The sequence below is a fragment of the Pecten maximus genome, chromosome 6 (assembly GCF_902652985.1).
Source record: "Pecten maximus chromosome 6, xPecMax1.1, whole genome shotgun sequence".
In the NCBI taxonomy this organism is placed as follows: Eukaryota; Metazoa; Mollusca; class Bivalvia; order Pectinida; family Pectinidae; genus Pecten; species Pecten maximus.
Genome location: NC_047020.1, coordinates 13,948,430 through 14,000,007, shown reverse-complemented (window position 1 = coordinate 14,000,007; position 51,578 = coordinate 13,948,430). Strand labels below are relative to the sequence as shown.

Genomic DNA, 51,578 nt, shown 5'->3' with positions numbered 1-51,578 from the left:
TATTACCATATACGTCATGGTTACCACAGTCTGCAAGCTAAACAACTCAACCTGGTAACAACAATAACAACTCCAGCAATATAGCGAATTGTAACATGATTCTAGCGACTATTTCCAGTCGGGATAAATATCTGGGACATTCGCTCCATAACACACTAATGAAAACTAGATTCATATTTCGTAAATTATTTGAATTAAGCAGTAATAGTATAAGATAATTAAATCCGCTTTAAGAGTTTTGTCACGTACACTAATATTCTAATAGCTATCTTCACCATCCCCGACCTTATAGAACATGTATTAGTTAAGGTAGTGTAGGATACTAACATGGAATTATAGGTTGGTATCGGTGTAGGAACAGCAGTCTTATTGATGTGTATACAACTAAGTCCTAAAATAGAATGAGATTGTGTATGAACAATGTCGGTCATCACGATAATATCAACCTGCCTAGTCGTATGAGGAAAGCTGAGTCCTAGAAATACACTTTACTGCCGTGCTATATACAAATATATTTTGATAGAAATTCGTCACAGATTTCGACCGTCTTTATCAACGAAATGAGGTTTTAGTGTTCAACGAGACGCGTGTTATATTGTTGATTTTTAAGTGAATGTTTGTGGCTAGCTTTATTGACAATGTTTAAAAAAGTAGCTTAACAACTATTTCCCGGTTTGATATCAGCGAGTTTAAACAACTGTCAACAGAAATACCCAAAGAAGACGGCTTCTAATGTACTGCAGTGCGGTAGTTTTACCTTGCTACAGACATACTATGTCCTCTATCTACTATTACGAGGAACCATGTATTAGAACCATGAATAATTAGATGGCGTCATTGCATTGTAAATGTACGGAAGCGTATTAGGGCCACCATAAAAAAAAATTAAATCGTACATACGATTTACGAATTCCTACATACGGATTATTAATTCGTACGTACGATTTACTAATCCGTACGTACGGATTACTAATTCGTACGTACGATTTACTAATTCGAACGTACGATTTACTAATCCGTACGTACTTTACTAATCCGTACGTACGAATCAGTAAATCGTACGTACGAATTAGTAAATCGTACGTACGAATTAGTAATCCGTACGTACGGATTAGTAAATCGTACGTACGAATTAGTAAATCGTACGTACGAATTAGTAATCCGTACGTACGAATTAGTAAATCGTACGTACGATTTAATTTTTGTTATAGTGGCCCTAATACGCTTCCGTATAAATGTATTCCTTAAAAACGTGATAAAACAAAATAAAGCCGTGAATTGTTTAATTAAAAGATGTCCTTAATTGTTAATATACACCACAAAATGTAGCAAGTTCATGCAAGCGACAAAAAGCAATATTATAAATAAATAGGTCAGTACAACAACAATATTACAAATTGATATATTTTCTTGTTATAAGCAAATAGACACGTCAGAGTAAATATGTTGTTTGTTATATAAGCCAGCGTAAGCCAGCGTATTTGTTGTTTGTTATGGAAGCCAGCGTATTTGTTGTTTGCTATGTAAACCAGCGTATCTGTTGTTTGCTATGATGTTATAGAAAAATCATGCAGAAAAATAGTGATTTTTTCGCATTTTACCATTTAGTGGGCTTAATTTTGTTTTAGCACAAAAACCCTCTTTAAAGATTTTGGGGGTAAGTTTTGGAAAGCTTGTAAGTCCACACCCTTTTTATTTGGTTTATACATCCATAAGAGGTCCAGGAGCGATATTGTGTGACGTACAATTTCAAAATGACATGCGTATAAATACATAAAAAATGAATGCAAAGTGTGATTGCTGCCACCGGTGAGCTTTCGCAATAATTGATTGCACTTGGTTTTTTTTTATGTAAGTCAGCGTACTTATTGCATGTTATGTAAGCCAGTGTATCTGTCATTTATTATGTAAGCCAGTGTATCTGTCATTTATTATGTAAGCCAGCGTATCTGTTGTTTGCTATGTAATCCAGCGTATCTGTTATTTGTTATGTAAGCCAGCGTATCTGTTTTGTTATGCAAGCCAGCGTATCTGTTGTTAGTTCTGTAAGCCAGCCTATCTGTTATTTATTATGTAAGCCAGCGTATCTGTTGTTTGTTATGCAAGCCAGCGTATGTGTTGTTTGCTATGTAAGCCAGCGTATCTGTTGTTTGCTATGTAAGCCAGTGTATTTGTTGTATGTTATTTAAGTCAAGGTCTTTGTTGTTTGTTATGCAAGTCCAGCGTATCCGTTGTTTATGTAAGCCAGCGTATCTGATTTCTATGTAAGCCAGCGTATCTGTCGTTTGCTAAGTAAGTCAACATATATGTTGTTTGTTATGCAAGCCAGCGTATGTGTTGTTTGCTATGTAAGCCAGTGTATGTGTTGTTTGCTATGTAAGCCAATGTATTTGTTGTATGTTATGTAAGCCAACGCATTTGTTGTTTGTTATGTAAGCCAGCGTATCTGTTGTTTGTTTTGTAAGCCAGTGTATTTGTTGTATGTTATGTAAGCCAACGTATTTGTTGTTTGTTATGTAAGCCAGCGTATCTGTTGTTTGTTATGTAAGCCAGTGTATCTGTCATTTATTATGTAAGCCAGCGTATCTGTTGTTTGTTATGTAAGCCAGTGTATCTGTCATTTATTATGTAAGCCAGCGTATCTGTTGTTTGTTATGTAAGCCAGCGTATCTGTTTTGTTATGCAAGCCAGCGTATCTGTTGTTTGTTATGCAAGCCAGCGTATGTGTTGTTTGCTATGTAACCCGGCGTATCTGTTGTTTGCTATGTAAGCCAGTGTATTTGTTGTATGTTATTTAAGTCAAGGTATTTGTTGTTTGTTATGCAAGTCAGCGTATCCGTTGTTTATGTAAGCCAGCGTATCTGATTTTTATGTAAGCCAGCGTATCTGTCGTTTGCTAAGTAAGTCAACATATATGTTGTTTGTTATGCAAGCCAGTGTATGTGTCGTTTGCTATGTAAGCCAGTGTATTTGTTGTATGTTATGTAAGCCAACGCATTTGTTGTTTGTTATGTAAGCCAGCGTATCTGTTGTTTGTTATGTAAGCCAGTGTATTTGTTGTATGTTATGTAAGCCAACGTATTTGTTGTTATGTAAGCCAGCGTATCTGTTGTTTGTTATGTAAGCCAGTGTATCAGTTGTTTGCTACGTAAGTCAGCCTATCTTTTGTTTACTTTTTAAGTCAACATATCTGTTGTTTGGTATGTAAGCCAGCGTATGTGTTGTTTGATATGTAAGTCAACATATCTGTTATTTATTGTGTAAGCCAGCGTACCTGTTATTTATTTTGTAAGCCAGCGTACCTGTTGTATGTTATGCAAGCCATAAACATAATTCAGAACAAGTGTATCAGAGATCAGATATAAGATCTCAGAGTTTCGCAGGTATAAAAGCTGTCTTTTTAATATTTTGGTCAATAAAACTATTTTAAACTTAATTTATGGTCAAGATCATTCATTTGAATAAACCCAAGCATACTACAAGCCAAATATTAGGTATCGGGACCTTTTGGTTATTGAAAATAAGTCATATGAATAGTTTAGTGTATTTGACCCATGTGATATTGAATGAAGGTCAAAATCATTCATTTGAACAAACTTAGCCATTTACATCAGCATGGTGCAGACCCAATATCACAGAGTCACTCTACATAACGAAAACTGATAATGTGTCAATGCTTTATAACTAAACCAAACGTCACTCTACGTAACCAAAACTGATAATGTGTCAGTTCTTTATGACTAAACCAAACGTAACTCAACGAAACCCAAACTGATAATGTGTCAGTTCTTTATGACTAAACCAAACGTAACTCAACGCAACCCAAACTGATAATATGTCAATTCTTTATATCTGAACCAAAAGTCTCTCTACGTAACCCAAACTGATATGTCAATTCTTTATAAATAAACCAAACACCGCTCAATGTAACGCATACTGACGATGTGTCATTTAATCCTATTTCAGGTAAAGAACCCTACGCTAAGGGCAGACAACACCATACCTTTGATATTCTTATATATAGACACTATACAAATGGGTTTGTGTGAACCTCAGACGATTTTCAAAAATTGTATAATTATAAGACTGTAACAATACGCAATAGCATTTTTTTGTAGTTTAAACTAATATCACAACCCAATTTGCAAGTAAACACATACTAATAACACAGTGGGTGGGTGAGAAGTTTTAGGAGTGATAAGGCAGTAGGTTGGGGGACTCGATCTGTACTACAGAACAAGTAACTTATACAAACTGTCATTGATTAAAAAAGAGCGCAATATATTACTTTTGTGTGCGCTTTGATAAAGGCAAACTGTCATATTATGCTTATAAACATACAAGATACTTGCACATTTCACTTTGTAACTCTTATGCATTCCTCTATACAATTGTAATAATGTCATGATTTATGCTTTACAATAATTCAGAATAAAGTCTACCTCACTGTAACACAAATCACAATTAAACGACTGTAACAATACGCAATAGTATTAATTGTTTGTAGTTTAAACTAATATCACAACAAAATCCAGAATTGGTGAACAGTGTTGAATATAGACATGCAGCATCTTACTGGTGTGGCTGTGAAGTTTCAGTGGCCACAACTGGACTCCTCCACTTATCCCCTACTTTGTCTTTCCCCAAACACTCTTCATTCATAATGTCTCATACTGCAATTCCATTTCGAGTGATGCAAGTGATTTACTGTGTTTACACGTTTTGTAATTCATTGCACATGTTTTCCATTGATATGTATAGAATATTTCTTTTTTTCTAGTTTCATTCTTGCTTTCCTTTACAGCAAAATATAAAACTGTGCTTTGTCATGGCTTAAACCAGTAATTCTACTACAGCTCAGCTCCTCTTCTCAAACTTGATCCATAAACCTTCATCAGTTACCATATTTCCTAATTTACTGATCTTTGGCGGGCACTAAAATGAAAATTCAAAATCATAAGATCAAATAGGATTGCTAACATGATCAATTAACGGTTATAATTTATAACCCACAGGTGTGACACACATGGTGAAACAACATAAGAGACAGCTTATCCCTAGTATTAACAGAACTTTTATCACCAGATTGATGTTTTCTGTTTTCTCCATTGAATTCGTCGTTATTTGGTTTATAAATGTAATAGAGCAAAGACAAACTAATTTCGATGCACACTTGCTTCCTACACTATTTTAAATCATTTCACATCGGTAAAGAATTTTCGAAGCACACATGAAAATATTGATGTTCTGATATATTATGATAATAATATATTTATAATATATTATATCGTATGAAATGCATATGATAAAAAAAAAAGCCGAAAAAAAATACAATTATACAATTGAAATATAATTGACAGAAAAACCAAACACGAAGGTTTGTGATATGGTCAGATGACTTATTGTTTTCGGAAATTTTGTTTTGTTTGTTTCATTTTCGAATCCTACAACAACCCACTATGGAAATCTTAGGTCGATATCTTAACATGAGGAGATCACTTACATCTGTTCTTGCAGAACGGACTGGCCTGAAGGATTGCAGGACCTGCGCAATACACATCTTTTGTTCCATCAGTGCTAGTCGAATACCAATACAGCTTCGGGGCCCAGCTCCAAATGGGAGATATGTGTAAGGATCCCTATTAGCCTTGGCTTCGGCTGTAAACCTGAAACACCGACAAACATTCTTCTAAAGGAAGAACCCTTTAAGACCAACTTATATGGAACTGATTCAGCTTAGGTTTCCGAGGGTAGTAGGGAAATCAAATGTGCACACCAACAAATACTAGTGTTAAAGAGTTGAGGGCACCCTACTCCTTGTTGAAATATGGATAACATAACTTTCTTTTAAGTTCATCTACGCTGACCAATATATTAACGGTTGATGGGAGACATCTCCACATGATTGTAAACTAACCCACACGTGAGTATAATGCAATCAGAGCAAAATTTGGATGAGGTAGATTAAATAGAACTTCTATTTTAAGCACGCTATAGTGAACATAGGGCACCACATATTCCAAATTAAGCCAAAAAAATACATTAAGGACTAATTGAGCCAATCAGTTGCTGTTTCACATGAACCAACTTCCTACAGAAAATGTGTTTCTGAGGTTTGTAACTATTTTCTTGAATTATTAACATATGAGATAGGTACATCATATATACGAGAATAAAGATTAATGTCTTAAGATATGATAACAAAAATAAACACTGAAAATAGAATGAGGTAGGACTGCATGTGAAAAAAGGTGGTGTACCGTCCACTGTACAATATCAGGGTTACTATTTTCGAGTTCTTATATGCCATTTAACCTGTAAAATAACATTCTTTCTCAGGAATCGAAAATTGCAAGCTATAATATGACCTAAATTTCACGTAATTGAACGTCAAATGGCCGATGGAGGGAATTGATTCACGATAGTCATACTGTAACATATGATAAAACATGGTAGTTGTGCAAGTCCTTTAAGATACAAAGAAGTTAAAACTCACCAATTTAAATCTGATATGTAAAAACAAAATCATAAAAAATCTGTTTTCCAATTTTAGTAGAAACCACATAAATGAGAACAAGAAATACAGAATTTATAATATGCATGCTATAATTTTGCCAAATTTTAAATGTCAAAATGATAGAGTTCGGAACTTATATTACTTTTATATGTGGGCCAGTTTCCAGCCTAATATTGACATGGACAGACATCTGCTTAAATGAACCAGCCTTAACACAAACAGTAACTATGGTGAAGATTTTTAAGGGCATATTTAATGTCGATAACATTGGTAGTGATCAGTGCTCTCACCTACATATTTATAATTGTAATAGTACCTGGAGGTCAAAGATCATACCTTTCGGGGTCAAACTTATCTGGGTCAGGCCAGTACTTTGGGTCCATCTGTATGGCTCCTATTGGCATGGTCACAATCATGCCTTTTGGGATTTTGACGTTGCCAATAACCACATCACGGCTGGCAATACGGTCAATTCTAACAGAAAACATAAAACAATCATTACAAACAATACATGTAAATTAGGTAGAGTTATAACCCAATGACCACATCACGGCTGGCAATACGGTCAATTCTAACAGAAAATATAAATAAATCATTACAAACAATACATGTAAATTAGGTAGAGTTATAACTCAAAGTAATGTTTATCGTTTCCCCTGTGTCAGTTTAACAAATAGCGGTGGACAATGCTACGAAAATTTGCATTAAGATAAAAGTTGTGTTGTGTGATCCTTTACTGAATTCTCGATTTTGACATTATTTTACATAATTAATATGTCTTCACCGAGATATGGAAATTTTCATTACTTTATATCCTTGGCAGATATAACTGTTATCTATTGATATGCAGTGAATGAAACTGTTTAAGACTTTCTGTTTAACTGTAGAAATAATAACACAAATTAAACGCCATATGCACAAACTTCAAGTCACGGTCAAAAGTCCTCTTAATATACACTCATGTAACTTACATTTAAATTTAAACTTCATTTGAATCATTTAGCTATTAAATTTGCCATTAGTTATTCAATTTCAATTTATTTTTAGAGAGAATTTGAATCATTGATAATTACACGTGTTAAGAGATCATTAGATAGATGGTACCCTTTCCTACATTTTGCGCACCAAGTGCGTACTTCCGCACTATTTCCATAATTTTTCCTCATTTGAAAAATATGCATTGATTTTTTTATTACACTTCTATTTAAAGATTATTTACTCGTTGGTTGTTATTTACACTTCTATTGAGAAATTATTTATTGGTGATTATTACATTTCTGTCTAGATATTAAAACTCAATGATTGACAACGTGTTAGGAGTTATTAGACTTCTGTTTAGAGATAATTAATACACAAAATATTCTTAACGGTCTGAGGGAGGCCTTATGTAAATGGCTTCAACTGCAAACATTGCACAGGCAAACTGTTCTCTGGAATGTGCATGACCATACGATGGAACATATTATATGGCATAAATGACATGGTCTGCTATGCAATACGCCCTTTTATACATACATAATGTGTAATACCACTGTTGTGGCAGCCTAAATTAACATCAAATGAGTATATCATTAGCGAAAAGGAGTTTCACTTATGATCATAATTATGGAATGATTACACTCCTCTAACAAATACCAACAATACAGTACGACAGACAGGGTGTATTCGACACTTCAGTATGACACAGAGTTGATATACAGAGAGTGTTCATCACACTTCAGTATGACACAGAGTTGATATACAGAGAGTGTTCATCAAACTTCATTATGACACAGAGTTGATATACAGAGAGTGTTCATCACACTTCAGTATGACACAGAGTTGATATACAGAGAGGGTGTTCATCACACTTCAGTATGACACAGAGTTGATATACAGAGAGGGTGTTCATCACACTTCAGTATGACACAGAGTTGATATACAGAAAGTGTTCATCACACTTCAGTATGACACAGAGTTGATATACAGAGAGTGTTCATCACACTTCAGTTTGACACAGAGTTGATATACAGAGAGTGTTCATCACACTTCAGTTTGACACAGAGTTGATATACAGAGAGAGTGTTCATCACACTTCAGTATGACACAGAGTTGATATACAGAGTGTTCATCACACTTCAGTATGACACAGAGTTGATATACAGAGAGAGTGTTCATCACACTTCAGTATGACACAGAGTTGATATACAGAGAGAGTGTTCATAACACTTCTTCAGTATGACACAGAGTTGATATACAGAGAGAGTGTTCATCACACTTCAGTATGACACAGAGTTGATATACAGGGAGAGTGTTCATCACATTTCAGTATGACACGGAGTTGATATACAGAGAGGGTGTTAATCACACTTCAGTATGACACAGAGTTGATATACAGGGAGAGTGTTCATCACACTTCAGTATGACACAGAGTTGATATACAGGGAGAGTGTTCATCACACTTCAGTATGACACAGAGTTGATATACAGGGAGAGTGTTCATCATATTTCAGTATGACACAGAGTTAATATACAGAGTGTTCATCACACTTCAGTATGACACAGAGTTGATATACAGAGAGAGTGTTCATCACATTTCAGTATGACACAGAGTTGATATACAGAGAGTGTTCTTCACACTTCAGCATGACACAGAGTTGATATACAGAGAGGGTGTTCATCACACTTCAGTATGACACAGAGTTGATATACAGAGGGAGTGTTCATCACACTTCTGTATGACACAGAGTTGATATACAGAGAGAGTGTTCATCACACTTCAGTATGACACAGAGTTGATATACAGAGGGAGTGTTCATCACACTTCTGTATGACACAGAGTTGATATACAGAAAGAGTGTTCATCACACTTCAGCATGACACAGAGTTGATATACAGAGAGAGTGTTCATCACACTTCAGTATGACACAGAGTTGATATACAGAGGGAGTGTTCATCACACTTCAGCATGACAGAGTTGATATACAGAGAGAGTGTTCATCACACTTCAGTATGACACAGAGTTGATATACAGAGAAGGTGTTTCATCACACTACAAATTTGATCTCAAATTGGATAATAGCATATATATTTACCTAGATGCAGCAGGAAAAATTCTCGATGTCTCCTCGATAACCATTTCCAGGTATGTTAGTTTTTTGATGTTGTCATAATCGGCAGGTTCCTAAGACATATAAAGAAGATTATTTCAAAATAATAAAATATGGTGTTAATATGAATATAACACATGAATAAACTTAATCTATAATTTCAACAAAGGTTAAAAAAGCAATAAGGAAAGCATAGTTACCGATCGTCAGCAATACTATTTATTTTGGTACACTGCAATTTTAGTGCATAGCCGAATCCAATCACAACTACCATACTTGTCGTAGAAAATGATATGTTTACAAAAACTACAATTAGTCAACAATGTTTAGCTGAATTCTTTCAACATGAAAATCGCCAAAATAATATAACCGTTTAAAGATGTACGTTTACAGTAAGTTATCACCTTTCCCAGATTATCATCAATTTCCTGTATGACTTTGTCACAGATGTCAGGATGGATAGCCAGATGGTAAAAGACAAATGTCAAGCTGTTAGATGTTGTGTCATATCCCGCAAGGAAAAACAGAAGTGCCTGGGACCTGATCTCGGAGTCAGAAAGCACTGAAACACCACAATTAAACTATGTTATGTCACTGAAAAAAATTGATTTATTTCTTTTATCGTAGTAAAAACAAATGTTATGTTCATCTAGCATCACTGCCGAGTCCCCGATGGGGGAGGACTGGAGGGAATTAAAAGCTGTATGGTGTAATTGTATCTATTATGAAATACAAAGTTAAATGTGGCTCTCACTTCTGTGTCTTTTGTTATATACTATTTACTTTTCTATACAATAATGACAAAAGCTTTGAAAAGAAAATTTGAAAATAAGAACGTAGTCGTAATAGTCAGTCTAACATTTATTATCTAATCTAGAGTATGCGATCTCTATAAACCTGTTCGAAACAAAGACACTTGGTCACATTTTCACATTATTGATGTCACACAAATAACAGTGAATGCATTATATTACATTTTCAGTTTATACATCTGATCATGTGTTATTATTATTCTAAGTAACATCAAATTGCACTCTGCGACATTGATAAAACATCATATTACACACTCGTGTGATTATTCTGTGAAGTCGCGTGATTTCTGCCAAACAGTCTTTTTAGACACATTCCATCAGTTGAGCGAGAGTGCAATATAATGTTTTTGTCAAAGATGAGGCATGTATGACGTTTTGATGACTGTCATGGAGTAGCATGCACTTAGGCGTGGGTCATATCATTAGTATTCTGTGCTCTGGTTTTGATACCGAAATGTAATAAAACATACATGACACTTTGTTGCTCTTGATATGATGATATATGGGACGAAGATGTCCAATATCGACCAAAGCCGGCTAAGAATGACCATTTTCTCTTTTGTTGTTAAATTTTGATAAAATAAATTAATGCTACTCTATAAAATCAGTAATTTAATATACTACATTACTTACTGTTCCTAGATGACCATGAATTTGCAGAAACGCCTTCGCTTTTAGTATTCTCTTCCTTGGCTGCTTGAGCATGCGCCATAAGTTCTAAGAAATCTGCATACCTCTGCAAAATAAATAAGACAGCAAGATCATGGTCAATGGGCAATCATAATATGAGTGACAACCTATAAGAAAGAAAATTAAAACAGAATTTCTCGCAAGTTGTGGAAAACTCGATAAAATATGGGCTGGCTCCTATTTATGACCTTTTATGAATAAATACTTTCAATATACCATACCCCTTCCATAAGTCTTCAAAACTGGCTGACGATACCAGTTCACTTCTAATTTGTACGTATTGATATGTTTAATCCAAGGTTGTCTCCCTTATTATATGATGGTGGAAAAGCCGTGGCTTGACAACAACCTGGCCTTATCAGTAGCTCTTTAACCACATTCTATCAATTTAATGACCAAGGCGATTTTAAGGTTGTAGTTTTTTTCATTGTATTTCATTTCAAATCAGATTCCAAATGAAGTATACATGTAAAAGGTAATTTCATTATTACTAAATAACTACCACCTTCGGAGAAAAATAAAATCATATCTATCAATTAAATGAATAATCATTTTAACTAATAAGTTGTCATACTGACGTACCCCTGGATTCTGTCGCCTGTCTTTTAAAGCTTTTTCAGTTACGGAAATGAAGAAATCAGTTGCATCTTTAGTCAGATTGATTCCGGCAGTCTGAATAGCGCGAGGAATCCAGTTCATAAAGGGGAAGAATACTGAAAATAAAACATCAATGTTAAAGAAGACGCACAACTGAGGAAAACATTCCGTGTCATGCAGAGGTGGCGAACTCGTGCACATTCACCACAAATAAATACCCCATTGTCTTAAAGACTTAAAGAGTCATGTAACCTTGTTTCATTGTTTGTGTCATGGGTTGGGAACATTCTGTCTAGATCGATACTTTTATAAATATTTTTGTAACTATGAACGTGTGCCACAAGAAAAATATATTTACATATTTGTTTTTATGTCACATATTCTATATTTAGCTATATGTGGATACAGTTTTGTGTATTTATACATACATATACATTTGTATATAAAATGAAGTTAAATAAATCTAGTCCTTGTGAAGAAGTTCCAAAGATAAAAAAAAATATGTTGGTATCACGAGTGCTTTAATTCACAGCTGCTAGATTGGAATGCTTCGCTCTCCAGAAGAGCTCTCGGTATATCAACAGATGTGCTTTAAAGTCATTTAATTTATATCTTATAGATAATTCTATCGCCATAGGAATTTTTTAACATTTCTTTTTACAAAAGCTGCATACAAATTTTATAAATGGAGACATAAATTTAAAAACGGAAGGTGTTTTTCTTTACAATTAGATTTACTTGAACATTCTAAATCTTCGATACAACTGGTACTTACAATAGATTATCCCGAGAACTGCTGCGACTTTGGAATCGGAGAATACTTTTACATGCTTAATGAAAGGGTCATTTGGGTCTCTCTGAGAGTTTACCTCCAACCCAAACGCTGTTCGTGCAATGATATCCATAGTATAGGCCCCAAACGTTCTGCAAACGTAGTATCAGTTTTGTTAAATTTATGTATTTGTTAAAACCAATATCTTTAAACCTCTTAAAGAAATCAATATAAACCTCCTCGCCCCCATACTTGCCATTCGACTTCATATGTATAATACAATTAATGTCTACTTCGTAAATTGGAAAATGTATGCTTTAAACACAAAGTCTACCTGTAAATACATCTAAAGATATAAACACTCCAAAATGTAAATATTGGTAATATCTGCACTAAAAGGTCGGTTATCCGGAGATAGGTACAAAGCGTAGATGTAGTGTATTAATCATATTTCATGTTAAAATTGTCACGAGACATAGATTGCGTTTACAATCATGTGATTACAATTCAGATTAACATACAGTGAATGGGAGACCACAATTCAAAATCTAAATATATTAAGGCATACTCACACTTTCAAGCTCGTGTCCTCGCCTTTAACTGCCTTTTCCTCTAAGTTTGCAAGCAGCAAGTCCCCTGCTTGCCTTATTAGTGGTCCCATCTGAAAGATATCACAAAATACCTACATACACATCAGTATAAAGACTATGAGTGATTACATTCCTATCCTATATGTATACATAATTTCTATTGTACTGGGTGTGTCAGTACTTGAATATTAATAAAATAGTGTTTAAAATAAATTATGATTATAATTCAAAATCAATGTTAATATGGCAACAAGTCACCACAACATGTGAGAGAAGAGTTATAACTTCACCTAAGTACATATTGTATGTGAGAAAACTGTGCTCAACAAGGGGAAGCAACTTCTGTAACTCTAGGTCAAAGCCAGATAATGCCAGATATTACATTAGAACTTTTCAATACAAGTTAAAAGTTACATAGCGTAGCGACAAAAATGAGTTATATCTCAGCATACAACTATTTCGTTCTTCTAGAAGAAAAAAACCTTATCATCAATTTCAATATTGAATTTCACAATGACATTAATCTCATTTACAGATTGTCCATGTCACTATTCAAATGAATTAAAATGTGACATGCAGGTCGCTGAATATCTCCGACAAAAAGTCAACCAGCAGAGTCTACACCGTAACTTGGGCTTAACGATTTTCAACTGGCAAATGCGAACATCTCGAAGGCCTTACCGCTCTTAATTTCTTTCCACTGAAGGTTGGAGTTATGACATTTCTGACAAATCGCCAATGGTCATCTTTGAGTGTTAGAAGAGAATCCCTAAGAGGATCATCCATCTGATCAAAATCCTAAAAGTAACAAATTACAGGTAAATGTATTTGGAATTACACGTTATGAAAAAATAACCGATTATTGTTGGTTGTTGATCGTTTTGCTTTACGAAAGAACATTTGTAAAATAAACATTTCAATCACGGAACATATTTCAGTTCAAAATATGTGTGACTTCCTTAGCGAGGATGACCTGTAAACATCATAAGCAAATTATATTATTGACTTGTGATAATTGATAATATTATACAAACCCTTCTGTTGACAAAACTGTTGAAATCCTTCACTAAAATTTCTTTTAGTAGTTCTGGATCCCCAATAAATAGGTTAGGGTACTTTGCTTCAAACGTCCTAGTGGGAAAAGGACAGACATTACGATCGCATTTGGAAATTTAAAAATAATTTTCTATAGATATCCTTAGAGATAGATAACATTACAATACAATTATTTTGTAGAATACCACAAATACTTTCAGTAAAATAGAATTTATTCTTTACATGGTACCAGTTAACATCAATTTTTACATCAATTGTACATACTCGTTTAGATGTCTTGATAACTACATCTACATATTGCAGTTTTAACTAATTTGCATTTACTTGACTTACCCAAATATTTTACCATATTTTATGTATAGGTCCCTTTCCGCTTTGACTATACCCTGGAAGAGGAAGATGAATACACTTGTATGTCAGACAGGAAAAATGCTCAACCTCAAATTAATACTATTAACAGTACATTTCATCGTAGTACCTAAAACTAGATCTTCAGATCAAATTTCTATTACTATTCTAGATTAAATGACTATAACTTCTAAAATCACTACTGTAGATAAAGGCTACAAATATAACCATATTGTTAGATAATAGGACTAAAACCTTACTACGTAGATAGGATAACAATTACAACACATAGTAGAAATAGACTACAAATACTTATAAAACTAGATACTGCTCTAAACTAGGTACCATTAACATAATACTATATACTGATACAACCTATACACACTACTGTAGATACATAGACTACAAACTATAAACTACTGTAGATACATAGGACTAAACTTCATCTATACATAGCTACAAACTTAACACATACTTTAGATACTAGGACTAAACCTATAACACACACTATGTAGATACATGGACTACAAACCTCAATAACACACTACGTAATTCATAGGACTACAACCTATAACAACACGTAGATACATAGGAAACTACAACTATACTACTAACCACACTACTGTAGATACATAGGACTACAAACCTATAACACACTAGATACATAGGACTACAAACCTATAACACACTACTGTAGATACATAGGACTACAAACCTATAACACACTACTGTAGATACATAGGACTACAAACCTATAACACACTAGATACATAGGACTACAAACCTATAACACACTAGATACATAGGACTACAAACCTATAACACACTACTGTAGATACATAGGACTACAAACCTATAACACACTACTGTAGATACATAGGACTACAAACCTATAACACACTACTGTAGATACATAGGACTACAAACCTATAACACACTAGATACATAGGACTACAAACCTATAACACACTACTGTAGATACATAGGACTACAAACCTATAACACTACTGTAGATACATAGGACTACAAACCTATAACACACTACTGTAGATACATAGGACTACAAACCTATAACACACTAGATACATAGGACTACAAACCTATAACACACTACTGTAGATACATAGGACTACAAACCTATAACACACTACTGTAGATACATAGGACTACAAACCTATAACACACTACTGTAGATACATAGGACTACAAACCTATAACACACTACTGTAGATACATAGGACTACAAACCTATAACACACTACTGTAGATACATAGGACTACAAACCTATAACACACTACTGTAGATACATAGGACTACAAACCTATAACACACTACTGTAGATACATAGGACTACAAACCTATAACACACTACTGTAGATACATAGGACTACAAACCTATAACACACTACTGTAGATACATAGGACTACAAACCTATAACACACTACTGTAGATACATAGGACTACAAACCTATAACACACTACTGTAGATACATAGGACTACAAACCTATAACACTACTGTAGATACATAGGACTACAAACCTATAACACACTACTGTAGATACATAGGACTACAAACCTATAACACTACTGTAGATACATAGGACTACAAACCTATAACACACTAGATACATAGGACTACAAACCTATAACACACTAATGTAGATACATAGGACTACAAACCTATAACACACTACTGTAGATACATAGGACTACAAACCTATAACACACTACTGTAGATACATAGGACTACAAACCTATAACACACTACTGTAGATACATAGGACTACAAACCTATAACACACTAGATACATAGGACTACAAACCTATAACACACTAGATACATAGGACTACAAACCTATAACACACTAGATACATAGGACTACAAACCTATAACACACTAATGTAGATACATAGGACTACAAACCTATAACACACTACTGTAGATACATAGGACTACAAACCTATAACACACTACTGTAGATACATAGGACTACAAACCTATAACACACTACTGTAGATACATAGGACTACAAACCTATAACACACTAGATACATAGGACTACAAACCTATAACACACTAGATACATAGGACTACAAACCTATAACACACTAGATACATAGGACTACAAACCTATAACACACTAATGTAGATACATAGGACTACAAACCTATAACACACTACTGTTGATACATAGGACTACACACCTATAACACACTAGATACATAGGACTACAAACCTATAACACACTAATGTAGATACATAGGACTACAAACCTATAACACACTACTGTAGATACATAGGACTACAAACCTATAACACTCTACTGTAGATACATAGGACTACAAACCTATAACACACTACTGTAGATACATAGGACTACAAACCTATAACACACTAGATACATAGGACTACAAACCTATAACACACTAGATACATAGGACTACAAACCTATAACACACTAGATACATAGGACTACAAACCTATAACACACTAATGTAGATACATAGGACTACAAACCTATAACACACTACTGTAGATACATAGGACTACAAACCTATAACACTCTACTGTAGATACATAGGACTACAAACCTATAACACACTACTGTAGATACATAGGACTACAAACCTATAACACTACTGTAGATACATAGGACTACACACCTATAACACACTAGATACATAGGACTACAAACCTATAACACACTAGATACATAGGACTACAAACCTATAACACACTACTGTAGATACATAGGACTACAAACCTATAACACACTACTGTAGATACATAGGACTACAAACCTATAACACTACTGTAGATACATAGGACTACAAACCTATAACACACTACTGTAGATACATAGGACTACAAACCTATAACACACTAGATACATAGGACTACAAACCTATAACACACTAGATACATAGGACTACAAACCTATAACACACTAGATACATAGGACTACAAACCTATAACACACTAGATACATCGGACTACAAACCTATAACACACTACTGTAGATACATAGGACTACAAACCTATAACACACTACTGTAGATACATAGGACTACAAACCTATAACACACTAGATACATAGGACTACAAACCTATAACACTACTGTAGATACCTAGGACTACAAACCTATAACACACTAGATACATAGGACTACAAACCTATAACACTACTGTAGATACATAGGACTACACACCTATAACACACTAGATACATAGGACTACAAACCTATAACACACTAGATACATAGGACTACACACCTATAACACACTAGATACATAGGACTACACACCTATAACACACTAGATACATAGGACTACACACCTATAACACACTAGATACATAGGACTACAAACCTATAACACACTACTGTAGATACATAGGACTACAAACCTATAACACTACTGTAGATACATAGGACTACAAACCTATAACACACTACTGTAGATACATAGGACTACAAACCTATAACACACTAGATACATAGGACTACAAACCTATAACACACTAGATACATAGGACTACAAACCTATAACACACTACTGTAGATACACAGGACTACAAACCTATAACACACTACTGTAGATATATAGAGCTGATTCTATTTGATGTTTTAGTTTTACTTGATTTTTATATATTCTTAGATTTCTTTTACTCACCTCAGACATAAACATTCCCATATTCCCTATCACCATGGTAGGTTTTGGACCATCGACGCCCATCTTCTTAAAGATATCATATTCCCAGGTCATATACCTACAAATAGTATACGATTGATATAGTATCGAAAATTCCTGCTTCAAATAACGTTCACTTGATATTGATCACATTAAAGTCAACACAGTATTAAACTCGAAATAGTAAAATTATCCAGATTTTTCAAATAAACATGTAAATAGTATATATATACCTAAATATTGAACACCTTATATAGATATCTCAGTTTGTCATTCAAATTGTGTCCTTTATACAATATGAGGGTATATTAAGATCATTACAAAATGTGCATTTCTCTCTTAAATTATTACCTCGTATGTTTTGTTTTTGTTTTGTTTTTGCAAAATATACCCTAGTTCAATGCCATATTATGTATTATATTCTCCAACACTTATAAATAGAGTATGCATTGTTGAATTACCTTGAACAGGTCAATGTAAGGTATTCTATGGATTGTAAAAAGATAACCAATGGAAACTGAGAGTTAAACCCACCTGATGCCACGTCTACTTTGTACCTGTACAAGTAACTGCATACTAGGTAATCTTAGATGTCATTACTGGTTGATTTATCTAAATACAAAGGTGCAACCACTAACATGTACTCAGGAAAAGTATTGTGTTCTTCCTTGGCATGGAGCATATAGCTCGGCTATACTTTACATTTCTAGTGCATTGATACATCATTTATCCTGGGAGTCATGAAATAGATACCAAGTGTGCTATCAATCCGAAAGTGAATAGACCCATGGAGAGATAGGACCACCTTACAGTATTACTTACACACACATATATATATATTACTTACACGATGTATGCTACTATCATGGCCACAAATAGAATGATTAGCTGGGCCCAGAAGGGTATATCGACCAATCCAAGCACCAACATACTGCCTCTAATTTGCCTTTCCTCTTCCTGTAATGATAAATCATTCAAATTTGTTCAGACCACCTCCTCTCACACATTTCTAATCACAGTTTAATTGTTACGAATTGTCACTGTTTTCTCTTTAAAGAAAGTGTAAAATACTTTGTTTTAACAAAGGGGTGTACCGCTTCAACGATTTTATATAGTAGTGGTTAACATCGTTTTTCTATGGTTCAAATTTTCATGAAAAGCCAAATGGACAAAGAATCCTTTTTTCGGAGTGACTATAAAACTGCAACAGCTTTATCTTATAGTACCATTTTCAATGTTTCCATCGTTCACGATTTGACTAAAGCTTAAAAAACACTACCCTTTTCTTCATAGTGCCCTTTATAAAATTGGTCAGCCGGATCCCTGAGGTTTCAATGTAACAGCTTTATTTCATGAAAAGCGGAGAAAATACTGATTGACTGTAGAATACATTGTACTTCAGTGATAGGTTTTCTCTCGTTTTGCCCATGGCTGTCGGCCCGTTAGTGCATGGGCATCATTATCGAGTTAAGGAAAAAAAAAAGAAAAAAAAATGAAAAAAGAAAAAGGAAAAAGGTCAAGTTGTTAATCCAAATTGACCCGAAAGTTAAAAAAAATTTCAGCTTTTTGGATAGCTTTTTTTTCTTTTGTAAATAATCGAAATGAAACGTAAAGAAATATAGAAAAACATATATGGCGACTAAGGTTGTGGATATCGTTGGCATGGAAATGAATGTGGTTTTGTGATGTTTCTCGTCTGTTTTCCCGACAAAACTCGATAAGTTGACATAATTCATAACTACAGGATAACACATTTGAAGGTAATACAATTTATATTTAATGAAATGAATACGTGATAACTTTAAGTGGCATTGCCGAGTGGAATGGCCGACACTATCAGGTGACAGAAAACATGCATTGAAACGTATTCACTCAAAATAGTTAGTCACTGACATTAATAGAGGATAAAATAATGAGAGAATTTGTGGTTTTCATTAATAGTTATCACATATTTTGTCGGTGTTCACGGGTGTGCAGTACTCTCGTTTCATGAAAGATAAATTGTTATCCTATCTGCATGTGCGTTAACAACAAATTACACTTTGGTAACATTTACCCATTTATTTATCCACTATTATTGTCGATGAATAACTAATTTTGTGTGAAAATGTTTCTATGCATGTTTTCTGAATAACCTTTTTCATCGGATAGTATCGGCCGTTGCAGCGGGCAATACCCCTTAATCAGAGATTATACAATCAGATATACACGTCGCTGCCTTAATGTAAAACGATAAATCTAACTTTTGCTAACATTTCCCCATTATTGCACCCTCTATTAACGTAAGTTAATAACCAATGTTGTGTAAAAATGTTTCCTATACATGTTTCCTGAATAACTTGTTTTCACTTGGTCTCCTAACGAGACGGAATTACACGAGCATACCATATTGTTAGTATGAGTTTATGTATGTGTGTAATTACCCTTATCAGGCACTATAACGTATGCCACTACCGACAAGGCTAGTACATGTATTGTAGTTGTGTTTATATGTTGTGTCTTTACATAAAGGGAAAGACAGACACCTGCCTTTATCAAATACTGGCGATACCCTGTCTGGCAATACATGTCGTCTGCAAAGCCTGTAACAGTGTATTGATACCGGGGTCAAGGTGGGTTTACCCGGTTACCCGGAGCTATTTTCCATATAAGGCAACGTCAAACACTGCGATCACGTATACATTTTATAGACACACATGTCCTCAATACTGACATGTTTTTTTTTAAAGTGCTTTTTCATTTAGCACTGTCTGACGGTGTTGAGTGGACGGACTTCATTATGAGTCAAGTAAAAAGATAATTGATGCTGCATGCATACATGTACGTATCTAAGTAGCCCGAGTTTCCTCTGGCTCTGACACCAGAGATGTCAGGGCCAGAGTAAACTCGGTCAAGTAATATCCAAGATAATAATTTGAATTGACTGAAAGTACAGCTTTTATCAGCTCGTTGGGATAGTATATATATATAAAACATATGGAAAATAAGGTAATCGACATCTATATGAAACTACATACAAATATATACCTAAGTACATAGCAATTGTGTCAGCTTTAGTTACCGACACACTCGTTAGTTGATACGGCGATTTATATGACATTTACAATTAAGTGACTGTTGTTGTAAATGGACAAAGACGACCACGACCTAAATGTCGCGGTTTAAATGATAGAAACATGTTTTTACTTGCACTACGTTCGTTAATGATTAATCAATCAATCAATTCCATAAGGTACTAACTTAATCATATTGGTCTATATTCGCTACCACTTCGCAAATACGAATTAGTGTAGGTGCGTAATTGTTAGATACATGCATATGCTTTAACTTATCAGGTACTAACGTCTAACAATACTACAAGACAAGTACATGTAGTTGCGTTTATATGTTGTGTATTTACAGAAGACACTATACGCGTACTTATGATGTGAGCTGTGTAGTTATAAACTAGAAAGTAAAAGACCGGCACCTACCTTTGTCAAATACCGGTGATACCCTGAGTGTGCATACAAACTGCAAAGCCTGTATTTATATACAATAAGGAGCCAATGTTGGTTTACCCAGAGGTATTTGCCATATAAGGCAACGTCAAACACTGCGATCACACAGAGCTCGATGTATTATGCTTTCTATTTATAGCTATTATCGTATGTGTGATGAGACACACGTCCTCAATACTGACATGGATTTATAAATACTTTCCGCATTGTACTTACCTGCAAAACGTACACGTATTGAACGCGTATAAAAGCATCCACTCCACGCTCTGTACCATGCAGAGATGTTCTTTAAATGTTCCCTTTGATCTAGATAATGAAAACTGCTTTATTGCATCAATTGAGTATAGATTCATTTTTAAAGTAAGCCCTACGTGTCTAATTTATACCAAAAACTTTATTATTTTGATTAACGTGTGGGACATTACACCGACAGCATTCACAACACATTGTTGGTCAAGGTTTTTCCAAGATAACGTGTTATTTTAGCCGTATATAACAGTAATAATGCGGCACATCCTTATATGGTCAGTATTTCAAACTGGTTTAAAAGATCCCTTATTTAGTCAACCCCGTGTTCCGCAATAAAACTTTAGTATACACTATTGCATTCCAAACACAATTACATTCATGTATTATTATCACAACACATATAAAAACAAAGTATTCTCAAATAGAAAATTATCAATATCAAGTGTTGACAAATTGGATTGGACAACAGGCTAAGCCTATATTAGTCCTTTCCTGTAGTTTTCTGAACATATGGATATAGCAAGTATTATGCAGTGGGAAAATAACTTAATTACCTGATATTGTATATAATCAAATAAAACACATTCTCATTCACTCTTCTACTACCATGTATTTATGATGGATTTATAGACATAATTATTACTTATACATTTGAAAGCGTTTACTTTTTAGGATAAGGACTAGTGTTAGAAAGTATAATTATCCTTGATATCAATAGGCAATGGCGCCATATAATAAAACATGTAGATTAACATATCCTAGGAAGTTATAAACTATCATGGTGCGATGTCGAATATTCAAATGAAGTTGATATCGGAAGAAAAAATGAATTGCATTTAAAACATTATCACCCCATTTACAGGAACCATCATCAACCAAATGATCCATACATTTATTATAATTCAAATTGCTGACTTTGTTACATAATTGACATAAAGCATTATTAAGACTGCGAAGGCTACACTTAATAAAAACCTCTGAAGTTATAGTTAGAAGTGCTTTTTCAGTTTAGATTTAAGGCTAATTTTGATATCAGAATATATTATTGTGCAGAGCTACAATGGGAATTAGGCATAGCCTATACAAGCCCTCTCCCTACAATGATAATAACAGTAAATACACATCAGTACAATAATATATATGATTATTATTATATGAAAGTGATGAATTTTTATAAAAATAGCAGACTGTACCATATTAAATAAATCATCATGAGATAGAAGTTAGTCTTATATTCATATAATTATGTATAAATTACAGTTTATAAGCTATTCTACAGAATTCAGATAAAGCCATTTGTATCTCTGACGTAACATTGAACTTTCTCAAAAATAATTTAAGCGGAGAAGTGGTATCTAGTTCAGAAATAGAGTTGAAAGAAGTCGCCTTGGTTTAGTATAAAGGGGACATTGCAAAACATAATGATAACGATCTTGGAAAACTACACAGGCAGCTGAACTGTCACTAAGATGAGAGTTAAAAAGATCATTATTGAGATTACTAGCAAAATATTAATTCTAAGATCATCATAATACTTAAAAGTGTCTGAACATTGGGCATTCGTATCAACTATATGTGTATTTAAGATGTTCTTTTTTAATGATCTAATAGATGTCAATGTAGGAAACGGACAGGTAGGATCATTCCACTCCGTCATAAGGGACGGGAAGAAGTTATTTTGATATAAACGGGGTCTCACAAGCTGAAACATTAAACATTCTACTTTTACGAAAATAATAGTTGTCTCCTATATCAATAAAAAGTAGTAAAAGTTCGTGAATATGAGAGGGGCAATTCTTATTATAGATAATAAAATTGCAATGTTTCTATGTAGATGTCTTCTTTTGGTAAGTAGTATTAAGCCAGATTCTTGATAACAAAGTTAAGTTGATAGCAAAGTTTGTTCCCCGTCTTAAGCCTGCAACGATGCGAATCGCTTCTAATTGAATCGACGCCATGCAGGACTCCACATTATAGTATACAATATTTGAATACCCAAGAATCGGTCGAATAAATGTGGTATAAATAGTAAAGAGAGATTTTCTATCAAATCTTAATTATAAAATTCTATGTACATTGATTCGTTTAAAGGCTTTTTTTTATAGATATAATTTATGTGGGTTGACCATTTTGCCGTTGTGTTGGAGAATAAACCTAAGTGCTTATGACGGGTGACATTGTTAATAACTAGTTTATTAAAATAAAGATTATGTTGCAATGTTTGGGAATCAATTCGCTTAGAAAAAAGATGATATACAGTTTTATCAGGATTGAAAATTATTCCTCATTTCTCAGCCCATAAAGAGTATCATTGATATACGACAGAAACAGGTATGGTCCTATAGGATTCAGACTTGGGTTACCCCTACCTGTATTGTTTTCCAAGTAGATTTGAAACCATCTATGACCACTCTCTGCCATCTGTTACTGAGATGGGATGAAAACCATATTAACATGTTATCAGTTATGCCATACCTTTTTAAGTTGTAGCGTAAACCATCATGCCAAACCCGATGATATCACAAAAGATCATTCTAGCCTCTTTACCTTTATCGAAATGTTTTGTAATTGCACTATATATAGGAGTTGATATGATGTTGAATCTTTGGGTAGAAAATCTGATTGATTTTTAGAAATAATTCTTTATTTATAGAGAGAAAATTAAACATGTATTTGAAGACAATTTCTAATATTTTGCTGAGAATAAGAGAAAGAGATTGGTCTATAATTAAATGGATCGCACATTAAACCTTTACTTTAATATATAGGGGTAACATGGGCATATTTCCAGACATTAGGAAGCATGCCAGAGGATATTGACTTATTAAATATTAGAGGCTTTATAAGAGAATGGGAAACATGAATTTAAGAGGGATGGTATCAGGGCCTGCGGCTTTGTTAGTATTGAGAAGATGTAGTTGGTCAGTGATATCTTGTTCGGTGATTTTGAAAGTAGAGAAATTGTGTGGTGGTTGGGGACAATCAGGGGGCAAGTCATCAACATTTTTATCAGTTGCGGATATGGAGGTAAAGTAATCATTAAGTGCTCTAAGAGTAGGATGCATTTTCAGTTCGCCGTGAATGATTAACGGAGTATCTGTTTATCTTTTGATTTTGAGATTCATTGCAGATTTTACGATTCGACACCATTTCCCAGACGGTATAGATTTGTAAACTAAAGATCCCTTCAGTTTAGATAGATATTTTTCTTTGGCCTCTCGGATTAGAGAAAAAACCTGGTTTTGAATTTTTCTAAGTTCCAAGAAGCTGGCTATTTTGTAATAATTTTGCTTTAGAATGTTGACGATTTCTTTGACGTGTTTTAGACGAATAGCATCTTATTGCTCTGTTTTGTTAGGTACAAATTGGTTAATATCTGTAAGGATTTGTTCAGTAAGGATAGAATTCATATCATTAATATCACCTTGTAATAGGGTATCCCAGTCGATAGATCTACGATATCCATTAGCTCCTTCATAGTATGTACTACTAAAATGTAAAAGAGTTTTCTTATAGGTATGCTTTTTTTTTTTTTAGAAATTATGAATTTAGGTCGGTACTTGCAGGCAATGATCACTACAGGATGGGTCGTGCACTATGGTGTTATTGGTGATATTAGTATTGTTAGTAATAATGACATCTAATGATATAGAGGAAAAGGAAGTAATCCTAGTAGGTTAGGAGACAGTATTTTCTAATCCATAACTAACTAGAATCTTATATAGATGTGAGTTAGGATTAAGATCTAACATGTCTTGATTTAATTCACCTACAAGAATAATGTCTCTTTGTGAATCGACGTCACCAAGAATATTGTCAAGTATATCCCAACAATTAATCAAGGAATACGGGATAGATATAGACAACCAAGAAGAATAAGTTTGTGTAGTAATTGCAGTCCATATTAGCTCAAGATTGTTAGATTCCAGGTCTGGTCGACGTTTAATATTGATATTAATATGCGTATATCAGAACACCACCACAATTGTTGTTTCTTTACCTCCTATAAACATTACCAAAATTTCCTAATGATATATCGTTATCAGAAATAGATTCACTGAGATTGGTCTCAGATATTCGGCTTCAAGAATATGACGTTTTTTTCTCAGTGAACAGACATTTATGTGTCATAAAGATATATATTTTAGAAGAATATTTGAATTTGGACATGGATTTGGATGAGTATCACCTCACAATATCAAAAAAATATAAATTATTTTTTCACAAAATAAATAATTTTAATGAGAGCCTAGTTCATTGAAGTATCAGAGATAAGGATACATTCAAAGCTTGTCACCTACAACTATTCCGGCACTAGAAACTAACATTATTGTATCCATTATCAATACTCCGAAAAATAGATTGGTGGTTTGTACATGTACAAGAGCAGCAGTAAGTGACACTAGTGGAGAAAACAAGGTATGTATGCATATAATTTGAATTGAATTGATATGTATCACTATTAATATTCTGAACAAATGGTTGATCACAAGAAAATGAACATTTCATAGACAAAAAAGAACGAAATTATTCGACTAAATAATAAAAAAATAACATTATATACAATAATTATATATAATCAGTGTTAAAATGTTAATAACCTCTAAACACAGAAACGGTCATTAGGACCTCCCCATGTTTGACAACCTATGATATTTTCAATATATACAAGGGTACATAATGATTGGCATTCTAGATTTGATATCAATCTTGTATAGTAATATAGGAGAGTGAGAAGTATGACTAATGCAGGCCCTTTGTCAAGATAAATGTCGTAATGTTAACTACAATAATACCTGCAATTGTCTGTCAATGTCCATAATATGGCAAGCCAAAGTGGAAAAAAGTCACTATTTATGGATATCCATAAATGAATTATGGATATCCATAATTCATTTATGGATATCCATAAATAATTCTTAATATCCATAATTAATTAGTTACCTCCCCTGAATTACAGAGATTACTGCACTTCCTGTACCTTATCGGAGGAAAACAATGTCAAAAGTCACAAAAAGAACATAAACATCTGTTTAAAATCAAGTTTGACTGTTTCATGATCAACATAGTCACTACACTTTGGTCTATAAGTTGCAGTCGGCGAAGAGAATACTTATCAGACATGTGCAGGCCTACTAGATCTACAAATAATACTGGTATAAGTTCCACGTCTGAAATAATGAAACATAAATGACCATATAGTCTGTTCTCTGATCATATTTCTATGTACGTGATATGCCACATCTTCAGTACAAAAATTTGTTCATAAATCATGTAGTACATCTACTGCAATGCAAGATGTAAACAAAGTTTGTTTATAATTTATGTTGTACTGTAGATCTACGTAAGTACACCAACGACAGGTACATTCTACACTCTACGAACACTATGATCTATACGCTGTCAAATAGAGAGGAAATGAATGATTTTTCTTCACTTTATGCATTTAAAGTACCTCTCATACAATGTGCATATTACCGATTTCAAATCTAGATTAAAATTACCAAAACAAAAACACAAATAACTTCTAAAAAGTCAGATGAGTTCCGATATTGACAATCAAGAGTTGTCTACCCTGCTGGCCGTGGTTCGATTTATGGATATCCATAATTCATTTTTAAATATCCATAAATAAGTCGAATTATGGATATCCATAAATGAATTATGGATATCCATGAATGATTTATGGATATCCATAATTCATTTATGGATATTCAAAAATGATTTAAGGATATTCGAAATGATTTATGGATATCCATAAATAGTGACTTTTTTCCACTTTGGCTTGCCATAAATGTAAAGCAAAGTAGGTGTGAACCGGAGTAGTGCTTGACAATCTTCATGCTAAGAAGTATGGCCAGAAGGTGATTTCATTAACCATTTTTGATTACCGACATAACAAATGAACACAATACTTTTACGTCCCCATATGTTGCTTGGCAAGATGGCTTTAACCACTGACATGAAGGCTTAATTAACACACGAGACTATATGTATATTATCCAGTTTGATGACACTATAACTGTGTCTATAAGTTGCCCCATCCTTCATAGACATCGTCTTCATAACAGCTAAGTTGTTACGAGGACCTCCTTTTAAATGTATTGTAGTATGTATAGCCTTAATATTATCATTTGGTTAGGTTTGCTGTTGCTATTGTTTGATATTAATTATTATATGATTCTAACCTCCACTAACATGTTTTTTTTTATATAAATCAGTTAATTGTTAGCTTTCAGAGTTATGTGATAAAAAGTATCTCAATTAGTTTACACGTTCGATCTAAAATACATACAGGATGTATGGAGCATGACAAAAGAAAAGTTGCAATAATATTAAGAAGGGAAAAATAAGATGACAATAAGCATAAAGCATAGTTTCCATCACTACAGTACACCGCAAGTAGATCACATGACTCCAAAGCACACAAAGGTTAATATATTGTAAATGGTAAGTAATTGCCAGCAAGGCACATTGAATGCAAAGTAACCCGTCGCAGCAGATGAGACATCCTGAAGAGGGTCCTCTTCTCCCTCCTCATCAACCTGCTCAGAGTCATCGTGATGGTCCATTCTGGGCCCGGATGTGACGTCATCAACTTCGCATTCCACTGTCGCAGCTACATATACACTGTCTTCATCTTGCACAACAGGTACAGTCTCAGATTTCTTTGATTTTCAGGGTCTTGGTACCGGTATTGGTTTGTCAGATCGGCCAGGTAGAAAGTCTATAGGAAGGAGTACATTGCGGTGAAGCATCTTCGACCTTCCCTCTCCATCTTCTCTCGTAACTTCATACATTGGTACATCGGAGTTTGGCTGAGTAATGAACCTATATATGGATATTCCTCCCACTTATCAGAAAGTCTGCTTTCCATCGAGGACAACAATCTTTACAAGTACTCGGTCGCCAACGGCAAGGACAGCGCCTCTAACTTTCGAGTAATACGCAGTCATTTGTCTAATCTTCTTCCGCTGCGAGAACGCTGAGGCAAGTTCATACGCGTTGGAGAGTTTATCCTTCAGAGAATCGCGATCAATCTGCAGTGTTGTCAGCTACAAAGGCTAGATATACTGGCAATCTTGGATTTCAACTTAACATACCAAAGTACGGTGTGTGGCAAGTCGACTCCTGCCTAGTACAGTTGCAAACGTGCACTAGGGAACCGACGTTGGACTTCCAATTTGTCTTCTTACCTTCAGACAAAGTTCCCAACAAACAAGAAGCGTACGATTGAACCTCTCGCAGAGTCCGTTTCCAATGAGATGGCATAGTGTGGGGTTATACTTCTCCATTCCAGTAATGATACAGAAATTTTTTCATCAGCCTGCTCATGAAGTTGGGGTCTTTATCCGAATGTATTCTTTTAGGCAACCCATAGTGAATGACAAAGTTGTCTTTGTTGTCATGTTCCTGGTGGGAATTGCAACAGCATACAGTATCTCGTCAAATGGTCCGTTATGACAAGTATATATACTGCTGTCCTCCTTTAGATGTTTCTAGACCAAGAAAATCCATGAAGACAAGTTCTAGAGGTTGAGAGGTATGGGATACTCACCAATGGTCTCTTTGGTTTACTGGGGCCTTCTTTGGCAGACATCTATCACATCTCTTGATGTAGTCCTCAACATCTCAGGTCATGCCGATCCAAAAGAACCTATCCTGGATGAGGGATACATTCAGTTAATGTCCGATCACGACCCTGATGTCCCATGCCACCGTGTATCATGGTAAGTATGGTAGAAACCAGGCCGAGGTACAACCAGCTGGAATATCGGTGTCTCTCTATATAAGATGTCATCTGGAAAGCACAATTTCTCATGCAGTTCTTAGCTCATCTCCGCAGGTGTAACGTGCACAGAGGGAACAACGGAGCGGTCACCCATCCAAGAGCTGACCACGCTCGACGTTGCTTAACTTCGGTACACAGACACGACACTCAACCGCACAGCCACAGAAGCTAGCTATTGGACTATGCAGCTGAAATGCCCATATCCATGAGCCATCACAAAGGCTTATGTCCCCATTGTACTCGAGAAAGCCAGAAATCCTATGGTGGAGTCATTCTTCTGTTCTTCTCTAATTACAGATATATTGGATGGTGATGGAGCTACGTACTGTTCCAACTAAATCAGAAGGTTGTATGGTATCATCATCATCATTCTTTATTCCTCAAAAATATGAGAGTGTATATTACAAGTAATAATAATGAAAGTTAGAAATTATCAGAAAATCATACGATGTACAAATATATCATTAATATAAATTCAATTGTTCATCAAATCATTTCCTTTTGCTGGTGGGTGTATTCACCCTTGACATATAGACTACGTTATATCGGCAGCGTTGAAATAGAGCTGCGCCGCTTTCCATAGAAAATAAACACTGCCTAGTGTCTAATTGTCTATTTCTCCTTTAAATAGGGCAATTACAAAATTTTCTTCTTCCATCTGCGATAGTATCAAATACGGTTGGACACCATAGTAGTTTATTACTTTGTCCATGAAAGTGTCCCTAATAAAGAATGTCACATTACAGTCAGTGACGAAATGCCTAATGACGTCATGGAAGGGTTTTCCGCACTTCCCACAAATTTTACTATTTTGTTCTGTAGGTGGGCATGTTATCATTTTACAGATGTATAATATTTCTTTCTTGTTCGTATTTATCAACTTTAACAAGTTGTATGGTTCACTATATGTCTTATGTACATTTTTAAAACGATTATAATCAGAGTCATTGTTCATTCTTTCTTCCAGTTGTTTGTCTTCATGTATATCTATCGCGGCTTTGACGATATACATTGTATTTCCACTCACGTCGTCTTGGAAAGTTGCCGTCTTTAGCATACTGGGATATGTATGATGTTAGATCGTACTTTTGGACAATGTCGACTATATCAGGCACGAATCCACCTTGTCTTTTCGATGTTCCATTGCGTTCTAAGAATTTAAAAAGGCTTCTGTCCCCATTGTACTCGAGAAAGCCAGAAATCCTATGATGGAATCATTCTTCTGTTCTTCTCTAATTACAGATATATATTGGATGGTGATGGAGCTACGTACTGTTCCAACTAAATCAGAAGGTTGTATGGTACGTAACTGTATAGATCTACATAAATATTTCTTTTGAAATATCATAACGAGATCTTATTCATATTTCGTCTTGCATAATTTAGCTCTTAATTGACTTTATTCCATAATAACTTACAAAACCTGAATAGTACTTATTCCATAGATATTGGAGAATATTATAATATGAACATAGTTTAGGACATACAAACAAATTGGTCAGGTTCTGTGCAGTCGAAGGAAAAATATGTCTGATTCTGACAAAGAATATCCCGCCAAACGCCATATAAAAACAACCAATGAAATAACACTACATACATGTAAGACGTCACGTAACACCGACTACCGTACGCGTTCATACGGTAATACGGACGGTACTATATATATAACGCACGAATAATTACGGTCATTGAATTGTTAACGGACGGGTCACGGACCACGGACGTAGGGCAATTTGAATAGTCCATCATCTGATGATATTAGGTTTCAAATACAAAACAAAAAATTAAAATTTTTTTTTTAGAATAATCTATTGGAATTCTAACGAGTGATCCGCTACTGCCGTAGAGTGGGGGTACGTAATTTCGCACACTTTCGGTATGTATTTAAATACATTTCCATCAAATCAATTTCAAATCAAGAAAGAATACCTCACATTGTTAGATGTACAAATGCTTCGTAACATACAAGTGTGCAACCTGATATGCGCACACGTATCACTGCGCAAGGGAGCTGTTGTTAACTTGTGTTTATTGCTGGGTTTGAAGACGATCGGGAACGTAATTTCGCACACCCATCTAACTTCTTTAATTTTGTTGGTAAAAATAGTTTTCAGCCATTTTGTAGACAAACAACATCCTAAACTAAGATTAAGCCCAATGCCATGATTAAAAATATCTTTAAAAACAAAATAATGTAAAATTGGAAAGTGTCAATTTACCGCCATTTTTGCTTTAAATAATGACCGCTCCCTACGGAGGTAATGTAAACAAGGCGGTGAAAATGACGGGGTGTCTGCAGGTCAGCGCTGTTATTAGTTATACTTGGTGGATTTGTAATAAGTTTTGTTTATAATCTGATCAAATGATATTTTCCTTAAATATTTGCAAATTCACATGCCAATCAACAATTGGGATTATTTTAAATAAAATATTTAATCATCCGGTATCCATTTTATCGGACGAGAGTCGTATCAGTTAAAATTTGTTTTCAAAACGAACTAAATCTGAAAATATGTACTTAAAACGGCAAATGTTCCACTAAAGGTTGGCATTAGTCAACATGTAAACAAAAAACACAGTCCTCGACCACTTGGAGGAAAAACGCAAAAAAATGTCAGGTGTGCGAATTTACGTACTGTGCGAAATTACGTACCCTTGCTCTAACAACTGTAAAATCCCATACTTTATTTAGTAACTAGAAAACATTCTAACATTTAAGTTGAAACAGTGAATTTTACTCTGACATACGTTTACATAATGTTTTCCTTTGATCACAGGAGCATGTCTAGATTATTATCATTAATTTTGGTCCTATTCCTATCGTGTCTTTAGACAGTACCCTTTACTGTAAGGTTACGATAAAGGTCATTTCCGGAGACGTTTCTCCTACTCTGCACAAATGTACACTTCCGTTTATTATTCCTGCGCGTTGTGTCATTTTATTAAAGAAAAGGGAAGAAAATGTGTTATAAAGAACATTGCTATATCGTGAAGTATTTATTAAACTGATATTGGCTTAATATGTTACAAAGTTATTTCGTAAATTTCTATTGTGAACCATCATTTTGAACTATATTTTACTGCGGATGAACTTTGTTATTGTCATTCAGTTGTAAGGTCACGATACGGAAACCAATTTCCAAAACTTATGAGCGGAATTTCGTGAAATTTGGAGGAAACTTCTTTCTTAAGTATGTTTTTCTTGAGCATTCATATCCCATAATATCATTTTGAAGAAGAAGTAAGATTTCAAGTTTGTTAGAATAGTCCTTATATGTCAGTGCGTCAAATCAATTCGGTACCCGTTGCCAGTCGATTTCTGACATGTCTGATGTTGATCACGAACATTGTTTTGTAGTACCCTAAATGGAGTGGTGTTAATGTCGATACATTCTTAATGTTAATTCATAATAAATAAATACTCATGGTCTTGAATGTCATAAGTATAGCTTTTTTTCGTTACAATAATAATCTAGATTATTTTAATTTGTTGAATCACATAATTATGATATTGCATGGACATGTATGTAACACTAGATCTATATAATAAATTTCGAAATATAAACACTTTCAACAGACGCCTCTTCATTGTTGTTTTACGATGCCCTTGTGATTGAATTTGATATTGTGACAAACTAGGCTACACTTTAAAACCAATGTGATACATATACATGTCACATGTATATGTAACACATTGGTTTTATGTGTATCAAAGAATAGTAGATCTATACTCCTAAACATAAGAGGCCGCTGTTACACGGCGCCTGTCAAAAGTATCTCGCCGTGTAAAACCTCTAACATTGTTGGAGTAAGTAATAGTAGTAAAATGAAAGTGTTCTATAAATATATTGATATAAATACAGTGTTTCATTTGGTATAATAAATACATTGCAAAGTGATAACAAATCTACTGTTATGCAAAATTCATTTTTAACCTATTCAATACCAATTGAACAATTTGTTTAAAAGAAGATAACACATATTCGAAACAGAGATGAATGCCTTCAGAGTGGGTCATCACCCTATAAATTAGCCCGAGTTTCCTCTGGCCCTGTCACCATGTCTGGTGTAGGGCCAGAGCGCACTACTATATGAAAACGTGGAATTCTCCGACACCGTTTGGTGTCGCTAAGAATCTGGTGCAAATACAATAAAATCGGGAGTGACATAACACCTACCTTACATATATGGATAAATGAGATATTTATTTACCCCAGAACACCCATTTAGTCCCACATAGGTGTTTTATTCCGCCCGTATAGACCCTCGCTTTACGCTAGTCAAAATTTCATACTGTTGACCAGCCATTTTGTAAGTGATAGTACGCCTAACCACCCGAATCGGAACGCAATGGACCGAAAAGACCACATATCAATTATTGTGTTTTTCTTCTTACATAGTTAAAATTAAGAAAACTAAGCTTATTATTTCCCAAAACCTGTTATATTCAATTCAAAAATTTATTATTTATAAACTATAAGCGGTAAAATATATAAAAATAAATGTTGTATTTTTTTTTCTTTTCGCTCCATCGCGCACTGATCAGGGTAATTAGGCCGCCCACGACCTACATAGTTAGCAATATGGCGTCGAGTCAAGTATGAAATTTTCACTAGCGTAAAGCGAGGGTCTATACGGATGGAATAAAACACCTATGTGGGACTAAATGGGTGTTCTGAAGTAAATAAATATCTCATTTATCCATATATGTAAGGTAGGTGTTATGTCACTCCCGATTTTATTGTATTTGCACCAGATTCTTAGCGACACCAAACGGTGTCGGAGAATTCCACGTTTTCATATAGTAGTGCGCTCTGGCCCTATACCAGACATGGTGACAGGGCCAGAGGAAACTCGGGCTACCTATAAATCAGCTAAATTCCAGAGTCTTGGTCATAATTAAGCAGTCATATTCTGAATTTGTCATCTGAAATTGACCTCCTGAAATACTGATGATGAAGATGACCAATCATCCAATTTTCAAATATGGCAGGCAATTGATGTACTTGCTGCATGATATGAGATATGTGTACATCATCTTCAAAACATGTAAAACATTACAGCAAACCTATGAAGAAACAAATGATGATTATATTTTTTGACAGATGAAGTATGGGTCAGACTCTGTCTGAACCTGTTACTACCAAGGAAACATCCAGCTGTCAGAACCAGTTTCTGAAGGTTGGATCATCATGTATGCAGGGATGGAGAATAAGTATCCTTTTCTCAGTAGCAAAAATGTAGGAGATGTAAACATCTAACTGCCCAATGTTATGACTTGCAAGGCTCTGTCATGCATAGGAACAAAAATTTGAATAATATTTTGTTGGAAGCTATATGCAATATTAACCTATTAAGTTGATTATATTCAATATGATGAGCTACCCACAAATAAATATGTAATACTAAAGAGGGTACATGATCTTTTTTATCACAGGCACTCGTTATAATTTCAGTTATCATTCTCTTTTATGAAAAAAGTGATCACGTTATTTGGTGATATTGAATTAAAAACTTCTATTCTACAATTTTGATAAGACAGAAAAAGAAAGACATATCCTTGACTATGTACAGACATGGAGGATGCCCACACACACCTTCTGTCACTGCCTGGAGATAAGGACGCTCAGTTCTTTGGTGTATTTGATGGACATGGAGGTAAACTTAAACATAAATGACTGAATAAGTAGTGTGTTGCTTGTTATTATGATGTTTGATTATGAACATTGTATCTAAAGAAAAAATGGAAAGCATATATTCCTCATTCCAAAATTGTGCCTGATGATCTATGACTTCAATTGACATGTCCCAGTTTTAATTATTGAAATAAAGATTATATAAATAAATACAACATGTCATGCATGGGTGACAGTTTTCAGTGTTGTTAGTTGTTACTTAATTAACTATTTTGGAAATATGTTCCCACGTATAATTAATGATCAATTTTAGCAAAAAGAGCTTTTTCTGTATTTCCAAGAATCAGACACATTAAACCATGGTAATGTATATATACATATATCTTGTGCTTGTGACAAATGTGAAAATTAGTCTAATAAACAGAAAATGGAATGACTTCTGTTAGCTGCCACAAATATTTCTCTCATTTATATTTGGTTTATTTTGTTTAACATCCTATTAACAGCTAAGGTCATTTAAGGACGTCCTCCCGTTCGTGTGACATGCATGTGTGTGTTGAGTGCGTATGTGTGTTTTGGGAGACTGCAGTATGTTCGTGTTAAGTCTCCTTGTGATAGGCCAGAACTTATGCCGATTTATAGTGCTACCTCACTGAAGCATACTGCCGAAGACACCCAGCAGGACACCCCACCTGGTCACATTATACTGACAACGGGCGAACCAGTCGTCCCACTCCTTGTATGCTTAGCGCTAAGCAGGAGCAGCAACTACCATTTTTAATGACTGGTATGTCTTGGCCAGGGGACAGAACCCCACGCCTCCGTCACAGGGGCGAGTGCTCAACTAAAGGCCAAAAGTGAGGCATTGTCATGGAAGACATTACGAAGAAGAAAGTTGTTAAGGAAGAAGAGAAAAGATAAGATCCCAAATTTAGTTGCCTCTTATGATCATGCAATGGAGGCAGCAGGTACAATTCTTACGCCCTACCTGCAGGGCAGCTCTCATTTATAATAGTAATCATATCTATCACTAAATAATACTGAACTCATAATACATGTTTTCTGTATTGTCCTAGCTAGATACATATAATAATATTTATTCCATGGATTTTGTCACACTGTATCAATTTGTTTTGCAGGTGCCAAAATAGCTCAATATGCAGGGATCAATCTTCATAAGAAAATTTTGTCTCATCCAGCATACTGTAAGTATAAGCAAAGACAATCTAAAAGTCTATAGATAAGAAATATCTCTGTACATGTGAGGGGTGGAAGGCATTTTTTTGAGACCCCATCACCCATTAAATATAAAAACATATTTAGTATAAGAAAATCTTGTAGATTTAACCCAGCACCTAGCAGATTTTAATACAAGTCTGCCACACATATAGTTCTGGAATATCCCTTGCTTGCAATAATTACTATCTTTTGTTTGATGATCAGCTTGGAATGAGTGGTGGTAAGAATGTGACCATGATTGATATACGAGATGCCATATACTACTATGTTTAAGTATAACAGTTCTGTGTGATTGTACTATAATTATCCTTTAGTGGATGTCTCATCTTAGATCTGTGGTCTCGTCTGGTTATATTAACCTTCATATATCTACTGTAAGTATGTATAAAACCACAAACAAAATCTTTGAAGAAGCAACCTTGTATATTCTAGAGGTGAAATGGTATTCTGCAGTGTAGTAAAATCACATTTTTTTCGGCTCGATTCAAAATATAGTTACTTCAAACTAAGGTACATGCACCATGGGCAGTAAATTTGATACCGGTTGGCTATTTAACTATGAGCAGGTGTTGTGGCAATCCCAAATATTATATAAAAGTGAGTTTCAGATTGAGATCCAATTGAATGTGACCTTACAATAAACCTGTGTTTTGATAGCGATCAAAATGATTCTGAAAGATGCTCCAGCTTCCTGGTAGCGTTTGTCATCTCTAAATACATTTGTATTTTGCTGCATTCTAAAACACCAAACCAAATAGTCGACACTGCACTGCAATACATTCCTGGTGTTGATGAATACATACCGTATTTGACCTAATAAGGGTGCCTGTCCTGATAAGGACGCCCCTACCTTTTTTTCAAGGAAATAAATCTTTGACTGAGTGTCAAAATGGTGTTAAAAATAATGATTCATGTAATAATTCATGTGAAATGTTTTGCTACTTTATGTGTTCAATTTTCTTCTGCAAATTAAGTAACTGGAACACAAGTTTTCACCACATTTTGTCTATTCCTACAGATGACATATCAGTGCAACGAGCACCCGAAACTAAACACACATTATATATAAATAATAATTTAACTTACCATCTTTATTTGACGATAAAGTAAAAGACTTCATTCTTGTTGATAAATAACTTTAGTTCAGAACAGAAAGCTAGTAAAAGACATTGTAAATCAATTATTAGGTCAAAGAAAACGATGTCTGATATGATCTGGGAAATCACCTGTGTCTATAAATAGAACACAAAAGAGTTCCATTTGAACATAAATGGTGGAACATACGTTCTCTGGCCTAAAGATCAGCTGGCATGGTTTACAGGAATATTCAAGTGATGTTTAAGCTTAATATATATATGATAATGAATAAATATCTTCATCTGGAATATTTTTATGACTGAATATTTTACAGTTTCCACAGCCTTGGGTATTCTGCTATAAGGTATAGTCAGTTTCATAAAACTTCAGAATAACTAATCTTAATAAGGGCGCCCCCCCCCCCCCCCCCCCCCCCTGTCAATTACCCGTGCCCTGTGCCCTTATTACGTCAAATACGGTATATAAACTTTTCCTTTTACACTTGATTTAGCTCAGGGAAATGTGCCTGAAGCGATTCGACAGGGCTTTCTAGGGCTGGATGAAGAAATGATCAAAGGTTGGTTTCATAGTTTTAATGGCAGCCTTGAGGATATCTTACTTTCATATAAGAAGAAATAGGTGCATCTTGCGTGATTTGGAATTAAAACGAAGTGTGCTGAATATGATTATATGAACAAGGAAAAAGTTTAAAGCTAAACAAAATGATTGCATAACATGTATCCAAATAACAGTTATGTTTTTAAATATCAAAGTTAGTCAGAAATTTGTAATAAAAAACTCCTTTCTCATGAACATGATATATCACATTACAGATGAGGCCATGAAAGATGAGTTAGCAGGAACGACTGCTGTGATAACAATATTCAAAGGCAATACCATTTACTGTGTAAGTGATTATGTGTGTTCCCAGAAAGATTTTACCTGCAAAATTTGCAATGTTGTATAAATTTTCAATTGAGACAATATTTTCATGATTTATATTTCAACATTACTAGCAGAAGAAATTGCAATCAACATTTGTATTTTTGGTTTGATAAGAAATTGTGTCTGTATTGGTAAGATTCAAAGATTGGTTGTGACGGTATGCATATAATGGTGTAAATTAGTTTAAAAATCATTACACCCTGGAATATTAACTTAAAGGAAGACTTATGATTGGTCAATGTTGAGTTGCTGTAAGATATATCTAATATCTATAAAATTTGTAGGTGGATAGTTTTGAGGAATGGCAAGTACAGCTGTATCTTTTATGATAACCTCAATTTCATTTAACATAATGGAGGCTTCTGGTTTGTTTAACGGTTAAGGGTTAGCACCTGAGTGAAGGTGTTGCAGTTTGGGTATTAGTTTACCCTGGTTTGACAATATGCACTGGTGATACAAGTCAGATAGACTTAGACTTACTGCTTAATGAAATAAGGAATGATCTGAGAGAAACACACATCTTTTAAAGCCACATACTCCCAAACAATCTACAATTCTAATTGCACACATGTAATAATGGCAATCCAAGATGCTCATTCACACTCTCTTAATGTTAAAATGACCACTGGCCTGGATGCTTGACCGGAGGAGTCCTTGAGACATCAGTGTATAAAATAACTTGCCGCATTTATATTTATCGCGAGATTTGTCACGGAGCCGAGTACGTGGCTATAACAACGTGCACTGCACATAAACTACACACATGGCCGTTGTTTATATATTGAGCATACATGAACTTTGCCTAATAATGCTTTCATTTAAACACATTAACAAAATATTCGCATAATAACTGAACAAAATAAACATAGTTTACATTTAAATACTTAATTTTAAAATGTAGCAATATGCATACAGCGAAACATCAATAAAATTTTAGATCGGTGAAGTTGACAATGTTCAAAAGCTAACCAGCAATCCAATAGACGTCCGGCAAAATCGGAATTTGAGTCTATTCCCTTTTCTTCTCTCGCTAAGTTCCAACGAATTATTTCCTTTCCTAAGGAAATACTTGGGTTTTGCCAATTCCACTCACTTTTGCATCTTTTTTAGCAGAATCTGTCTGTGTTTTCACAGGTCCACACTTTCGACGTTCCACCATTTTGTATGGACTGTAAAACCCGTCGTTGCATTGTGGGACTAATGTTCAGAGAAACTTGTTCCGGCAGCCACAGTTATTATTTTTGGGAATTCCCTGTATACTTTCATAAATACACATTTTCTTTCAGTTTCTGATTCACGATAATCTGCTAGCTATATATGTATCAAGTCCGAAAGCTGTAAAAAGCTCAAAATGTAGACATTGATAAAAGTTTTCTTCGTGAGTATATGGCTTTAAAATGTTGAGTTATTCTCCATTGATGTTTTCTCCATATAAATTGTATAATGCCTTGTATATAGTAAGTGTTTCATTATCCAGGGTAATGTTGGAGACTCCAGGGCTGTAGTCAGCATAAAAGGAACAGCAGAACAATTGTCTCATGATCACAAACCAGGCAATGAGTCGGAAACAAAGAGGATAATTTCTGCAGGAGGATGGGTTGAGTTTAATAGAGTGAATGGTATGCTTCTCTCATCTTTTGTTTTAATCATGGTTTCTGCAGGTAATGTTCAGAGTTATTTACTTAATTCATTCAAGTGAGTAACTGTGTCAATGACCGGTGTTTCTGAGTAAAGTGGATGGGGTCACTTGGTAACAAGTTAACCAGATATATTGTGTTATCAATTAAGAGGTGTACATGTTTTATTTGCAATGGAAATTAAAACGTTTATATTCACAAGCCCATGTGCTAGCTGTAAAAATTCAGAATGTAACATTTAAATGTAAATAAATAACACACAACTTACCTGATAGTTTTGTGCAAACAACAGGCCTGCGATGATTTTCAAATGAAGTAATGTTTCCAGATAATTACAGACAGATGCATATGAGCACAAGGTCCAAACAATAGTATTAGACTTAAGACAAGTAGAATTTTCAGCTGGACTAATAGTGATATTTTAAAAATATCACTAGGTAATTAACCTGTGGAGTTTGCTACTACTAGCCATGGTACATTAGATTATTAGTCAGATTGAAAACATCAACTTCAGGCTAGTGGAAATCTTAAATACAGATCTGAAGAATGAAATCTTGCCTTTAAATTATTTGGAACAAGAGACATGATCAGTTATCTATTCCATTAATGATTTTTTCGTATACACGTTATATCTGAATCTAAAATTGATTTGTCTCCTCTGTTAACAGGTAATTTAGCACTTTCTAGAGCATTAGGTGACTTTGTGTTTAAAAAGAATGAGAAAAAGGGTCCAGAAGAACAGATAGTCACAGGTAAGTATTGGGTCAACATCATCACACCTGGCAGTTATCACTTGACCATGAAAGCAATTTTCTTATGATGAATCCAGAAATATAGAAACTATTATTTTTTGTGTACTATTATTGTTTGAATTAAATCACTTCTATTGGTTGTCTCTGTATGACAAATCTGAAGTCCTTCCATGTCACTGGAATGGCCCTCGGCATCAGCAGCATTGTCTGATCTATTTTACTGGAGACATTAGATTATAAGATATGTGAAAATCATTGAAAATATCTCTTTAATACATATTAATGATAATGCTGTAATGGAAATTATTGATCCTGTGTTTCACCAGCGTATCCAGATGTTATTGAGAATCGCATCACACCAGATCATGAATTCATCGTGTTAGCCTGTGATGGTATCTGGGATGTCCTAACTAGCCAGGAAGTTGTAGATTTTGTCAGAGCTCGGCTAGCACAAGGAATGGAACCAGACATTGTAAGTACATATTATGAAAAAAAATATTAAAAGATATTTCACAGACCTGTATATGAGAATAGTAAAAAAGAAAAATATATACTTTCCATGAGTTGCTGTTCCTCTTTAGATCATATACTTTTAAAATTATTTCATTTTCTTTACAAAAATTGTGAATATTTTTTTATTTTATTTTTATTACAAATTGTTAAGTTATCCACTTGACATTAACCACTCTGATTTAGCCTGAATGGAATTGTGTGAGGGGTCAAACTGGAATACACAGAAAATCAAATAAAATCCAGGAAATTATATCTGAACATGCACCATTATCTATTTCATTTTATAGCTTCTCATGGCAGTACCTGGAGACATTTTGTCATTTTGTCCAGTGATAGACAAAGTGGTCGTTCTGAATACATCTCTGTTCCTGTATATTGGTTAAATTGTAGTTTAGGGGAAAGTATAAGTCTAACATTATACAGTTAGACTGAATGATATGCTTGTTGTCTTTCCAGATTTGTGAAGAGTTGATGACAAGATGTTTAGCACCAGACTGTCAAATGGGTGGACTTGGGTGTGATAATATGACTGTTGTTTTGGTTTGTTTTTTATTTGGTCAAAGTTATGATGACTTGGTTAAAAAGTGTGCCAAGCCTGGTGCCCGAGGGGCTTCCACTGCACATCTCACCAGCTACCAGGCAAGCTACAATCGTGTTGATCTCAAGTGACACTAAGTATCATCATATGGAGCTCGAGCAATAATCTATCCCTTCACTGTACGAAACAATTTTTTCTTTTAACAACATTTTGATCTTTTATTAATACACTACTGTACTACATTTTCAAATCTAAATCAAACAAAACTTGACGACCATAAGTTAATTTAAGTTAGGAATGAAAGTAAATTATTTTTTGAATTCAATGAATTGAAAGTCTCTGGCTTTGTATAGGTATTTTAAATTGTAACAGTTTTGTCCTTATCCTGTCTGGTTATGTAGTAAATCTATGAACTCCAATCTATGAATTGAGTGAAATGGTTTTTTCTTCATAGATATTGCAAAAAAGTCGACAGGGATTGCTAGATATTGTTATTATATAAGGTACCTTTTGAATTGATATTGTTTATTTGTTGAAAAAGAGCTGATGAAAATATAAAAGAAAATATGTCAGTTGGGAAAGAAACTATCCCTTAAGTTGTTTAAGACATTAAGACATGTCTGTTGAAAATTTCCGTCTGAATTAAAATTGATTTTATATAATTTTATAGATGTTGAAGTTATTCTAACATTTCTTGTAATGAAATATCACTATTTGATTTGGAACCATATCTTTCTATAGCCATTCATTGAGTGGAAAAAAGGGTCTATAGATAACTGTTAGAACACAAGTCAGTGACTGTAATGCTGTATTACTGTATTACTGTGCAAAGATTTGGAATCCTGTTTATTTTCACTGAGTTTGGAAATTTATATAATTAGGTGATAGTATTTATTTTTCTTCACAATTGATTGGGATTAACAGGTTAGAATTATATGTGTGGATTATCACATGCTTCATATTTCAACATCTGAACTGGATCTTGATGATATATAGCAAACTTTTGGTCTCTTTCTGAAAAGAGGAATTTTCATTGTTAATTTGTTAAGATAATTCAGGTACATGTGTAAATTGATATTATATAAAATGTTCTTGCATGCTTTTACTTCTGAAGACACTATGTACAAAAATTTTGTTCAACAGATTTATTTTGAGTACCTGGTATGGAAATGTTTGCTAGTAATTCTGCTACATAAATTTTTGTCTCTTTGGCCGGGTCTAGTATGCGGTCTCAGAATCCTGTTTTTTCCCTATTTATCAATATAATTACCATACTTTATGATACCGGCCGTCCAAACTGTAAGGAATTTCTGTTTGCTTTTTACATATTTTTTTTTCTTTTCTTTTTAAAAACATGTGCAACAGAAAAAGTAATGGTTATTTTTTGGTGATTTTTTAGAATTTAGTTTTGGTGTTAATTTCTAGATTTGGCAGTGCGTGTTGATGAACAAATTGTAGATGTAGGTTATTGATTGCTTAAAAATTGTGATAGATTGAACAGCAGTATATTCTCCTGTGATATAGACTAGTAATGTGATTGGATCCATGTAATCCTGTTCAGACCAATGTTTGACGGTCTGACTCCTTGTGTATTAATGTGTCACCATGGCATCTGTTACATGATTAAGATGAATTCCATTAGATTAATTCTGTGGTTACATTGAGATATCAACATCTGTCAACTGATTTCCTGTGACTTCTCTAAATCTTGAATGTTTTGTTTCAATATTCAAAACAATCTTAACTTAATCTACACTTACCTGTGCTGAAAGATTGATAAAGCATTAACAGAAGATCGATATCTCTTATTAAGGAGTCCAACCTACAATTGTTTGAAATGAAGTAAAATCTGTCCATTTCTTAGTCCAAATTATTCAATGTTATCTGCTTTTTATCTGCTATCTGTTACAGTACATTAAAGCAATTAACAGTCAATCATTCAGACTATCCATTTCTGAAGGACTTATTTTCTAGAAATGGAAATGCTTAATATATGTATAAATTTAGCTACTTTTAAATATATAGCCCCTTTAATAGCATTGTTCACTAGTCACACCTGTAAGTGTACCTAATGACGACCAGAGATCTAGTCTGTAACATTGTGATATAACAGCACTATACACAGCTAAATATTTATTCTTCAACAGTATTAAGTCCATTTATTTGTTAATTTTCGCAGCCAATTTTAATTTATGGATGGCATATTTTATTCTTATTATTTTACTTTTGAACTGATATATTTTTCAATGAGGAACATTGTTTTACTTTAATCTAAAAGCATTTACTCTGAAAACTTTCACACATACAGTTTCTGTAGTCGAATTCTTTAAAATGAAAACAATTCACTGCAATCCTATCCTGGTCCTTTTTGTCGAATTAATCTTACAAAAGCAACTTGACAAACTATTTCTTGTCCTACTAATACTCGGCCATGACTTCAGAGAATTGGAGACTACACTTGTGTATATTATATGCATGTGCAACAAACATTTATGATACCGGGTATAAGTGTAAGTACCAGAGGCAGCTTAAACATGAGTTTAGATTTATGATTGTAATTTTTTTTTTTTTTTTTTTTTTCTCAAGGATTTTAGGATACTTTTCATTTTAATGGTAAACTTTTTGTGTAGTTATTAACTGTAGGGAAGTATACAAAAAAAGACCACAAAGGGAATATATAACAAGGCAATATTGTTGCCTACACATCAGAAGTAATATATACTGGTGTGCTATTCAGAAATAAAAACTTTTAAGGTAAACAAAGCATTTTAGTCTGAAATTGTAAAGGTGAATTAATAGAAATCAAAATTAATTTGTCATTCTTTATGTGAGGAATAAGTGTTTGAATTCTAAGGAGAAAGTTATGATACAGTTTGTGTGTATGTCATATTCTTGACATATATTAAGTAGAATATAACAGTTGTAGTACTTGGGTAGTGTAACACAAGGAAATCAAATAGGGATGGTCATTAAAAGGTATTTGAAATGTTTTTTTTTTATGTTATATGTAACCTATATAGATCATAATCTATAGGTGTGTTATGTGTATCTGTATAAGTTAATAATTCATTTTTGAATTATGGAGTTCCAAGTTTTAGTTTCAAACTAGTGTATGACTTGGGTGTTTAAGTAAATTGTTGGTATATACAATTGTTTATATCACTGATATGTGTAATTATTGGTACTAGAATTATTTCTTGATGTAGGGATATTCACAAGGACTTCCCAAGTCCATGTGTTAAATAAATCTGTTCCTACAGTAAATTACATGTACACTGATAACTTAATTTTACAGTAAGATTCAAGCTCAAATCTTAGAATTTAAGATTAATTGAATTTTAGAATTTAAGATTAATTGTCAACTGTTGGTTAAAAACCTTGAGTGTTTAAGAAGAAATGCAATACATTGTAAAACAACCTTTTGTAAATCTAGAAGGTGAAATCACAACCCAACCTGATGTCCTCTGGTATCAATGTTTTATTAACTTACAAGATGCACATAAAAAGCAGAACCTTTTGTAAGGAAGTAATTTCAAAAAAAAATTCTTTCGGAGGGTGTTTTCATTGAAGAATATTTCAAGAAGAAGAAATATTTTTCATTACAGCACTGATAGCAGGGCCAAGTACTAATTGTCAAACATGTACGCCATTTGACCATTTGATCCTCACAGCTATACACAACAGTACTGTTTGTATGGAGTCATCAGGAATTGGATGAAACATTCATGGCCTCATTGTAGTGTTGTACCAATTGTTTTAAGTTAAATGTAATGAAATCGACCAAATTTTTTGACATACCCATCATGAGAGAGATATTATGAATTTTGATTCATCATGAAAGGTTAAACATTATTTTATGAACTACATCAAATAACTTTTAACCTTAATGTATATACATGTACATGTACAATCTAATACATGCACATTGTCAAGCAAGTTATTCTTGGATTTTTACTCATTTTGTGTGTAATGACAAGTTATTCTTGGATTTTCACACATTTTGTGTGTAATGACAAGTTATTCTTGGATTTTCACACATTTTGTGTGTAATTGTTTCTGTCAAATGAACACTTTCAGTTTCATCAGAACCTTAGTCTAGTTTAACAAATGTAGTCTTCCACAGTAAGTTTTAAACTATGTTATGGTAGTGTTAAATATATTGTACACTGTTTATACAAGTACTTCTCCATCAGCAATATTCTGTTGAAATTCTGCATCAATTTGGTTTTCATCACATGCTGGTGTACATGGCTTTTCATATACCAGTACAAAGGCAGATCTGGTCTCAGTACCAGCAACAAAAGACCAAGGTCATTGAGTCATCAACTGACATTTAATGGTCACCATTAATTGTTTTGGTCATCATTGTTAAAGGTTTATGGTTGAAGGTACTCTATTAGAGTGTGAGTTTGTTCAATGAAACTAGTAGTTTATCCTACAAGGTTGTTGACAAAATAATTTATAGTTACATAGTTGGAATCTTGTATCTTATTCATGAAATATTATAGGAGAAAGTAACTATGTAAAGTTAAATCATTGGTACTTAACATTGACTCAAAATAAGTCTTTTTTTTCTTTTTATTGATAACTAATTATTTGTTATTTAATAACATAATTATAATTTAAATAATGTATTTTTGCACTATAACTTTACCAATCTTTGTGACACAGATGTACTTAAAACATCTTAAACACATTCACCCATTATACATCTGTCTTTGTATGCTAATATATATATTGTTTCTTGATTACCTTGGGCAAGGTGAAGGTCATGGCCAGACCAAACAAAAAAACTATCTAATTATCAGCTGTTAGGAAGATTTCCTTGTATTTGGGAGAAGGGATATTCTAAGATACGTATATTGATTTCAAGTGGTGTACCTGGTATCTTCATAATATGTTAGGAATTATCATTGGCTGATTGGTTACTTTTGCAATAGTCGATGGATGTGTTCAACCTCTTATTATAGAAAAAATGATGCTCCACATACTATTGAAGCCTCATCTCATTATCAATGGAGACCATATACTGATGTGCATATAAAAAGTCCATATGCCATCTTTATCAAAGGAAGTATTGAAGGAGAGCATAACAAATTATTACTATGAAAATAAACATTTAATTCTTTATGATTTTTTCAAGTACCTGTGTATGTACTTTGTAACTTGCACAATTAGATTTCAAGCGTTAAGTTATAGTTGGTATGTTCATTTTACTTAATATAGTCTATTTTTGTTGCTGTTGATGACAAAACTAAAAAAAATATACTATTAAATAACAATTGTACTATACCAAAATGTGATAATCTTTAAACCTACCAGTGTTTACAAGTAATATTTTTCTGAATGAAATACATTCCAAAACTCTCAATATAAAATTTGAATTTGAAAATTTAGTATCTTCTAAAAAAAAATTCTTTTCTTTTTACTACAGTAACAGAATTTTTATTCAGATGTTCTCTTCTACTGTTTCTGGTTAAGTGAACCTAGGTATATACAGATATAGCATTTAATTTTCTGGCTTTAATACAAGATTTGTTCTCAATGTTTCACATCCGTTTCACTTAATTGATATTATTGAATTGTTCATGTTGAATATAGGACACTAACAATATGGAACAGTCATAGACTTAAGTTATGAATTATAGGGCTAATTTTATAAATGCTTGCTAATTTTCATTGCTTAGGAATTTTGTACAGATAACAGATGCTTTTAATTACTAATTAAGGGTTTTGTAGGAAATTTGATATTTTTATTCAGTACATTTTTTAATAATAATTAATATAGAATGAAACCTCAGTCCATCCTTTCTATCCATCCATAAAAATTGAATTATCACTTAAATGTAATTATTAATATTTTCAGTTTTCTTTATACTTACGTATGCCTGAATCACTGTTGGTTTTATGTAAATATTACCAGAAGAATACATCTAATACTACAAATGTATGAGCAGATGTTATTAATTGGTAAGTCACATGCTTATGTTACATTTGTATAGTATATTTGTACAGTTAAAAAGAAATGTAGAACATCTTTAATCTTGGTTATGATGATATGAAAAGGTCCAAAAAAGGATGCAAAATCTGGTAGTTTTACTAGAAAAAATGTTTTTCTTTCAAAGATATTAGTGCCAATATCTTGTCACTTTTAATCTAGATTTTGGAGTTCTACAGAATCCTGTACTCATAAAATTTGATGGGCCTCAATAATTTTTGGAAATATCATAGTTATTATTATAAAACGGTTTTTTTTCAACAGAATTTCGTTTTTTCTAAATTATATTTGGAAACAGTGCTTTAACAATCAATTATTTGAATTATGATTTAGAATTGTTTCATTGAGCAGAACATAAAACAAAGACTCCCGATAAATTTGATATTTATAGGAAGTATAACTTCTTTGTTGTGTAAATTTTAAAGTTAATTTGGAAGTGTTCTAGGTATATACATTGTATATGAATCCGTTTATTCATGTGATGTTAGTTATTGCATGGTTATATAGGAAATCAATTTCCTTGTGTGAATGATTTGTACAATTGATATCGAAGCATGTTATAGGTGTACATTTTTAGAAAATACGAATGGTTTTTATTTAGAAAATAAGTGCCAATATTGTGCTATTTGGTGAAAATGACTCTCCTGACCTTTTTCGTCAAGATGTTGTTTTATAAATTGTAAGAGATTGTACAGTTGGTCTTTATCTTTGACTAAAATCAGTCATGTACTGGTCTTAACTTGATGTTTACAAATATTAAGCCTCTGTAATATGTTTTCTTTGTTGTTGTGTGTTTGCGATTTCTTGTTGATGTACGTAACATGTGATATTTGGTGGACTTTCAGACTAAGAGGAAGGTTATTGAATTAGAGGAATTCAAAGAAGTAACTAAAAATGAAAATTTAATACAAACAAAATTGTTTTTCTCTCCTGAACAAGACATTCAATACCGATTTTTTAATAACATTTTATGTGAAGCATTACATATTTTTTGAGAATAAAGTTCCTTTTCATACAGATAACCCTATTAAATATTTCATGAATGTCATGTTCTTTTCAGAATTTTGTGTTTCCTTGCCATAGCTAGCTAAATATATTGGCTGTAAATCACTTAGATTTTGCAAATACTTTATTTCGCAAACTTCTCTCTTTAAGATTTATTTGGGAATACATAATTCTGCAAATGCTGATCTAGAAATGACTTTGAATTTGTGAATGATACACTGTGAGAGTCAAGGACACCACATTATTACTACAACGGTAACTGATAGCTTGCCCTCCAACCAACAGTGTACAAAAAATCATGGAGTTGATTTCCCGATTGCCTGTCCTTGCATATTAACTCAAAAATATATCTCAGGCAAAATATAAGTGATTTACAATACAAAAATTTAGATAAATATCCTTCAAATTTGATAGGTAATTATCTAAACACATTCAGTGGATCAAAATTCTAACAAAACTGTTTATAACAAACATTTCTGGTTATACTGATACACAATTATATATCTACCTGCAAGTTGTTTGTCATTTTTTCTTCTCCTTTTTTTCTCTCCAAATCAAGCAATAGTTTTCCGAACAGAAAATAGTAACATTTTCCCATCAATATTCAAGGGTATTTACCATAGCATTGACATACAGACACACTCTGGTACATGAGACATTGTATACCTTACAGGTCAAACACTGTCCAGGGTCAAGTTGACGGACTAGACACTTTAGTAAAGGAGGCAACTGTACAGCTGTTGTATAGTTCACCAGGTGTAATTGTGGATGTTTAGTAGAAAATGTTGTAATGCTTTTTGAATTGTTGCTTCATTGCATGTCTTCAACTACTCCTTTATGTATCGCACTACACTACCACAACAGGTAAACATAAAATCTTATCTCCCTTGACCCATTAGGAAAAAGATGTGTACGGTACTTCATTATATGCAATACCAAGAGAAATTGTCATAATAATAATTATAATGTCATGTTGTCTGTATAAGGTAATTTCCTTCTGATTGCGGTCTATGAGTGGTGTCATTAATTATACTATGAATGACAACAGGAGAAATCCCATTTTAATAACTAGATTATTTGTCCGAGAAGCTTCCAGTGTCTTCCTTTTGATTACTTTCTGTTTGGATATACAAAATGTATTCTGCCTTCAAGCACAGCACTGTCCTGCTGCAGCTATAGTTCCACTTTTGTGATAAGAAATGGTTTACGAGAAGGAAAAGTTACTCTTTTGCACTGCAGTGGAAGACTCTTTGTTATTTTAACTATTTCTAATATTTAAGAGGATCTTTACAATTTCTATTTTGATCAGTGCTTGTAATTCTGGTAACAACCAATTTTACTTACACCAACTCAGTTTCGACTACATATCAGCCATCTTTCTGAGTATCGAACGTCAGCTGTCTTTCTCAAATTGGTTGGAATTTTGATAATTGTCAAAGTTGATGCAAGTAAAATAGGCAGTTAGCAGAAATACCGGCATATATGAATTAATTCCAGCTGGAGAAAAATTTCTTAAAATTGATGTATATGCAAAACCGACAAGTCCAGTTTATCCTGGTATGTTGTCTGGGTCAGAATGTTACTGCATAGGTTATGATATATTGACATTTTACAATCCAAACCAAACCAGTACTTCCATTTGTATGTTCTTGGTTGCTTGGCAATATCTGTGTTGAATAGGAATTATTATTGTTTAGGTATGTTCCTCATATACTTGTTTTAAAATATATATTCCAATACCAGTAATTTGCAATTTGCATTTTTATCCTGAAAATACTTCTGATCAACCCCCCCCCCCCCCCCGAAAAAAAAAAACGTTTTTTTTTTTTTCATTGATCAACCCCCCCCCCCCCCCCCCCCCCCCCCCCCCGAAAAAAAAAAACGTTTTTTTTTTTTTCATTGACAAATTCAGGCACCAATACCATTTTGGAAATGCATAACATCATTTTATCAATGTGTCCCATAACATTTGTCACATTGTAAAGAAATCTGTCTTGTGGATCATATATCATAAATAAGAATCAAATATGTTTCTTATTGTATTTGATAGAAAATTTCAAGTGTCTCATACTTGTAATAGTTTAAATTTTCTGTATTTGATGATCTTTTACATTGAAAATGTTAAAAGCTAACCTTATATGCATAACTTTACATCATTTCTATTTATAAACAATAGACAATAGTGTTGCCATATAATGATATAAAGGAAGTAAGTGTTGTCTGTCTCAGTATAATGTGTAAAGGTGGTATATCATGTTGTGTGTGATTTGGTGCATATCCTTGCTATCAATTTGTTTTTTTTTTCTCTCTCACAATTTGATCCTGTTTGCTTTTATTTTCTATTGATGGTTCTTATGTGTGTTCCTATGTACAGGTCTATATATGTAATTAACAAAAAAGATGTTGTCACAATTGCAAGTTGAAATAAAAAAAATGTATAAATTCAAACTTTTTTGTAAATGTTTTAGATTATTTTTAATGTGTAACAGTTGAGTACTATACAGATGTATGCCCCTCCCACATAATAAAGGA

At 33.7% G+C, this 51,578-nt stretch overlaps 2 protein-coding genes across 2 annotated transcripts; one reads left to right on the top strand and one right to left on the bottom strand.

Annotated features, from left to right (window-relative positions):
• Window positions 1-1,268: 1,268 nt before the first annotated feature.
• LOC117329029 (cytochrome P450 3A24-like) lies at window positions 1,269-21,765 on the bottom strand. The gene is made up of 15 exons (XM_033886715.1): window positions 21,639-21,765; window positions 19,013-19,122; window positions 18,148-18,244; window positions 14,457-14,509; window positions 14,102-14,198; window positions 13,749-13,865; window positions 13,050-13,138; window positions 12,481-12,629; window positions 11,691-11,821; window positions 11,052-11,154; window positions 10,011-10,168; window positions 9,592-9,680; window positions 6,854-6,991; window positions 5,504-5,666; window positions 1,269-4,935 (listed from the first exon to the last, which is right to left on the bottom strand). The coding sequence occupies exons 2-15, from the start codon at window positions 19,093-19,095 to the stop codon at window positions 4,858-4,860; spliced, it is 1,545 nt and encodes a 514-aa protein (XP_033742606.1). The 5' UTR covers window positions 19,096-19,122; window positions 21,639-21,765; the 3' UTR covers window positions 1,269-4,857.
• An 11,032-nt stretch (window positions 21,766-32,797) lies between these two features.
• On the top strand, window positions 32,798-50,846 carry LOC117329028 (probable protein phosphatase 2C T23F11.1). Its single transcript, XM_033886714.1, has 10 exons — window positions 32,798-32,897; window positions 34,812-34,921; window positions 35,281-35,364; window positions 36,482-36,547; window positions 38,170-38,235; window positions 38,492-38,565; window positions 40,081-40,222; window positions 40,909-40,992; window positions 41,319-41,464; window positions 41,962-50,846. Exons 2-10 carry the CDS (start codon window positions 34,819-34,821, stop codon window positions 42,172-42,174), a joined length of 978 nt encoding a protein of 325 aa, XP_033742605.1. The 5' UTR covers window positions 32,798-32,897; window positions 34,812-34,818; the 3' UTR covers window positions 42,175-50,846.
• Window positions 50,847-51,578: the final 732 nt, after the last annotated feature.

Excerpts from the sequence above, each read along its gene's own strand:
- LOC117329029 (XM_033886715.1), bottom strand. The coding sequence starts at position 19,095 with ATGTTGGTGCTTGGATTGGTCGATATACCCTTCTGGGCCCAGCTAATC. Across the intron at positions 11,155-11,690 it reads ACAGGCGACAGAATCCAGGG|AGGTATGCAGATTTCTTAGA; the intron begins GTACGTCAGTAT and ends TTTATTTTGCAG. Across the intron at positions 6,992-9,591 it reads ATTTTTCCTGCTGCATCTAG|AATTGACCGTATTGCCAGCC; the intron begins GTAAATATATAT and ends GTTTTCTGTTAG.
- LOC117329028 (XM_033886714.1), top strand. The coding sequence starts at position 34,819 with ATGGGTCAGACTCTGTCTGAACCTGTTACTACCAAGGAAACATCCAGC. Across the intron at positions 36,548-38,169 it reads TTTGTCTCATCCAGCATACT|CTCAGGGAAATGTGCCTGAA; the intron begins GTAAGTATAAGC and ends CACTTGATTTAG. Across the intron at positions 38,566-40,080 it reads AAGGCAATACCATTTACTGT|GGTAATGTTGGAGACTCCAG; the intron begins GTAAGTGATTAT and ends TTCATTATCCAG.